Genomic DNA, 72,089 nt, shown 5'->3' with positions numbered 1-72,089 from the left:
CCCTTCTTCCCCGCTTCTTAATTCCCCCATTTGTCGCGACCCACCGTGCTTTCTATCCTTAGGAAGTGCGGTCGTGACAGAATGGTATCAAAGCAACTTTTCCTTCCGCTCTGGACCGAGAGTCTCTTATTAAATCCAGTCTAGACTCGTTTCGCTAGACTAAAAGAGTATTCATTGAAGGCTCAACATTCCGTCTCGCCGCGCTCAACAAAAGAGAAGGTAAAATGTTTTGAAATGAGAAATGTTTATGCAATTGATGTTGGATGTGATAATGAATGGAGTATGATTGATAATATTATGAGACGTAGACTTCAAAGGCCTTAGATGTAGGCTAATTGTATACGCGCGGATTATGCTTTCTTTTAAGGCAATATATTTATCGATGGAACGAATGAGGCATAGAAAGAAACAAATTCCAAGGGGTGATGATATGACGAGACAATGGTGACCCTGTGAAGCACGACTTGTTCTAGTTTGAAAGATTGACGAGATTGCAAGTTACTACGTTTCTTCATACCAGGGCAAAATGCTCGAATGATAACACACGAAAGATCTATCCTTAGATGATAACTGTAAAAGAAAGAATCATTTGGGTGAATGCAAAATTGGGACTAGTATGTGCTACAAATGTGGTGGAGTTGGACACTTTGCCAAAGAGTGCCTGAGCAACAACAATGCCAGTTATGAGGAGACTACATGAGAACTCGAGTATAAAAGGAAAGAGAAGTACCCGGATTTGTTTGTTAGAAATGAGCAAATTTCGGGACGAAATTTTTATTAAGGTGGATAGAATGTAATGCCCGTACTTTTTATGGTACTTGGAACAACACTAAAGTTACTACGAGACAAATAATAATTTGTCTAAACAAAAGGAAACGAACAAAAATAAATAAGTTGGGCTTGATTTATTTACAACAAAATAAATCATTTTGGGCCTATGAATTTTAACAAATAAATAAAGTGTGGGAGCCCAATTCTTTTCCAAAAAAGTGGGAGCAAGCCCAAAAATCTTTTCTTCTTCCTTCTCTCCCTCTTGGCCGATTCCTCCCTCCATGAGACTCCCCATCTTTCAACTTCTCCACTCTCCATCTTCCACAATAAATCCTACAAATCAAAGGTCACACATTAATCCATAAAGCTCCTTCATGTATCCCCTCCACTAACTCCTCACAATACACTTTACATCTTCAAACAAAATTGAGAGAGAGTGCCGAGAGGAGAAGAAGTGGAAGAAGTTGCTACCATTCTTTGTTTTCTCCACAACTAAGTTAAATTCATTGAGGTATAATCTCTACCCATCTCCAAAGCATGAAATTTTAGCATATATCTCATCACATATCTCATACTTTACACTCACACATAAGTCTCCCACAAGTAATTTAAACAAGTAACTCAATCATCAATCGAACACCCGTCGTGGTTAATCGAAAATACGAAAGAACAAAACTTGGTAATGAGAACTTATCTTGCGGGACGTTTCGGGGTGGTTTGGGTTAAGTTCGGGGCTGCCGGAATGCGATTCGGGGGGGGAGAGGCAGCCGGCAGTGGCGGCTGATTACTCTCAGCGGCTGGACCCCCACTGCGACGGCGGCGCTGGCTGGCTGGCTGGCGGAATTGGAGGAAGCCGGCGAACACAGCAGCGACGACGGAGTGCGATGGCAGCAGCAGCAGCAGCAATTTCCCCCACCGCCGAGGAGCAGCAGCAGCGACGACGCTCCTGGGCTGTCCGACCACCGACGGCTCGCTGCTGACGGCGACGGTGGCTGGCGGAGCCGGAACAAGTGAGAAAGGCTGGAAGTTTCTGCAGTTTCCATCGATTTGAGAGAGAGAAGAATAGAGAGAGGGAGAGAGGGAGATGTGGAGAGGATAAAGTAGTAGTTGGGCCACTTTTGTTTTATTTAAGTTGGGCATTTCCTTTAATTTTTTTTGTTATGGGGCTTCTTAATTTAATTGGAAGTAAGGTGAGGAAAATAATTAAGTCTTGGGCCGATGATTTAATCGTAAAGAATGATTTAAGTTAATCGTGGGAAATTTTAATTAATTTCTGGAATAATACGAATTATGAATAATTTATCCCAATTCCGAAATTATATAATTTCGAAGAGAAATAGTTGCATTCTCGACGTCGTGGAAAAAATACGAGGAGCCAACAGAGGAAAGAAGGAGCGTAAGCGGCCGACCGGCGACGCACGCGACGCCTTGGGCGGCCGCCGAATAATCGAAAATGCACGAAAATCAAGAAACGAGATAAAAGACGTTAATTAGAGTGCATGCATTCTAAATGTTTTCTTTCTTGAGATTGATGTGCACTTTAATTTTCTCAAAAATGTTGTTCGCACACTCGTTAAAGTTGGATCGAGAAGTTGTTAAGGAAACTACGAAGCTTTTGAGGTGGGCTTTATTACTTAAACTCTTTTATTTGCAATGATATGTATATGGTGAGATAATGGTGGTTTGAATGTTATGTCATGCCGTATTTTATGTTTTGAATTGCCTATCTGATTGTCTATTAGGATAATGTCCTACTAAACTTTGATGGTTAACGAATTCGGGTCTGACTAGGGAGTGAGTCCCTACTCAGACTAGTGCACTGATGGGGATCGTGAGCCGTCCTTTGGGTCAGCCGGTCCAGTGATTGAGTTTGTGGCCACATTCTCGTTTCACATGATGGTTCAGATATGGTACATGATGGGGGATGATGATGATGATGGGCTGCGCAGTCATGTTTTACGATGGAAATGATTTAGTGTTTCTCGGTTTTGTTTTTAAAGTAAAACCCGAGTTTCACTCAATGATGGCTTGACATAACTTTATTGATGAAATGTATTTTGGGCATGAGTTCACTGAGTGTATCAAGTACTCAGCCCCTGCATATGTTTTCCTATGTGCAGGTTGAGCGTGGACGGGAGGCGGAGGATGTTGAGCATTGGGTCGAGACCATATTCAATAAATGTTCCGGTTGCTATTGTGTCTTCATACATAGTAGTAGCTAACTCTCAATTGCTTCCGCTACTCTAAGTTTTACGAACTCCTATGTTTATCTTAAATCCGTTGGACTATTTTTCATTCGAACCATGTTGCTTTGTGATCTAAAACTATGATGTGATAATGAAGTTTCGACTGTTGATCTACATGTTCTACTCCTTTGATTGTTTTCCCCCTCCTTCCCCGCTTCTTAATTCCCCCATTTGTCGCGACCCACCGTGCTTTCTATCCTTAGGAAGTGCGGTCGTGACATTCAAGAACTTGTACAGCCAGACAGATCACAAAACAGTCAAACCACGATTGCCGAAACAGGAAGAACTACTCTTCCAACACCAACACCAACCCCAGCTGATGCCCAAGAAGTGAAGTTCAAACTGGTCGGAACCTCGAACCGTCATGGCAAGGCACACTCATGTGGCAAAATTTTCGTACCCTATTAACCAGGAGGAGATCAGAGCCTTGTTAAAGTACGCTGGGGCCAGTGGAGGACTCATCAAGGATTTCGCCGGAAGAGCCCAGATCCTGACGAAGCTTCCCCAGGATGACGTAAAGTTTAAATTTTCTGATGTCTACGAGGCCGCGTTCCCATTTCCGAAAGATCGATTGATGAGTTATTCTATAATACGCGGCCATGACTGGAATCACTCCTTTGAGGTGATATGTGAGACTAGTAACTGTGATTTGGGAGCAATATTAAGTCAGAATATCCAGGGGAAAAGTTATGTTGTCCTCTATGCATAAAAAACCTTGGGTCAGGCGCAAAGTGATAAGGCTAATTTCATGCATCGGTCTAGGGGTTTTATTTCGTGAAATTACTGGGTCTAAAGCACGATTTAAGCCAGGTGTGTGAAGGTTTTCGCTAGATCCAGGAAAAGAAAAGGACGCTTGCATAGTCCTAGGAAACTGTCGAAAAAGTGGACATTATGAAGGAAATTGCTTGACGGAGGAAGCCTCGGAGTTGAAGGGTAGAATAGGGATTTCTACGAAGACTCTAGAAGGCTATGTCTGCATCTATAAAAGGAAGAAGCATGCAAGCTGGAGGGATCTTCTCGGTGGAGACCTTGCTAACAGCCTGTAGCTTAGTCCTTTCTCTTCACACTCTTGGGTTCTTTCGGTGGGAAATTCATGGCACACTAGGGGGTTAACCTCTAGCTTTCATACATTTTCGATTTGGTTGTAACACCGTCCTTCTTAGGGCGAAGAAACAATTTATTTTCCGCTTTCGTTTCTGCTGAATTCACCGAGCTTCGCTGTTCGAAGCTCGGACCTCTTTGTTTCTGGATATTTCTTACTTTTATGCAAGTTCCGTTTCCGTTTACGTCGATCGTGATGGTTACTGTTGTTTGATTGTGTTTACTTAAATTCTGGAGTTGGATTGTTGGAGTTGGTTGATTTCTGGATTATTGCAGGTTAATGGTTGAATCTGGGAGAATGGAGCTGGTTTGTGAATGAATCGGGGTTTTGTCTGGTTATTGTTGTGGAATTGTTCGTGATTCTTTGAATTTGGCGGTGATCGGAGCAGATCTGTTAGAATCGGAGTTATGGAGTTGATTTTGTTGATTGTTGAGTTTGGATTGCTTGGATCCGGAGTAGATTAAGCGTCCGACGTGATTCTGAGCAGGAGTGTTTAATTTTATGCCGAGCTTACGTGTTTTCATTTCATTTCGCCTAGTTTACGTAGACCTGGTGTATTTCCGATTCGTAGCAAGTTTCCGGCGTCCAAATTTCTATATTCTGTTCGAATCCAGGAGTATGCTCTGTTTTCTACATTTACGCGTCTGAGTTGGTTAGGAAATTGTATGGGGTGGTTGTCTGCAGCTTTTACCGTACTTGCTATTTCTGGAAACATGGTCCCCGCTGTTAGCTGTTTTCTGTTTAGCTAGATTAGGCAATTGTTTACTTAGTCTAGGGAGTAATTGTGTCTTTCGGATTTGATGTCTGATTCCAGTAAGTTTTCTGTGTCCTAGGTCTAGCGTTTACATTTCTTGCCTAGATCTAGTGATAGTTAAAATCTCAACCCCTTTGCGTGGCAGCAGCCGTTTGTTTCCATAGTCTTTTAGCACTACTTTACGAATCCATCTCTGTGGGATCGACCCCACTTCCCTATACTAATTCATAGTATTCGGGTTGAGGGATTTATTTTTGAAGGGGAGTCGAGTGTGTCCAACGACAAAAACACTGTAGTTCTCTTGAGTTCCTGGACCCAGTGATCCAGTGGATTTAAGGAGCGTTGTGTCTGGACCGAGCTTTGCATTAATTCTCATATGTGCACACTTGCTTACTCCTGAGTCTAGTCATTCGACATTAGAGTTCGAGCAAAAGACTAGACCACTTCAAATGGCGCCGTTGCCGGGGATGGATGGCGTGCTTAGTGTTAGTGTTCAGAGTCTGTGGTGTAAATAGTTTTGATTTGTTTTCCTTCTCTTTTGTTTACAGTTTATGAGCAGAGGCTCAAGATCTACCTACTGGAGAAACTCATCTGGGTGGAAACACGGCCAGTTTGATTGGCGGGTTAAGGATACAGTCTCTACTGTGACCACCAGATCAGGGTTCACCACGGAAGATCCGTTTCCGAGTGAATTTACTAGCGACGAATCTTGGACGTCATCAGGACGCGAAGATCCAGAATCACCACCTGAATCAGAAATAGAGTCAGAGACGGGGGAAGTAGAGGAAGTAGTCATGGCGCAGGTGGTAGATCCAGATCCAGAAATCGGCTCTCTCACTGCCCATTTAGATGGAGAACCAGCTCAAGCTATAGTGATGAATCCACGCCAGAGAACTATCGAGATCAAGACAAACGTACTCGGCATCTTGCCGACGTTCTCTGGGCGTAGAAATGAGTGTCCGTATGAGTTCTTAAATGAATTCAGTAAGTTATGTGGAATTCAGAAGAGGCCGAATGATGCAACAGAGGAGGATTATCGCCTACGAACGATTCCGTTTACCTTGAAGGGGGAAGCTAATACGTGGCTATTGAGGTTGCCTCCGGATTCTATCCGCACGTGGAGGGACTTCAAGTTAGAATTCTTAGATTATTTCTTCCCATTGAGGATTCTATCCGGATTCTATCCGCACGTGGAGGTTGCCTCCGGATTCTATTGAGGCACTTAAGAAAGAAATACTAAAGTGTAAGCAAGATTACGATGAATCGTTGAGTCAGTATTGGTCGAGATTTAAGGGGTTGTTGGATGCATGCCCGAATCACCGAATGATAGAGGCAGAGACCTACTCTCTGTTTTACGAAGGAGCAACTCCCGAGTCAAAGAACTTAATGAACTCCTCGAGTGGGGGAAATTTCACAAGAAAAAGGGGAAGTGAAGCAAGAGAGATCCTAGGGAAGTTGATTGACGCTAAGAAGGCGTACGATAACCCTAGGAATGCAGTGAAAAGAGGATCGGTGCATGCTGTGAGAGAACAAGAAGATGACAAAGTCGAAGCCAGGATTGATAGGCTCGAGAAGTCTCTTTTGAACGCGATTGAAAAGACGATTCCACTGGCTTCACAAGGGAAGGAAAAATCTCCTAGTCCAGGAGATAATCAAATGCAACAATATTACGGGACCCAGGAAGGAGATTATCAGGCCCAGGTCAATGCAATGGGAAGTTGGAATCCCGATGGGAGCTGGAATCCAGGGATACAGAGAGATGCGCCTTGGAGAAATCATCCAAATTTCAGATGGACTGACAATGAACAGAATCAGCCGGCACCACAACAAAGTCAGCAGTTTGCACCTCAGCCCGAAAGACAAGGTAACTGGTCAGGAAGGAATCAAGAGGGGTAGAGAAACTGGATTAATCGGAACCAAGGAGACCACCCGAGCTGGGGAAACAGGAATCAGAGCAATCAGGGGAACTCTTATGTACCCCCACACCACAGGAATTTTCAGAACAATTACCAGGGCCAAGGAAATCAATACAATAACTCTTCAGGCGGTCAAGGAAACGCTCGTCAGAATCAAGCAAGTGGACCAACTCTGAGTATAGGGCCAGGGCCAAGTCAACCCCCGAAACCACCAAAGAGTATCGATGATATGGTGCACGACCTCGTCAGTTCTCAGCAACATATGCAAAACAATCTGCAATTGAACAATGACGTAGTACACAAGCTTCAAGATGCTCAACAGGAACAGAAGGCAGCGATGGATATGCTGGCAAAGCAACTGTCACAAATAGCTACTTCCTTGAGTGATATGCGGGGAAATGAGGGCAAAATTCCTGCCTCGGTAAGGCCACCTGATAGAGCTAATATAAGTCAGATTACCTTGAGATCCGGGAAAGGGTATGATGGGCCAGTGGTAAGAACAAAGGAGGTGACAGATCCCAAAGAAGACAGGGAAGAAGAGGATACAATTCCTAGGCCAAGACACTTGGGGGGAGTATTCCCTTGGTCAAGGATGACCTTAAGACAGGAGATTTAGAGAAACCTTTGCCTAGATCAACTGAATCATTCTTCCTCGATCCAGAGCCGGAGTTGGAAGATGAGGCAGTGGGAAAAGAAACCGGAGAGTTATCAGCTGAAAGTTCTACCGGAGCAGGAAAGCGACCGAAACCCTTTCCAAGCCGAGGGGAAGCCAAGAAGCAAAAGGAAGAGCCGGTGGACTTCATGGACATTTTTGGGAAGTTGGAGATCAATCTGCCATTCTTACAGGCCCTGAAGATGCCAGTCTTTAGCAAGTTCATCAAGGAATTTATAGCTGGGAAGGCTAGACCCAGTGGGAAAATTCTGATAGGCGAGAACGTCTCCGCAGTCATTCAGAAGAGGAAGTTGCCTTCAAAATGCAATGACCCAGGTATGTTCACCTTACCCATCTCTATTGGTGATGTGAAAATCGAGCATGCTATGTGTGATTTGGGTGCGTCGATAAATGTGTTACCACTTTCCATATACAAGAAATTAGTGGGGGTGGGCATGGTAGACACGAAGGTAGTGATTCAACTGGCGGACAGGTCATGCATCTGTCCTGAAGGGATGTTTGAGAATGTGATAGTCAAGGTACATGACTTCTTGTACCCTGCTGATTTCCATGTGATTAAGATGAGTGATAATGAGTCTGCAGAGTCGGGCGGAGTACTTTTAGGGAGACCCTTCCTACGTACCGCTAAGACTATCATTGATGTTTTTGATGGAACAATTTGCCTTGATTATAATGGGGAGAAATACACATTCAGCATTGATGAGGCAATGAAGAAGCCTCTTGACGTTGAAAATTTGCATGCTATAGATGTTATTAACCCTTTGGTCCAAGAATACCTTGAGACGGAATTAATGCAGGAACAGATTGAGAACTCCGAGATGAGTCATGCCATTGATAGAGAAGTGGCCAGTTGGTGTCAAGCAATGAACACAAGTGAGTTATCTGATGAGGAGTTAGCTGAAGCAATTCTGGAATTCTGTACAAATCCGGAGCTAGCTAGGTCAAGGAATACACCTTATGTGGCGAGTGTGGAAGGTTCTGCTGGGTCGAGGAAGGGAATGACAACCGAAACAACAGAGAAAAATCCCTTGCCCCAGGAAAAAGACGTTCCCAAGAAAGAGTTGAAAACACTTCCACCAGGCCTAAAGTATGCTTATTTAGAGGAAAATGAAACTTTCCCTGTGATTATCAACAGCAGCTTGACCGAGGGACATGAAGAGGAACTGCTGAAGGTAATCCGAAGAAACAAGAAGGCTATTGGGTGGACACTCTCTGACCTGGTAGGAATTAGTCCAGATTTGTGCATGCATCACATCCGCTTGGAGGAAGGAGCAAAAGCCTGCAGAGATCCTCAACGCAAATTGAATCCTAACATGAGGGAGGAAGTGTCGAAGGAAGTATTGAAACTACTCTCCCTAGGAATCATTTATTCCATACCAGACAGTGAATGGGTGAGTCCAGTCCATATGGTACCCAAGAAGTCAGGAATACAGGTGGTCAAGAACGACAAGAATGAATTGGTGCCCACCAGACTAGTCACTGGGTGGAGGATGTGCATCGATTATAGGAAGTTAAATGAAGCGAACAAGAAAGACCATTTCCCTCTACCTTTCATTGACCAGATGCTGGAGAGGCTAGCGGGCAAGCAATACTTCTGTTTCCTAGACGGGTATAGTGAGTATTTTCAAATCTATGTGGATCCCGAGGACCAGGAGAAGACAACTTTCACGTGTCCTTTCGGCACGTATGCTTACAGGAGATGCCGTTTGGCCTGTGCAATACGCCAGGCACTTTTCAGCGGTGTACGATGAGTATCTTCTCGGATCTCTTGGAGGACTGCATCGAGATTTTTATGGACGACTTCACTGTGTACGGGAATTCATTTGACTCATGTTTGGCTAGTTTGGATATAGTATTGAGAAGGTGCCAGGAAAAACATTTGGTTTTAAACTTCGAGAAATGCCACTTTATGGTCCCTGAGGGAATTGTCCTAGGGCACGTAGTCTCGGAAAGAGGTATACAGGTAGACCAGGCAAAGATTGAGGTGATCTCAAAACTGCCTTACCCGACGAATCAGAAGGAGGTGAGAGGATTCCTAGGGCATGCCGGATTCTATAGGAGGTTCATAAAAGATTTCGCAAAAATTGCTCAGCCACTCACCCACTTGTTGCATAACGATGTTGATGTCTTTGATGAAGAATGCAAAAAGGCTTTTCAGTTGTTAAAAGACAGGCTAATATCTGCGCCTATTATTAGAGCGCCCGACTGGAATCTACCCTTTGAGATTATGTGTGACGCAAGCGATTATGCGGTGGGAGCAGTGCTAGGTCAAAGAGTTGATGGGAAAAGCTATGTGATCTTTTATGCTTCAAAAACGCTGAATCAAGCTCAGAGAAATTATGACACTACTGAAACAGAAATGCTGGCGGTAGTATACTCATTTGAGAAATTTCGCCCGTACTTGCTTGGGTCGATGGTGATAGTCTTCACCGACCACGCGGCTATAAAGTACCTGTTGGCAAAGAAAGAATCCAAGCCGAGATTAATCCGATGGGTGTTGCTTTTGCAGGAATTCGATTGGGAAGTCAGAGACAAAAAGGGAACAGAAAATAAAGTAACCGATCATCTGAGCAGGATATTTCAAGGGGAGACCGAGGAAGCAATACCGGATGCATTCCCAGAGGAACATTTGTACTACGTGAAAAAATTTCCTCGACCTATCAGCTGGGAAGAGATTATGGTGTTAACAGGTCCAGGGGATGCCGAAAAAGGGAAATGTCATCAAAATGCTGAGCCATGGTTCGCTGACCTGGCAAATTACTTAGTCACTGGAGAGGTGCCCAGTTCGCAAGTAATTTCCCGGGCACAGAAGATGAAATTGAAGAGCGAGGCCAAGTACTATTTCTGGGATGACCCGTATTTGTGGCGAATGGGAGCCGACCAAGTAATCCGGAGGTGTATTCCGGAGTGGGAACAGAGGGATGTGCTGAATCATTGTCATGCTCTAGCATGTTGAGGTCACTTTGGACCTAGGAAGACCGCAAGGAAGGTGTTAGATAGTGGTTTTTACTGGCCTACATTGCATAAGGATGCGTTCGAGTTTTGTCAGAATTGTGAGAGGTGTCAACAGACTGGGGGAATCTCCAGAAGAGATGAAATGCCGCAAGTCCCGGTGATCGTTTGTGAAATTTTCGATGTTTGGGGAATGGACTTCATGGGTCCATTTCCATCTTCATACGGGAATACATACATACTAGTGGCAGTGGATTATGTTTCGAAATGGATAGAAGCCAAGGCGACCACATCTTGCGAAGCTAAGGAGGTATCGAAGTTTCTTAGAGCTAATATCTTCAATCGGTACGGAGTGCCCAGAGCTATAATATCTGACAATGGGACGCATTTCCGCAACCGGACTATTGAAGCTTTGATGAGAAAGTATGGCGTCCACCACAGATTGTCTACACCTTATCATCCTCAATCTAACGGCCAGGCAGAAATATCAAACAGAGAAATCAAAGCGATCCTGGAAAAAACGGTGAATCCGTCGAGGAAAGACTGGAGCAAGAGAATTGATGATGCATTATGGGCATACAGAACAGCGTATAAAACGCCCATTGGAATGTCTCCTTACAGGTTAGTATTCGGTAAGATGTGTCACTTGCCGGTGGGAATTGAGCACAAGGCGTACTGGGCGGTCAAGGAGATTAATATGAATCCTCAAGCTTGTGAGGAAGAGAGGAAACTGCAACTTCAGGAGTTGGAAGAATTGCGACTTGAATCCTATGAGTCAGCAATGTGGTACAAGGAAAAGACCAAGTTGTGGCATGATAAGAATCTCCGGACCAAGGAACTGCAAGTGGGGCAGAAGGTTCTCCTGTTCCAGTCCTGACTTAAGTTAATGCCCGGAAAGCTGAAGTCCAAATGGACTGGACCATACACTGTTGTGAGTCTGCGTGCGAACGGAGCGGTAGAAATCCAGGGAAGTTTTTCAAACTCTACTCCATTTCTTGTCAATGGCCATAGGGTAAAGGTATTTAGGGATAACTCCGAGATGTGTGTAGTGGACGAAGTTCCACTACGCGTACTCCCTAATATCGCCTGATCATTCTGGGAAGTGAGTGTTCTTGGAGATTTCCTAGGTCCAGTATCAAAGAAATTTTGTCATGGCCTGGTCTAGGCAATCTTGAGAACACTGGAACATAAGTTGTAAATATTTAGTCGCTTTTAGTAAATCAAGAAAACCCAAACAAATCAAAAAACAAACAATCTTCCAAAAATATTTTTTTTGAAATACCAGGCTCCTTAAGGAATGTTTTTGATACTGTCATACCCTAGACCCGGGGAGTCTGGCATTTCAATTTTTAGTTTAATATTTTTCTCTAAGTGTGATTTTGCAGAAGGAAGTTACTTGGGCAAGGAATTGAGGAGTAAAATTTTGGAGGGAGTAGGCACCGGCTCGGATTTCAAAAGACGCCTTTATGGGGAGGCGTACGGTCGCTAGCGTCATGCCTGCAACTACCTGCAACAAAAACCGTCCTCGCCCATACTTATCGGATAATAACCGAGTTCTCCTTTTATTTTACTTATTCTCTCTCTCTCTCTACATCCGAAATTCCCCAAATTCTCTCTAGGCTTTCTCTTTTCTAACCCTAATCAAAGTAATTTCCGTCCAAGTCTGTGTAAAATTTTTTACAGAATTCTCCATGGATAACAAGCAAAGTGCCGGGAACACCTCAGGATCCGCCGATTCAAGTGCGGCAACGTTTATGGCCGAGCTATTCCAGAAATTCGGGGGTGCGGAGAAGGCGATGGAGGCATTCGCCATGTTTGCAACCGCAATGGGTAAATCCGTACAGACTGCTCCGACTTCTAGTGTACCATAACCGGAGGCCGTTTCCGAACCCGTCGCCGAACCTGAAATCGTTCAAGAAGTCATCGCCGCTCTAGAACCCACTCCCGTACTAGAGGAGACAGCTGTTCCAGAGACCACCACACAACTGGAGGACGTTCGAGAATCCACGACCACCAGTCCGGAACCACCCACAACAGGGGTTCGCGAAGACGACTCAGATCTGGTCACAGGGTTGGAATTGTTGGCTGTGAACGAACCAAGGTTAGACTCTGCAACTGAGGGGGAAGCCCTTATTTCGATTAGTGTTTCCGAGGGGGTGAATCCCGTACTCGCCAGTGAGGAATGTGTTGAGAGAGATGTTCTGAAACCGTCTGGGGAAGTCAAAGATTTTGTTGTTGATGTTAGTATTTATGAGGGGGAAACCCCTGTGTTGAAAGAATCTGTGGGGGGGGAGGCCCCTATAGTTGGTAAAGATGAGGGCGACGAGGCCCTAAATTCTGAACAAAATGTGGAGGGGGATACCCCCGAGAAACCGGTGGGTACTGAGGCCCACGTCGGAGAAGGATTTGAGGGGGTAGAGACCCCTGTTTATATTTCGGGGGCAACCCCATTGTTGTCCACGGAGGGAGAAGCCCTTGATTCTGAAGTTGGCCAGGAACCCGCAGACGCTGGGGTGGATTTGATTGTGGATCTGACCGAGATCCCAGAGGAGACCGACTCACCGGTAAATCCCAGAGATGCTAGGAGGCGGGCTCGCCGGAGCCTCCTTGATGAGATTGATGAAACAGTGGAGCCGACGGAGGAAGAATTGCTTGGTCTAGAGACTGCAGCATCTGAACAAGAGAACTCTCCCAGACCTGGCAGGAGGGAGAGTGATGAGGAGAAACGCCGCCGAGCGGCTGAGAAGAAACAGAAGGGGAAACAAATTGCTCCTTCCTCGACCAAGAAGGCAAGAGGGAAGTCTACTGAATCCACACTTCCGCCGGCAGCTAAGGTGCCATATGCCGCAGAAACCGAGAGCCCCTCTGAGTCCAGCGACTCGGAAGAAGAACAAGAAGAGGAACTCAACTTTGAGCCAGACGAAGTGTGGATAACAAACAGCTTGCTAGATGAAATAAGGAAGTTTGACGACCCAAAACGCAAGGCCATTTATAGCTCATCGGAGCTCAAGAAGATTGCTTGCAACGGTGAATTCAGGACTTATATCGACGCCATAGGCTTCGATTGGTTGCTCAAGCACAGTACTGTCGAGGTTCCGATTGACCTGGCCCGAGAATTCTTTTCCACCTTCCGATTTAAGTCCACTACCGATTTGGATGCTGACTCAATTAATTTCAGACTTCTCAATGAGGAACATACGATGAGCATCCGGGAATGGACCTTGCGGATGGGTTTGCTGACACGAAGGAGGACGATGAGGGCCTGTGGAATGCAAGAATGGTGGGTCCACCGAAAATGACGCCCGGATTCAAAGCGCAAAGTGCATGGGAGTTTTTGACTCACCCGAGGGTGGGTCAGTTTAAAACAAGCTTTTCGAAGGCACACCATATTGAGGACAGGATCCTGCGATTTGCCCAGACTTTTATTAGTTACAATTTAATGGGCACAGCCAACAACGCTCTAACTACCACCGATCTGTACTTCACATGGTGCATGGCTACGGGGGTAAGAGTTCACTTGGGCTACTGGTTAGCCCAAGCCTGCCATCAAGTAACTGCAAATCCTTCTCGGCACCTATACACATGCCACCTACTCGGGGCTTATCTGCAGAGGAATGTGATCATGAAGTTCCATACGGCATGCCGAGAGGTAAAGACATGCTCGCCCCCTGAGGTTTTTAACATGGATTATTTTTTCAATAAAGGGTTGCTGATCGCACGCGGAAGGGAAGTATGCTTTTACGAGGTTTGGCAGTCAGAGACTCAGGTGAAACAGGAACCCGATGTGGTGGAAGTAAAAGATACTGCTGACATAGAAGCAGGAGCCAGGATAGAAGTAGAGGAAGTGCGAAAGGAGGTTGGTTGGATGAGGTCAGAAATGAAGATGGTTTTGGAGAGGATTGTGGCCCTGCGGGGAGAAAGGAAGAAAAGTGCTGAGGCTGAGAGTGTCAGGAAAGAAGTCGCTGGAGTACGAACGGAACTGGAAGAAATAAGGACGGAGGTTAGGAAGGTTCGGGAGGAAATAGTGGCCCTCAAGGGGCGCACTTCTGATCTAGTGGTATCATCGTCCAGATGTATTGAGCGGATGACGGAGGGCGTCACACTGATGATAAAGATGACGAAGTGTCTTCAAGCGAAGTTCCCCGAGACACCGACGGGACTTCCTGAACCTAGCGGCGGTTCCAAGACGCCGGGTTAAGGGAGTCTAGCTGTGCAGAAGCCGCCACAAGCCCAAAGGCCTCAGACCACCTCGTCTTCCTCTAGGCCCGGGATTTTGAAGAAAACCGTACCCCGACCCACAGAAGATCAGAAGGAGACGCTGGAGTCACCGGCACGAAAGAAAGCTAAGGTGACCCAGCAGACAGTGCCACCAAAGTCTGGCCCTCGCGGGGGCCAGACCCCGAATTAAAATCCCCCAAAACCAAGTAATTCTTTTTTTTCTGTCTTTTACTTTTCGTTTTTCTTTCTTTCGTTTGTTTTTTTTTTTTTATGTGCCAGCATGCTTCGTTTGTATATATGTGTTATACCTTCCCACACTTAGCCCGTTTTTTGGTCTAAGTGTGAGAAGGGGCTTTTGTTTTGCATGTCTTGGTTTGGTATGTTGCGCCTTCTCCCACTTAGCCCGATGTTCAGTCTAAGTGTGAGAAGTTTGTTTTGTTCATATGTTTTGTTTGTTGTCTGCTGTTCTTACTTCCTTTTCCCCCCTTCACTAGGATAGCTTGGGGACAAGCTTGAGTGAAGTGGGAGGGGGGGAGTAAGTATGTGTCTGTTTTTTTTGTTGTTTTTCTCTTTTCTGTTTTAGAGTCTTTAAGATGTGTGTTTCGCATGAGCTAGTGAGATAATAAGGCAGGTTTCCCTTAGTAAGAGTGATTGAAGAAAGAAAGCAGATCAACTTTGACACCTTCTTCCTTAATAAGCCGAATGCGATCTGAATGAAGTTAGGACGATGGAAAATGCCTTATATAACCTAGCTGTGCAGCCCTACTATAAAAGTGAGTTATAAGCCTAAACACCTTTTGTGCTAACATAAAAATTGGGCTGCCACTCGATGCTTAGGGAGTAGAGTATGAAGGAGAAAATAAATGGGTTAAGAAGGTATAAGCTGGAAAAAGTCCAGGAAATGGAGGTATAAGCTGGACGAAGTCCAGGAAATGGAGGTATAAGCTGGACGAAGTCCAGGAAATGGAGGTATAAGCTGGACGAAGTCCAGGGGAAAAGGGGTCATAATACAGAAAGAAATTTTTTTTTATAATCCTTAAGGGCAGAAAAATCGTAGCCTAACCCAGGGAAATTCACAGGAAAGGAGAAGTAAGAAGGGAAAAACTCTCATAACCCGACGCATCAGTGGTATAACCTTAACTGTGGAGCGTTTTGATCCTAGCATCCCTGGTGAGGAATGAGTGATCGAGCGAACCTAACAGATGGGAAATCGATAGGCTATCTTGACAAACTGACGGACCGTTTAGACAGACGAAGGAAGGGGGAAGATTTGAAGACTGTAATCGATCAGATTGAACTTAAACTTGTGGGGATAGTAGCTTAAAATTCAAAACTAGTTCATGCTTGTTTGTTTTGTTGTGTTTCTGTTCTCTGTGTTGTTTTCTTTTCCAATTCCGTAGTTGTTTAGGTCTAGGAGTTTGTTTTCTTTTTTTTTAGGATTTTATTTGGTAACCATGCATTGAAATTCGCCTTATTCCTATTTTCTTGTCTTTCATACTTGAGGACAAGCATGGTTTAAGTGTGAGCAGTTTGATAAGGCTAATTTCATGCATCGGTCTAGGGGTTTTATTTCGTGAAATTACTGGGTCTAACGCACGATTTAAGCCAGGTGTGTGAAGGTTTTCGCTAGATCCAGGAAAAGAAAAGGACGCTTGCATAGTCCTAGGAAACTGTCGAAAAAGTGGACATTATGAAGGAAATTGCTTGACGGAGGAAGCCTCGGAGTTGAAGGGTAGAATAGGGATTTCTACGAAGACTCTAGAAGGCTATGTCCGCATCTATAAATGGAAGAAGCATGCAAGCTGGAGGGATCTTCTCGGTGGAGACCTTGCTAACAGCCTGTAGCTTAGTCCTTTCTCTTCACACTCTTGGGTTCTTTCGGTGGGAAATTCAGGGCACACTAGGGGGTTAACCTCTAGCTTTCATACATTTTCGATTTGGTTGTAACACCGTCCTTCTTAGGGCGAAGAAACAATTTATTTTCCACTTTCGTTTCTGCTGAATTCACCGAGCTTCGCTGTTCGAAGCTCGGACCTCTTTGTTTCTGGATATTTCTTACTTTTATGCAAGTTCCGTTTCCGTTTACGTCGATCGTGATGGTTACTGTTGTTTGATTGTGTTTACTTAAATTCTGGAGTTGGATTGTTGGAGTTGGTTGATTTCTGGATTATTGCAGGTTAATGGTTGAATCTGGGAGAATGGAGCTGGTTTGTGAATGAATCGGGGTTTTGTCTGGTTATTGTTGTGGAATTGTTCGTGATTGTTTGAATTTGGCGGTGATCGGAGCAGATCTGTTAGAATCGGAGTTGTGGAGTTGATTTTGTTGATTGTTGAGTTTGGATTGCTTGGATCCGGAGTGGATTAAGCGTCCGACGTGATTCTGAGCAGGAGTGTTTAATTTTATGCCAAGCTTACGTGTTTTCATTTCATTTCGCCTAGTTTACGTAGATCTGGTGTATTTCCGATTCGTAGCAAGTTTTCGGCGTCCAAATTTCTATATTCTGTTCGAATCCAGGAGTATGCTCTGTTTTCTGCATTTACGCGTCTGAGTTGGTTAGGAAATTGTATGGGGTGGTTGTCTGCAGCTTTTACCGTACTTGCTATTTCTGGAAACATGGTCCCCGCTGTTAGCTGTTTTCTGTTTAGCTAGATTAGGCAATTGTTTACTTAGTCTAGGGAGTAATTGTGTCTTTCGGATTTGATGTCTGATTCCAGTAAGTTTTCTGTGTCCTAGGTCTAGCGTTTACATTTCTTGCCTAGATCTAGTGATAGTTAAAATCTCAACCCCTTTGCGTGGCAGCGGCCGTTTGTTTCCATAGTCTTTTAGCACTACTTTACGAATCCATCTCTGTGGGATCGACCCCACTTCCCTATACTAATTCATAGTATTCGGGTTGAGGGATTTATTTTTTAAGGGGAGTCGAGTGTGTCCAACGACAAAAACACTGTAGTTCTCTTGAGTTCCTGGACCCAGTGATCCAGTGGATTTAAGGAGCGTTGTGTCTGGACCGAGCTTTGCATTAATTCTCATATGTGCACACTTGCTTACTCCTGAGTCTAGTCATTCGACATTAGAGTTCGAGCGAAAGACTAGACCACTTCACAAAGGAACTATGATGTGACCGAAAAAGAGATGCTATCAGTAGTCTTTGCATTTGAGAAGTTCAGACAGCACCTACGAGGTTCCAAAGTGATGGTGTATACAAACCATGCGGCCATCAAATACCTATCGTCGAAGAGGAGATCAAACCTGCATTTGATCAGATGGTTACTCCTTCTACAGGAGTTTGAGTGGGAAGCAGTTGATAAGAGAAGATGTGAAAACATAGAGGCGAGTCACCTACGCCAAATTCTGCAAAAAGAAAATACGGAAGCCATTCCAGACAAGTTCCCTGAAAGGCACATGCATCTGATCAAGTCGAAGTCTGAAGGACAGCGGATCTGCTAGGAAAGAAGGATTGATCAAAGCAAACAGAGAAGCTGGGAGCAACTTGCGCCTAAAAGGGCAATAGTTCGCAGGAAGGACCAACAGACTGGAGGAAAGCAAGTTACTCGGAAGGAACGGAATGGAGGCGTTTGTAGTGGACGACATTTCACTACCACTGCCTAGCTCGCGCCAGTAAACAGGTAGAAGGAGTGATCGGGTATTCATGGATAGTCTGCTTGATCAAGCGACAAATTCTAAATCTCTTAATCTGATCAAGTGACATTCCAAGGAGACCCGGTCAAATCCTTGTTAGTGTAAATAGTTTTTTTAAGTGTGTCAAGTTTTTCTTAGTTAATAAAAAAATTGGAAGTGGAGGAAAGGAACTGATCAAGTGGAATTATGTGAGCTGCCATCGGGATTTAATGTTCCACGTGATCAGTGCAAATTGAATTTAATCGGTGGTGCAGTAATTGAGTAGATAAGAGCAGGTGATGATAAGACGTGCGCAGTAATTAGAGAGGTGTCAGGCGGCGCCGACTGTTGAAATGAAAGGACGACCTGGAGAGAGGAAGGAAGCGTATCGGAGAAGCTTTGCCATCTGGCATTCTGAAAAGGAGCGCCAGTACGTGAAAAGTCGCAGAGATCTCAATAGGCAGGGATCTCAACAGTCGGAGTTTGAGTATAAAAGGGGGTTTTCCGAATCTCACTTTCTATCAATTGCCTTTAGAACCCTTGTGCTATCCTCATCTAATTCTCTCCAAATTCAAGTCACCAGCAAACATAATCAGAAAGAAATGCAGGACAATCAACTCGAGACCTCCAATACCTCCTCGTTTTCTTCAGGAGCCGGTCTCAACAGTAATAATTAGAGATCCTTTGCACCACCGAGTCCACCAATTACCAAAACACCATTGTCGCCTCCAAGATTCATCGGCCCACTCCAATATATGGACCCGACTGACCTAGGGCGTGTGGACTCTGTGCTTAGAAGTTTTCCCGTCGGAACTGACCCCGTGGAGATTTACACCGCCCTAAAAGCTCGCCTAAGAATTTCTCAGTCTAAAGACCCTGCTCCGCCACCACCAACAGAAGGGCTGCCTCGTCCCAGTGACCTCCTTCTACGACGAAAGGAGGCAGAATTTAACCTCTCATCGACTATAGAGGAAGACTCCATCCCGAGAAGGACGCGCCACCAGACAATGAACCAGCTACTTCTTGAAGCTGAGGGTTCAAGGCAGCAAGCAAGACTGTGGAGAGCAACCAGGTGAGAGTAGAGGAAGAGAGCAGAGGAAGGGGGAAGAAAATATCCTTCATTTTCCTAGTACGGGCCACCATACCAACCAAGGTATGAGGCTTGCTAACGCTGCCAGCATGCTTCCCCCCCCGAAGGAAAAAAAGAATAAAAAATATACCAAGGAGGAGGAGCTCCGATAAACATGAAGCCTTGGAAGCAATAAGGAAGGCCTGTGTAATGGAGGCGATAAGGAAGGCGCGCAACATTTCCCTGATTCAACAATCTAGAAGGCAATAGTATCACCCTTAACCCTATTTCTTTGTGTAAATTGTGTTTTTGACTCCGTTCTCACACTTAGTCCTGTGTCTGGACTAAGTGTGAGAAGTTTATGGAAGTTGTTCTCTACTTTGCCTATATCTGTTTTATTTTTTGTGTGGTTATTAGCATGTTTTGATTGCTGACACTGCCTCACACTTAGCCCAGTGTCTGGTCTAAGTGTGAGAAGTTCCCTTGATTGTTGTTATGCCATCGCCTGTGCCTAACCCTTCTTTCCACTGCATCCAGTCCCTCGAGGACGAGTTCATATGAAGTGGGGAGGGGGGACGGGTTAGTTACAATAAAATCATACATACTAAAAATTTTTCTCAAAAATAACAAATTCCAGGTAGTAATAAATATGCAATATGCATGAAATTGGATAAATGGAAGACTTGATTACTTTTTGGGAGAGTTAGAAAAAGGATTCAGTATGCTCACATGTAAAACTTGATTGCAAAAACTTGATCAATTTGAATGACGCAAGTATGATGAAAACGCTCAATTTCTAAACCAACTGTGAAGTCTCTCTATATGTGAGTTATAAGCCAAAAGTAGAACACTTTCTACTATTTTTACAAAAAAAAAATTACGAGAGGCTGACTTTTAATATTGAGATGAAAATTGCACAAGTAGTAATGACTAAAGGCATTAGGACTTAACCATTTGAGTTGTGTTCTTCTTTCATTCCACAAACCCGCCTCATTAGTCAAGGCACCCCCTAGTAGCCAATTCGAGCCCATACACTCTTTCCCTTTCTTTGAAGCCTTAAAACCATATTCAAAGTTTCATATCACATGAGGAAAGATGGTCAAAGAAATGAAGTTTGTCAAGGGAAACAAAAGAGAGATAGCAATAAGAATGGGAATAAAGGGTAGCCGGGTTGATCAAGTTAGACAATCAGGTTGATCATATGAAAAGAATGAAAAGGTTTGAAAAAAAAAGAGGGGCAGGAAATAGTTGTAACCTGACCCAGGAAATCAAAAGTAAAAATAATAATAAGCCGAAGGTTATAAGGCTAAAGGTCAAAATCTGACCAAGATGGAGCACCAAGAAATAAATATCCCAATTCTAATCCAGTGAGTTTAGTCAAATCTTTAGCCTTTCGACTCATGTGATTTTTCTTTAAAAATTTTATATTTAAACTTAGAACCACTAGGACCCTAACCTAACACGTTACTACCCTTGAGCCCCATTACAACCCAAAACAAAGACCTTAAGGAACTATCTTGTGTAGTCCGATTCAAAGTATTAAATTTGTGGCAACACCGAGTGAACAGTCCTAACATCTCTGGTGAGAAAGGAGTGACTGAGTGAATCCAACAGTAGTTTTTAAATTGAGCAATCTTGACAAGCTGACACCTTGATCAAGCAAAGGCGAAAGAGAAGGAACACAAGCTACTGACAAATGGATTGACCTCGACCTCGGGTATGATTGTTGGAAAATTATTCGGTCTAATGCATACATGTGAATACGTGTTTTTATCTTAAAGTCTTGTTTTTCTTTTCGTTTTCCTTTACTAGTGAAATAAGTAAACCATGCCTGAAATCTGCCTTATCTTTTTCTTTTATTTTTCTTTATACTTGAGGACAAGTATGTTTTAAGTGTGAGCAGTTTGATAAGGCTCATTTCATGCATCGGTTTAAGGGTGAAATACATGCTACTTGATCGGTTTATCGCGCAAAACAAGTGTTAAATGTGCAGAAATACCACTTAACCAAGGCAGCAAGGCCGAACTGATCAAGTAAGTACAAAAGGCGATAAAAGGCCAAGAATCGGGGGAGTTGATCAAGGGGGAGCGATCAAGCAGTTAGGTGGGGACCGCTGGCTTCTAGAAGAAGAACACGTGAGGAAATGAGTTGGATATAGCGCACCATTTTGTTATCAAGGACGACGTTCTAGAAGGGGACATGTGCTGGAATATGAGACACAAGGACGGAGCTGAGTCACGAATCTGTTACCAAAAAGCATCGTCATTCTAGAAGAACAGCATGTAGCACTCAATGAGTCGCTTACTCTCAGAATAAGCGAATATTCCCTATCAAGATCGTTATCCAGCTGGCGGCCGAATCGAGCTTATAAATAGAGGGTGTGCCACCACAAGAAGGCATCCGAGACTTTACTTTCCGTCTAGTTTAGCTTAGCTTAGTTATTTAGCGTAGTTCAGCTCTCTAGCTTAATTTAGTTCAGCTCTCTAGCTTAGTTTAGTTCAGTTCTCTAGTTTAGTTAGATAGCTTAGTTTAAAGGGTGACCGAAAGGGAGCGCTGCAGAATACTCGTTTTTGTTAGCGTTATCTTAAGTTTCCCGCTGAGATTTTTCTCAGTTTTTACCGCTTTCTTAGATTCCAAAGCGTTAGCTTAGTTTAAATTTCACGTTGTACTCAGCTTTTAGTTTAATCAAAGTTATTTTCGCTTTTAATCGGCGCATTTACCTTTCTGTTATTACCTGCAATTCACTTGATCCAATAGTTAAATTTCCATAGATCAAGCTAGCTTGTTTAATTCTGTCTAGATCAAAACCAGTAGTTAAAAACTCCCAAGTTAAAGCGTGGCAGCAGCCAACCCCCATGTTCACTACTCACACACTCGACACACCAACTTATCTGTGGGATCGACCCCGAACTTGCCGCTTTACTGTTAAAGTTGTGCAAAATTGGGAGTTATAAATTACTTTGGCAAGGCGGAAAGGGCGAGAGCTAGATTGCATTGATTAAGTGGCAACGACATTTGCTAACTGATCCAATCGGTTCGGTTATCATTCCATATAACTTGATCCGCATTCTATTCGTGTTTTCGACCTCTTTCCAAGTCCTTCCAGAAAGGCATAACCAAAAACTCATAATGGCCGTATCGAGTTCGAAAGGCTGTTTTCGGAATATCATCTTTAACAATCATCAACTGATGGTACCCTGATCAGAGATCTATTTTTGAAAACACTTGTGCACCCTGAAGCTGATCAAACAAATATTCTATTCTCGGCAATGGATATTTATTCTTCACCGTGACTTGATTCAGTTTCCGATAGTCTATACAAAGTCAAAATGTACCGTCTTTCTTTTTTACAAACAACACTGGCGCTCCCCAAGGTGAAACACTGGGCCGTATAAATCCCTTATCAAACAACTCTTGTAACTGTTTCTTCAACTCCTGTAACTCCAATGGCGATATTTGATAAGGCAGAATTGAAATAGGTGCAGTACCTGGTATAAACTCAATAGTAAACTCTGTTTCCCGATCAGGTGGTAATCCAGGCAAATCTTTAGGAAAAACGTCAGGAAATTCTTTAACAACATAAATTTCTTTAACTAGATCATTAATCGTAGCACAATCTACAACATGGGCAAGATATGCTTTACATCCACTTTGAATCAGTTGAAAAGTCGTTGTAGCAGATATAAGACAGGAGGGAACAATATGTCGACTGCCGTAAAATATCACTCGATCTCGTCCTGATGACTCTATTACCACTTCTTTAGCATAACAATCGACCTTAGCCCGATGACGTGACAACCAATCCATACCCAAGATAATATCAAACTCACGTATGAACAAGGGAATCAAATCTGCCAATAGTTCTACTGAATTGATTCTCACTGCACAATCTCGATATACTGTATATACTGAAATAACTTCACCCAAGGGTGTGTGTACACCTAGTCTGAGATCTAGAGGTTCAGGTTCTTTATGCATATGTGATGTGATGATAGGTGATATAAATGAATGAGTAGATCCTGGATCTATCAAGGTATATATCATAGCATCAACTAAATAAAGTGTACCAGTAATGACCTCTGGTGCTCTAGATGCCTCCTCCTGTGTCATAGCAAATACAAGAGCATGTCCCTGGAGTGTAGATCCACGTGCCTCTGACTGTCCTTGTCCTCTACCCATAGGAGCATTCATAGGGTGTCCTCTACCACGACCTCGACCAAAACTAGTACTCGATGCTGCAGGTTGAACATTTTGTACTGTGGGTTGCGTCATTACTCTACCACTGGACATCCTATCAAGTCGTGAGGGGTACTCCTTATAGTAATGTCCTTGTTGCCCGCAGTAAAAACAACTTCCTGCAATAGCTCGACACTCCCCCACATGTGGTCGTCCACAGTGCACGCACAAAGGTCGTGCATATGGTATCATACCAAATCCATGTGCCCGCTCAGCATTAAAAGATGGTGCACGTCCACCTCCCTGAGTAGATGGACCTCCTCTACTAAAACTAGATGTTGTAGAAAAAGGGCCTTGTCGTCTTGGAAATCTGGGGCTTGACACACTGGCATATTGTGGTGGTCCTCTCTTCTGTCTCTGGAGATAAACATGTCTTTCTTTCACCAATCTCTCCGCTCGAATAGCCGCTGCACGCAAATCACTATAATAATGAAGATATGAAGGTGTGATCTTGCTCATTATCTCATATATCAGTCCCTCTTCAAAACGTCTACATTTATCTTGTTCTGTAGGCAATAATGCAATTGCATATCGAGAAAGCTGAGTAAATTTAACTTCATAATCAGCAACAGACATAGCTCCCTGCTTAAGGGACAAAAATTCCTTCTGCTTCTCATCACGATAAACTATTGGCATATATTTGTCACTGAATTCTCTAAGAAAGTCATCCCAACTTAGTATTGGAGGTTGTATCATAGCATGTGGGACTGTCTCCCACCAATTATAAGCATCACCTTGAAGAAGAGACACTGCATAATTGAAACGTTCCTCTAGAATACAACCCATCTGATTAAACACACGCTCTGTCCTCTTCAGCCATATCTCAGCCTCAGCTAGATCAATGGTCCCATAAAATTCAACTGCTCCTATTTTCTGGAGTTTTACCTCTTTGCCTCATCACTGGCCCTTGTACTTCCTGTTCAAACAGTCTTGGTATCTGCTGGTTATCCCAAGATGATTCAACATGTATATGAGATGCTTGTGTAGTTAATGAACGATGTGAGGCGGCTAACCCTTCTCTCCTCGGTGACACATGTTCATGAATATCCATGTTCCTGATAATTCAAATGCAATGCAACTTATAACCAAAACTTATCATATGATATGCATGTACGTCATGTCCCAACAAGATTCTATCCATGCTCTGATACCACCTAAAGTGTCACACCCAACCCTTGCTGACGTAGTTACTTACAATTAATAAATTCAAAATTCAAAATAATTAATCCATCTATCAAGTAAATGAAACACAAATATCATATAACTTCAAAACAAACATTTTTCAAGTACACAATTTAAAACATTATGAACAGTAGTGGGACCCTCTCACCACTCTATATACTACACATTTATCTACATGCAAAAATGATGAGGAGGAGAAGATTGCCTAAACGCGTTAGCCGCCGACCTGATAACACGTGCAGTTCCTATGACCCACGTCAACCAAACTTCACTGATATCTTATTCCTGAAAAATATTAGTGGTTTATATGAGTCACAACTCAGTGTATATAAACCTTACCTTTAATTCCACAGTCCAATAGTCAGCCATATTCTTAAACCAAAATATATAGCAATAACCAACAAATATTCAATCCAAATTGATGTACATATGCACATGCCACTTTGTTCAGTTTATTATTCTGTGACAAATCAAGCCTAGTATCTTCCCGGGATTCCATTGTAAATGACCCGAAGGTCCATTGCCATTGTATATATGACATGTAGGTCCCATTGCCATTGTACACATATATATGACCCGAAGGTCCATTGCCATTGTATATATGACCTGTAGGTCCCATTGCCATTGTATACATATATATGACCCGTAGGTCCATTGCCATTGTGTATATGACCCGTAGGTCCATTGCCATTGCATATGACCCGCAGGTCCATTGCCATTGATATTAGACACAGGGCATGACTGTCACAGATCCTCTTTAATCCAATGATTCAAATAATTCCAAACCTTGTGCAAACTTATCAATTGCAACAATTACATATTCCTATCACATTCAACCATTAATATCAAATAACACATAATCATATCAGAGTCACATCATATAATCCAACTATTCACTTTATATAAATGCATAATAAAGAAGCACATAAAACATGTAAAATTAAAAGTGTGATTTATACACACCTGATTAAGATCGATAATCTGGTAGAGCACTTGTTCCCTTTTCTCGATCTATAGCCCTTGATCCTATATAATACATGCACATTTTAAATTATTACAACTATCTGTATGTTATCTACTTTAATTAAAATTGTAAATAGTCTCCTATATTAATGCATATAACTGTAGTTAAATATTACAGTATGATCTTAAGAGATCATTTGATTATACTATTTACATATAGATCTAATTATATAGTACATAAATCTAATTATACATATTCTATGACATACGTGTATATATGTATAGTTAGTTAACTTACTCTCTTGAATATGTGCATATATATATATATATATATATATATATATATATATATATAGGGGAGCGTTATTCTCCTATTCATCCCTTAGATCCTTTATTCTTCTTAATATGGGCTGTTAGATCTCATTCATCAACGGTCCAGATGATCTGCATTATTACACTATAATGGTGCATTAATAGTCGGTGTGCATTATTCAACTGAAATCTGCATTATTACACTATAATAGTGCATTATTAGTCGGTGTGCATTATTCAACTGAAAATCTGCATTATTAAATGACACGTGGCACCAATCTAACCGTCGGATGACAAAATCGTGGGGCTGAGATTAAAAAGAACAAAGAACAAAAGATACAAAAAGGAAATGAATACATCTCTATATATATATATATATATCTACATGTTGCAAACACCTATATTAACATATCCTATATCCATTTATGGAAAATATTTCATATCTCATGAATTTATAAAAATTATTTACATGCTACAAAATTTATAATTGCTTCTATGCATACTTGTTCTATGAACTTAGCAAATGAATACCAATACATATATTATCATCAAAAACAATTTAATAGTGTGTACATATATATATTTGGGATTCAAGTAACCTCCAAGGTACTAGTATTTTTAAATGACAAAGCATGTACATGGGCTAAATAAGAATTAGAAGAAGTATTACCTTCAACAAAAATAATATCAATACTATTTTTCTCATTAGGGAGTTCAGCCTTCGTTTTTCTTTTTTTTTCTTCTGTTCAACACTATAGCCGACTTCACGGAGGAATGATTTAATATCCAAACCTTCTTTTAAATACACTAATACATCAAATGAAGCAAATATGAGACACATTTCATCTACGTGTCATTACTAAGAATTTTCTTTATTTATTTAATATATTTCATATTCGCAAAGTATATAATTAGCTTTCTATGCTTCCATGCATTATCTCCATTTATAATAAGACACCCTCACATAACATATTTACATATATTATAAATGCATATATATATATATATATTTATAAGCTCAAACAATAGATGATTGTGTATTTATTCATAGGTTTCATTAGTCACATATATCCTATATATATTTTATAGTTACGTTGACTATTAACAACGATATAACAATTAGTCCTAAAATGAAAATAAAAATATGCAATTGTGCAAAATGATGCAGGTTTCGGGTTAGGGATATCACAAGAACACTCTCATATCTCTCGGAGATTTACAAGTAAAGAACGCTCTCAACTCGCTCGAAATCGACTTGCTTCGAGAGCACACAAATGCACAGTTGGAAACCTCTCCTCTCTACTCGACATCTCTTACTCCGTTCCCACAGATCTGGAGATGTTCTTTCTCACTGATCTCTGCGACTTGTATCAGCATTTATAGGAAGAGTAATCCGAGCTCAATGCTTCAAGATCAGTTTCAAGTAACTGCATCTTGCAACCGCTCTTTTCTAATCGTTGCAACTGACTTTTCTGTTGCAAACTTCCAACCGCCACCCTTGATCAAGTTACTTCATCACTGAATCCCCTTGATCAAGTTTCTTGAATTGTTGGAGTGTTTTATTAGCTCAAAATATCCTAACAATCCTCCACCTTTTGAGATGACTCAAACACTTTCCTTCTCTCTTCTATGACCTCTGTGTGGCCACTCCATCCTTGATCATCTTCCCTTCAAATTTACTAAGTTCATATAACCTTTGAACTTGTTGATCTCATGTCTGTAACATTATTGCTCAGCACCAATCTTGACTATTCTTGTCAGTATACAATTATTCTGACTCCGAGAATCATCCCCAGATTCTCCTCCATCACTTCCTTGATCAGCTATAACGCCTCCACCGGACGATAAAACCTCCATCTCTCCTGAATCTTCTCTGTTCAGAATTGGAGTTGCTCATCCCTAGAGATATCACACATCTCTCATAAGTGATTTTTGAATTTCTGTCAAGATTTATGTCACCTTCATCGCTTATTGCCTTACAAGAATCAGGCTTCAAAACTTCTCCAGGGTGTGACTTGATAAGAAGCTGCCCTTCCTCCGAAATTTAGGATATTCCTTCTGCTGAAGCACAAAAAACTATGTCTCCAGTGACCATATCAGGCCCCTCATCGGCCTCCCCAGGGAATGTAACTTTTTACCCATTCTGCATGCCCTTCTCAGACTTTCTTTTCCCGAACCACCTTCTCACCTTTGCATTGATTGCAAGGATGCTGCATCTTGGGGATCCTCCTCGAATCGCTAACGAGCACGACGTCATCGGCGCTGCTCTTATGCTTCTTCGCATCCCTCAAACACTTCTCCATTGGCTTTCTCGAGATTAGCGTTGTCATCCCGTTAAAAAGATACTTTCTTGATCATCAAATGATATACCTCTTGTCAATTGATCAATTCATGCACCTCATAGTCATCTACAGCCTCACCAATCACTTGAAGCTCTCTGGGATTCGACGAAATAATTCGTAAGCCTACTCCATATCCTTACCCCTCGCGTACCCTGAGACCATTGAAGTCCATGAAACGACATCTTTCTCAGGCATTTCATCGAACACGCTCAGCGCCATGGCCAAATCGCCACACTTGACGTATCCCCACAACAAGAAGTTCCAAGAAACCACATTTCTCTCCCGAATTTCATCACCAGGGCCCTCGTCCGGGCCCACCTCCCAGAACTCCTCTAGAGAGCATCACCACTTCCATTTCTGAAGCCAATACCATGTTCCAAGAATTCATCATCCATCGGTGCTTTCACGACGTCCGTAACCACCGCCCCCATCACGGCGAGGTCCACGAAATCCTCCGCTCCACCTCCACCGCGAGACTGTGCCTCGTTGACGGTAATACTACGGCCGTCCAGATCCTGACCGTTCATCGCTTCGATCACATCCCTCATCGACTGCTCCTCGTTGAACGTCACGAATCCGAATCCCCTGGACCTTCCAGTCTCACGATCATTGATGATCTTCGAATCGACGACTTGGGGTCGAACTCATCAGCCTCAGCCAGCTGGTTACCGTCGAGCCACTGGATGCAAGACTCAATGGCTCCTCGATCTTCTTTCTTGTAGTAGCCATCCATGATCCTGCGCCTTTCTTTCCTTCGAAACTCTTCTTTCCCACAGACGGTGCCGTTTGTTAGAAATCAAGATCGGAGCAAGATCAAAATGATTCAAGAACACGAGGTACGTCCACGGACAAAATGAGAAGGAATTCATTGATGATCAACTATGGATACAATGAAGAAGAACACTCTCATATCTCTCGGAGATTAACAAGTAAAGAACGCTCTCAACTCGCTCGAAGTCGACTTGCTTCTAGAGCACACAAATGCATAGTTGGAAACCTCTCCTCTCTACTCGATCTCTCTTACTCCGTTCCCACAGATCTAGAGATGTTCTTTCTCACTGATCTCTGCGACTTGTATCAGCATTTATAGGAAGAGTAATCCGAGCTCAATGCTTTAAGATCAGTTTCAAGTAACTGCATCTTGCAATCGCTCTTTTCTAATCGTTGCAACTGACTTTTCTGTTGCAAACTTCCAACCGCCACCCTTGATCAAGTTACTTCATCACTGAATCCCCTTGATCAAGTTTCTTGAATTGTTGGAGTGTTTTATCAGCTCAAAATATCCTAACATTTTCTGTGGAGTATAGTCTATAAGTAATTTCTACAAGTTCAAGTTAAATATAAACCATAAATGAAAATAATTAAATTTCGGTGAAGGTTCAGATAAATAAGTATTCCATATAATTAACTGTTTTAATCTGAAGTAGGAGTGGAAATAGCACTCCATGTTATGATACGAATAAATATTTGGATATTGTTTTGGATTTGTAATTAATCTAGCAACACACTCCAACAAATATTGGAATCGGTATTTATATGATATTTTTGTATTGTATGATATTTTTAATGACTTTTAGCGAGCTAAATGACATTTATTATTAATTAAAATAATAATAAATGTGTCATGATGGATTTGGCCTTTCAAGGTGACATATTTTCCTTTTTGCGATATCTACATTTCTAGAAATGTAAGAACTAATATCTTTACTTTTTCTATTTCTTTTACTTTATTATCTCTACTTAATTCACAAACAATACTACGTAAAATCTCGTGCAGAAAAAGAAATGTTTCACTTAGAATGAGACCGAAAAAGAAATGTTTCACTTAGAATAAGACAGATGGAGTATTTCTTTTGATTCATTTAAATATTTTTTATTCCTAAAGCTTTTTGGGATGTTTCTATTTCTTCATAAACGTAATTTCAATTTTGCTAGTTATTGAGTGCCAAAAAGAACGAACTTGCTGATACTTTTTCCATCATTTAGGAATTAAGAAAAAGTGAGATCGGTTAGAATAGTTACTATAATTTTATGTTGAAATTGGAGTAGTAGAAGTGAACCTCACATATATTATTAATATTGATGTTTTATCTGAAAAAAAATTTCTCCTTGTATATCATTTGATATTTTTATGTTTAAGTAGCTTTCAACAGAGTCTTGCGATGAATGATTAAATTTCAAAGAGACTACAATGAGGCTATTCACAAATAATAATTTTTTTTGAAGTTTTGAACAATAAATTTAAAAGTATATACTCATAGTTGGCGAAAGACATCTTTAGCAATTCAAACTTAAATGTTGAATTTAACAATCAACAATCATGCATGGTAGAACTGTCAAAAGGTCTCCTGTATTTAGTCTTATAGAGAAGTCTCCTTCACCGACTAGAGTATATACAACTACAATTGTAGTTGCATATTTTCAAAGTTGAAACAAATGAAAAAATAAAGGAGAAAGGACTTCAGTTCAACTTAAATTTAAAACTTAGATTGAGGTGTCTACGTATCCTCAATGCTCAATTGCATTGGGAAATCAAAGTCCACGTAGTTCTCTTATCTGACTAACCAAGTAGTTGGCGGTAGGGGCATGCCCATGTTCGATCAGATGAATTGTCTTCATATGACGAATGACAGTATCCCCTACCATCCTTTTACAATTGTTACAACATGCATTAAACTCCAAAGTCATTTCTTGAGAGAATGGATCAGCACTACTATTGACACCTTCTTGTAATGTTTAACAAATATAGACATAGTTGATGATAGTTTAGACTTTTACTACTTTGTGGTACGGGTGGAGGGGGATGCATGTCCTCATCACAAGAAGAAGACATTGAAATTGAAGTGTGATAATGTGAGTAGAAAATTGATATTTAAAAGAGAAATCCTTGTCAATACAAGAATGAGGGGATTAGAAATTATAGGGACATGGATATTCTGACGGAAAACCATCGGTTTTTTGCAACCCTATGCCTGAAAGCCTACCCCGTAGCCTGAAACCTATTTTGATTCGAAGAACCGTGACTCCAGTTTCTGAAACCCCGTAGCCTGAAACCTATTTTGATTCGAAGAACCGTGACTCCAGTTTCTGAAAATGTTGAACTTGAACCAGCCCTTGGTAACCGCCGAACCGTCGCGCCGGTTCCGGATCCGGTTATGAAACCTGGTTAACCACCAGTTTGGTTCGGTTTGAGCATGTCATTGTCAATGCTAAAAGGCTAAAACTGCTCTAATAGAATCAACAAGAGTCGCTATTTACATTGAAAAATCGCATTTAACAAAATTGTATCACGTGTGGTCGTGCCAAATTCAGTGTCAAATTGAATTGACAAGTTTTCAAGATTTTGTTACCGCACCCTTTTCCGTTCTCTCAATTCCCCCTCTCGATCCATTTTGTGCTTCTAGGGTTTGAATATTTCTCATCAATTTCGCATTTTTCTGATTAAAATTGCTGGTTTTCGGCGATATGAAGCTCACCGTCAAAACTCTCAAAGGCAGCCACTTCCAAATTAGCGTCCCTGCCACCGATACCGTCAGTATCTTTCTTCTCTGTAACTAACGTGAAAACCAATTGCATTTAATTTTAATTTTGTACTTGCTTTTTTAGGTCTGCATCTGAAATACTAGCCCATTGTTGATTGCTCTGTTGCTAAGCTTCCTTTTTTTCCCCTTCTAATTTTTGAAATTATATTGGACAATGTGGGGTAGTTGATGACCCTTTTGTGTTAATGACTAAAGAAATTCAAGGAAAATTAATTAGGGGTCATAGATGATGTCAATTGATGTGATAACATGTCATAAAAGTTGAAATTTTGTTCAAGGAATGGGAATTTTGGGTATTTTGTAAGGGCTTTTTTGTATAGTGGGTATTTTTGGGATGTCCCTTGTCTGTAGAAAGAAAAGTTATCATCTTGATACATTTTGGGGAAGTGTGTGCAAGCCAAAATTCTGTAAAGTTTTCAACTTTTTGGGGGAATTTGTTTCCGGGATTCGAAGTAACGAGGCTGTCAGTGAGAATTGTTGGGGATGTGTAGTTTGTTTTTCACTTTGCTTTGATGGGTCTGTTATTTCTATTTGATTACTGTGTTAAGATTTGTCGAAGAATAGTTCAATGTTAGGAAGGGTGTTCTGTTAGCATCTGTGTCCTGTTATCGTCGACTGATCAAGATCTGGATACTTTTCTCGTCTAGATAATGGCTGTTAAGAAAAGCATTGAAGATGTGCAAGGCAAAGATAATTATCCATGTGGTCAGCAGTTGTTGATTTATAATGGGAAAGTGTTGAAAGATGAAAGTACCTTAGCTGATAACAATGTCTCCGAAGATGGCTTTCTTGTTGTCATGCTAAGCAAGGTAACCAATGTACTGCACTAGTGTCGTGCTGGTTGTGCAGCTGACATGTGATTCTTGAAAAATTGATGAAAGAGCCTTGTTAAACACCTCATTTCTTTTTTTTTTCCTGCCAAATACAGAGCAAAAGTTTGAGCTCAAGCGCGTCAACATCTTCTCAGGTGCGTACCTTGGAATGCATGTGTTTCTTCTCTTTATTTTCTTGTTCATTATGTTTTGAGACAATTAACGCTTAATTATTTCTGCAGCCTGCTTCTACTGCTGCACCAGCTAGTAAAATAGCTGTAGCGAGTAATCCAGCTCCACCGGCTAGTATTCCTGCTCCTGTGGCTGAAGCTCAAGCATCCGTACCGTGAGTTTTAGTATAACATCTGAATATGCTACATTTCTGATGGTTATATATGTATTCCTATTTACGATGTTACTATCGTCATGTAGGGCTCCTAAGAGCACCGGACCAGCTTCTGTTGCTCCATTAGCGAAGTATGGAACCTTTTCCTTTGTACTTGACTAATTGCACATGCTTGTGTAAGTTCTCGTGAGATCTGACAGTAATGTTTATATTATTGTTACAGTGACCAATCTGGATCATATGACGAAGCTGCTTCCAGTTTAGTTGCTCCTGATAATCTTGACCAGACTATTCAACAACTGATTGATATGGGTGGTGGTAATTGGGACAAAGAGACAGTGAGACGTGCTCTTCGAGCTGCATACAATAATGCAGAACGAGCCGTTGACTACTTGTATTCAGTATGGTTTCATTTATCTTCATGCCTTACTTTTATCTGTGGTGGTTATAATGGATGCCAAATTTTTATTTTCCTTTATCAGGGAATCCCTGAGACCGCAGAAGTGGATGTACCATTGGCCCAACCTCTTGTCGACTCCATGATTGGAACTGGTTCACCAGCTTTAGGAGGACCGAACTCATCCCCGTTGAATTTGTTTCCTCAGGTTCTTCATCATCCTGGCGTTGATTCATGTGTTTTTTTCTTGTGTTTCTCACTTTTCTTCGGAATACAGGAGACTATTTCTGGTGCTGGATCCCTCGGTTTCCTCAGGAACAACCAACAGGTTGATGAAATTTTTTCCCTCATTTTCTATTCCTTTTATACGAGCTATGTTATTAAATTTTCTCTGATTGGATCCAGTTTCAAGCCCTGCGTTCGCTGGTTCAAGCTAATCCACAGATTCTGCAGGTTGCCTTTGTGTGACTGAATATTCATCTGCGCTAATGGTTTCTTTTACCTGGAGCTAAATTTATTCCTTTTACAGCCCATGCTTCAGGAGCTTGGAAAGCAAAATCCTTCACTCCTGAGACTCATACAAGAAAACCATCAGGAGTTCCTCCAATTAATTAATGAACCTGTCGATGGTTCTGAGGGGTGAGTATTAAGATATTGCTTATATATCAGCACGTGGGAATTTGTTCATGTAAGATTCATGTATATTATCTTACTGCAAATTCTTATTACTATCACACCCCTTCTTTATTTTTATTAAAACCTATGCTTGACCTGTGAAACCTTGTATTATTGAGAGTGTGAGGAATTGCATTTAGTGCTTCTACTTTAGGTGAGTGTGTTTTCTATGTCTTAAACATTACTGTGCCTAAATCTCTCTTTTTCTCAAAAATTTTCCTTGACCTATACTTTCTGGAAAATCCGGCATTCATCAGCTTCGCTTTTTTCCTCTGGCATTGTAAAAGGAGTTTTTTAGGTGTTCCCAAACCACGCGTTGAGTTCCATTTTGTAGTAAGATTACTTTGCGTCTGAGTGGTGTTTTGAGAAGTTCCTATTTTGGCTGAGGAATTTAGGTAGTGGTGATTAGTTAATTAAATTATTAACAATGAAGTAAGAGAGAGAAAGAAAAAAAGAGAATAAAGTAAGAAAGAAAAAATAAATTATGAGAGATAAGAGGATAAAGTAGGAGAGATGAGTGAGTTAATTATTACCAAAAGAGGAAACTTACCACTTAGATTGGGACGTAGCAAAAAGGAAAACGTCCCACTTAGGTAGTGACAGAGGGAATACTTGTTTGGACAATCATCTTTATGTACACGTGTGTTTTGTCATAAACTAATTTTCCTGATATATATTCATGTAGACCTGAGTAGCTTTCGAATGTTGTAGGGATATATTTGATCAGGCTGAGCAGGACATGCCCCATGCCGTGAGTGTTACACCTGCAGAACAGGAGGCAATTGAAAGAGTACGAAACATATCAAATGGCTTGGTTCTTGCATACACTAGTATTTGCCAATCATGTCAATAAACTAACATCATTTTTTCTAGATGGAAGCAATGGGATTCGATAGAGCTCTTGTGATCGAGGCATTTTTAGCTTGTGATCGCAATGAAGAGCTAGCACTGAACTACTTGCTGGAAAACGCCGGAGATTTTGAAGATTGAAGACGCTTACAGGTTTAGATCGACCACTTTTTTTAAAGTTAAATTACAACGTTGAACGAAATTTTCCTTGCTATACCTGCAACATTTTGAAAGATGATATATATATGTATAGTATGTTTGTAGTTGTTTGAGGGTGTGTATTGATGATTTGTTAAAGCTTGATTGAGAAAGGAAAACCAAAAGAAATGACGTCGCGTGTTGTTCAAAACAGGCAGTATAAAGATCATTGGCGATGCACTCTTTTATTGTGATTAACAAATTCTACACAAATTTTATTGTTGTCTAATTAGTTTATGCATCAGTATGAGAGTCGAATATGTTTGTAATAATTTGGCTCTTCACAAATAAGAGAAGGGCTTAAGACATCAATGTGCAGTAAATTAGTAGTAATCAGTTTATTATGAAATTAGGATTGCTGATCATAGGGAAGCAGTTTTATTTGAATTTGGCGCAGACTTTCTAATACTACATTCATTTTGTATTTTGTTAAATACTCCTTCGGTCTCACTCAAGATGTCCACATTCTTAAGTGGCACGGAATTTTAGGAGTTGTTAGGTGGAGTAAGTAGAGAGAAAAAATTAGTTGAATATTTTAATAAAGAGAGGACTGGTGTGACGCCTGGATAACTTAGGTTCATCAGAATTCTCTATCAGGGAAGAGGACTGGTGCGACGAGGGACCATATTAACAATGCAACCAGTTACAATATGAACCTACGAACCCAGACAGATGGCCAGCCTACATCAACCAACTTCCCGCTCTCTCTAAAAGACGTTGAGCAACCTGTGAGCAGCACGACAAAGTACATGCTAGCTACGGGGAAGATCAAGTGGAACAATGAATACTGAAGATGGAAAAATGATTCCGCTTACCTATTTCATATACTCCCCCGTCCCATAATAGATGTCACACTTTCCTTTATAGTTTGTCTCATAAAAGATGTTACATTTTTTTAGAAAAAATTCACTCTCACATTAATATAAATATTATATTTTCTCTCTCCAATTAACACACAAAACAAAACCTCTTAAAATCCTTAGCCGTCTCAAAAGTGTAACATCTTTTACGGGACAGAGAGAGTATTAAGATCAGAAATCATAGCTTCGTTGCAATACTAAAAGCAATAAATATTTAAACTAAAGAAGCCGATGACTAAAGATGATGAATGTTATAACATTTCAGCTTATAGTTTAAATATTTAAGCAAGCTCAGAGACTATGATTATCAGCTCAAATAAGTTTTTTGCAATAGGACTCCAAATAACAATATGAATGAAAATTCTAATTTGACCACATTGCCATCCCTGACATGTAAAGATGTCAAAGGACAGCGTAATAAGGGGGAAAATGAGACATACATAAAACCTACTACTTCGCAAGAACATTTGCAATGGTGGCCAATTACAAGGGTCTTGCGATCCCTTGCGATCGGCCACCCAATAGGCTCTCAAAGGCCACTCACCAAGGGCTTCGCCCCAAGGCCGAGCAATCGCCTCACTCGCAATACTGCATGTCTCAAAAACCACTCTCTATCATCTGGTGTTTGTTGGAAATGACTAATCCCAAAATGAAAGTGACCAAACAATCATTCAAAGGTTGATCACCTATACTATTTCGCAACTTGTGATGGGGTTGGCAGCGGAAGCACAAATAAATCAGAGAATACGATCTATTAAGCAGATTATTCAAACAAATTCTATTCGCGTAATTATCACATGTAACATGCACATATCTTGAATAAACATGCTTTTGATTAATTGAAACCTAAAACATGCTTTTCTATGGAGCGGATTAATACCTTCTTGATTCTCCAAAGAATCACAGATTGCTCGCTACTTCTCCACATGAAGATCTTCAATACTAGACCACGGATCTTCTAACTGGTTCCCGAACTGTATTTCGAAATCAGTGTGGGCTGATCTTATCAGAACACTATGACTTAACTAAAGAAGACAAAAATTCCTCATTGAGTAGGAAAATGACAAAAATTTCGTCCACTGCATAGTAGAGGCAGGGAACGAAAATTTAGTCACAAAATTAAGGGTATTTTATGTCTCATTTATTCTCCTATTTATAATAGTTATATATTGGATCCAGCCAGGGATCTATGGAGGTTTGGATGTGGACTCCCTCAATTAGCTTTACTAATTAAATTGAACTTACAATTTAATACAAGTTTATATTGGAATATCATTATCAGCCACTGCAGTAATAATATTGCACTGCACATCCAAATCTGAAATTATAAGTAATCCGAGTTTCCATTTTTATTTAAATGTTTATTTTCCGCGCTTAAGATATAAATGTCCATTAATTAATTAGTGTCTGCTATGGACTTAATTAATTAACATCTTATTAATTCCAAAAGTGGACTCAACACGAAACACTTGATTATTATTCATGGAATAATTAAAATCCAACTAGCTAGGTTCCGAATAATAAAACTTTGTTTCGAGCTTCTCTTGAGGACAATATCAAACGAGACTCATCCCGCGCACGATTCAACATAATAGTGTTAGAGTTTGTATACTAGAAATCACCTTTCGAGTGATTGAATACTGTAAAAACTCTTATTTTATTTTCCAAGGAATAAAACAGATTATTTTTGTCGTAATGTTGTTATGTTTTATATTTCATGGTTGTTTTATTAAATATTTAAGTGTATAAGAAACTTAAATAAGTTTAAGTCTTTGTTTTAGTAGACCGGTTGTGGGCGTCGTCCACTTTAAGGTAACACGGTCTGTTCTGAACAAAGTAAAAGAAGAATTTCACAACCCAGATAGGTTTAGACTACCTATTGCGAAAGGTTGCAATGTCAGTTCGATTATTTCTAGGTCTTACTGAAATAAGATGACATTGGTGTGGTATAGCACTGAACGGATCTAGCAGCAAGACATGTCTTTATGCTATCTACTGAAAGACGAGGTCTTGATAAATACCTATTTCTTAATCTATATACGTTAACATTGAGCATACAGTATTGATTATGCATTACTTTGACTTATCAAATGGTGCGGTTTTTCACAAACCAATAATCCTGATATCTTGGGTAGTGATGATTAATATCTAGCGGTGCTAGGATTGCTATTATGTTGAATCGTGCGCGAGGAGAGTCTGTTTGATAATGTTCTCAAGAGAAGCTCGAAACAAGGTTTTATTATTCGGAACCTAGTGATGCACATTTTATTAAGCACTATAAATACCTGCAAGTATACAGAGTAGGAATAGTATAGCTAACGGTTAGTACCAGATATCTTCTACTAAAACTAAATTACTATTTGGAAAACTGAAAAATTGGAAGATTTTTTTGAAAACAATTAACAAAGAAACAACTAATCGCAAATAAATCACAGAGATAAAAGTATAGAGATAAGGGGAATTCCAGGGATGTGCTTTCACAATTATGGTTATACAAATTCCAACTACAACACCCTAACACAGTTCTTACTTTGATAGAACAAGTCACTTAGCTTATGCTCATGCGATGCAAACGTTGATTACGAACATTAGGGTTGTCAATCCTAAATATGTAACTCCTAGAAGCTCCTAAGACCCTTACAAAGTCCTCACTCTCAATTAACAGTGTCGTTTTAAAGGAAGCTAATTGTAGTGTCTATTAAGTGGATCTAACTCGCCAACCTCCTCTCACGATTATGTAGCAAGTTATATTAAATCATCACCGAATGTGTCACTCAAACGTGAAGTATTACGGAATAACTTAAGGAAGAAACAAAGTAAGAACAAACGGATATTAAATAGAAATAGAAATTGTATAAACTAATAAAAGTTACTAACACATCCCTAGAATCCTATGAGTTTAGTTACACATGATTGAATAAGCTAAAAACATAGATTGAAGGGAAGACAATGAAAACATAAGAACTAAAGCAATAAAACCCAAAAGTTGAATCCTTGTAGCCTTGATGATCTTGAATTCTTCTTCAACTCCTTGCACAATGAAGTACTCTAACTTATGAACTCTGGAAGTATTTTATAAAGAGAGAAACTTATTTTTGATGAAGCTTTGAGGGCTATTTATAGGGGAGAAATCGCCCCTTTTCAAATAAGGAAAAGGGTTGCAAATATGGTAAATCTTGGGGAGAAAGTAGGGCAAATTCGCTCGCCGTTTTTTCCTGGCGGGGGGCTGCACATTGGCCAGCGATCGCCATGAGGTTATCCGAGGCTTCTGGCCTTTGGCTGGCGGTCGCTGCACTTGTTTCAGCGGTCGCCATCCATCATCCCGTAACTCTCTGGACTCCCGGTAGCAGTCGCCACGCATCTCCAGTGGTCGCTGGGCGTGTCTTGACTTCATGCACAACTTTCCCGGAGCGGGCCGCTACTGGCTTAGTGGCCGTTGGGCGCCAGCGGTCGCCGACAATGTTGCAGCGGACCGCTGGACATGCAGAACAGCTCCAGATTTCCAACTTCGCATTTTAACTCTGTTTTAGGCTCAAATATGCACATTTCTCATAAAACATGTCAAAATACCAAAATATACAAAATATGCAAATAATGGACATGTAATGCAACTTTGACATTAAAAATAGACCTTAAAATCGTACAAAATCCGAGCGTATCAACTCCCCCAAACTTATAGTTTTGTTTGTCCTCGAACAAAACATAGAAGACACAAGAATAGACGCACGGAATTCACAAAGACTAGACGTCATAATTGACTCAAAGTATGGAATAGATAGATCAAGCATGTATTAACGCAATCAAATCAAGCAAGGTTTATTAGTGCACTTTCATTACTAACTCGTGGAACACCTTGAATTCATGCACTCACATGTGGCAAACTTCCAAAGATGGGAAGTGTTCTCTCACTCTCAAAATGTATATGGCAATGTGTATATAAACACTCAAATCATGCATCATGCAAAGTTTACCATAGGCTTGCTCAAAGTCTAATCCCTCCTCTACTAAATGTGATTAAGCATCAAAAGACCGAAAGGTCTTTATTTTTCGGTTGTAATGTAGGCTCTTTGGTAGGTGAAGCTGGGCGGATGTGGTGTGTGTTTTTTTGATAGCTCTTCTTTAAATGCAAATTCTTAGGTCCAGAGGATTCGCAAGAGCACAGGGTCTAGGAAATCGTGAACTTTCAGAATGCAGTAGATGTCACGGCAAATCTCGCTTCAAAACCTCAACCCTCTACACTATTGGCTAGTATAGGGAAGTCGGGATCGAATCCACGAGGATGGAAGCGTTAGAATGCATTGAGAGAACTTTTGGAGGGTTGGCTGCTGCCACGCAACATGAGGATTGAGTTTTAACTAATAGGCCTGGGAATTGAAATCTAGTCTATTCTAACTACCAGATCTGGAGAATTGAAAGTACGTAAAACGTAAATGCATGCATGTTTCGTATCCAAATGCAACTTGAGAGTACTCACTAAATTCCTGGGTCAAGTAAAAGAGTTTCCTAAAATAACCAAACACAAGGCATGCAAAAGTAAACGGAAAAACAGATTTCCCTAATTGGCCACTGATAGAAAGCTGCAATTAACAAACTAAAGCAAACTCGACTACAACTACTGATCGACTTCATCTTCTTCAACAATCAAATACGAAACAAACAGAACAGAACATGAAAACAGAGCATGTTTCAAATCAAACAACGAACGCTAAGATTAAACTAAGAACTATCAGATCTAATCTACTGAACCAAGTAATCAGCAATAACAATGGTTCCGATGCAGATCTAAACTTACGTACTCATATTCGAACAATTAAAAGAAATCTAAACTAGATCTATCAGATTCATCACCAACTAGGCCAGATCCACAACTTTCAACATCTTTCCAACTCCGATTCAATCTCAATTCAGTAGATCAACTCCGATCTCAACTCCGATCAACAAATCAATTGCGAAAAGCATCCAACACAGTAATTCAGAGCAGTAAGCATCAGAATCAAACGAAAACAGAATCGAAACTAGATTAACCATAAATAGTAAACGAGTCACAAAGCAGTCGCCGGATTCCCGGCAAGGAAATCGGAGAGATAAAAAGTACGTGCGAAAAGTAAATTGTTTCTTCACTCCTTCTCGGAGTGGTGTACCCTTCCAACTAAACAAAACACCACACTATCTACCCCAGATCTCCCATTAAACCAAGTGCGTGAGCTAAGTGAGTTTTTAGAAAGCGAGCCAGAAATGCCAAGGAAATTTTCTAACTCCGTTTTTTTCTCTTATCGCAGGCTTCCTGTTCTTTATAGGCGTGGCTCAAATCCCTAGGGCAACGGTCTTCTTGATTTGACGATTGTGCCGTCGAGGATTTCGCTCTTTTTCTTCACTTTTTTTCTCTTCTAATTCCCTACCCTGGTAATTGTTCTTCGTTCTTGTGCTTGGTAGATAATTCACGCACCTGGACTTATAAATGCATGTTAGCACCGTAGAAAACACATAATTTATATATAAAATAGATGCATGAAACGAGCCTTATCAAACTGCTCACACTTAAACCATACTTGTCGTCAAGTATGAAAGACAAGAAAAAAGAAATAAGGCAAGTTTCAATGCATCCTCCTCTTTTAACCATCCTAAAAAAACAAAAAATTCCTAGACCTAGAAACAGAAAAAGAAAAAAAAACACACACAAATAACAGGACAAAGAAAAGGAAACACATAAGCGCATAAGCTGGTATTTTTCTAGCAGCCATCCCCTCAAGTTTAAGGTCAATCCAAGCATTTACAGCCTCAGATTCTTCCCCCTCCCTTCTTCTATCTAGTCAAGTTGTCAGTTCGTCAAGATAGCCTAAAATTTTACCTTCTGTTAGATTCACACGATCACTCGTTCCTCACCAGGGACGTAAGGATCATTCGCTCTTCATTTTGCCATACCATTGATGCCTTAAGATTGATGCCACATAATAGTTCTTTAAGAGCATCCACAACAGTGGTGGGAGTGAAGGTCGCCGTCCGTGCCAGCGGCGACCGCCTCCGCTGCGCTCGCGCCACTGGCACGGCGCTGCTCGATGCAACGGTGGTGGGAGTGAAGGCCGTCGTCCGTGCCAGCGGCGAGGACGAGGACCGCCGCCGCTGCGCTCGCGCCGCTGGCACGGCGCTGCTCGATGCATCGAGCAGCACCGTGCCAGCGAGCAGGCGACGTGGCGGCTTATGATTGGGCAACGACATAGCCGTTGCCTTTGAATTATTTTTTTATTTTAAAAATCATTTTTAAATTATATAAAATGATTATAAATTTTTTTTTTCCAAATCCCAAAAATATTGTCATTTTTTCCCGTTTTTCTGAATTTTTTTGATTTTTTTTTATTTTTTTCCCCCAAAATAATCTATAAATACACACATTCATCATCCATTTATCGCATCAATTCATCTCCCATTCATCTTTCATTCTTAATTCTCATACAAACTATCAACACATTCATCCCTCATTCAAAGCCCGATTCAACATTGTGAAGTCCCTGGCTCGGCTATGGTACGTGAATAATATCGCTGACATCATGTTCACGTGTATTATCTTACACAACATGATTATAGCCGACGAAGGGCCGAGGGCGGCTAGCTTCTATGACGAGGACGAAGCCGGAAGCTCAACAGCGAGGTCTCCCCCACGCCGAGGCGAGCATACGACGGTCGACCAAAGAATCGAGACAAGGCACACAATGCGCGATACCCGAATCCACAATCAACTACAAGAAGACCTAATCAAACACATGTGGGCGAAATTCGGCAACGCGTAGTGGTTTTTAAATTTTTAGTATTTTAATTATGTAATTTTTAATTTTTTAGGATTTTAATTATGTCGTTTTTATTTTATTTGTCATTTGTAATATTATTTAGGTTTTTTAATGAATTTTAGTATTATTGAAATGTTATTGTCTAATTGAATTTTAAATTAATTATGCTCGTCCTTGCGGAAGAGCACAGCTGTGGGTGTTGTGCTCTTGCCAGAGAGCATGCAGAAAAAGTGGGGCCGGGCACACAACCGTGCTGCTGGCAAGAGCACGGTTGTGGCAACGGTCTTCTTGATTTGACGATTGTGCCGTCGAGGATTTCACTCTTTTTCTTCACTTTTTTTCTCTTCTAATTCCCTACCCTGGTAATTGTTCTTCGTTCTTGGGCTTGGTAGATAATTCACGCACCTGGACTTATAAATGCATGTTAGCACCGTAGAAAACACATAATTTATATATAAAATAGATGCATGAAACGAGCCTTATCAAACTGTTCACACTTAAACCATACTTGTCGTCAAGTATGAAAGACAAGAAAAAAGAAATAAGGCAAGTTTCAATGCATCCTCCTCTTTTAACCATCCTAAAAAAACAAAAAATTCCTAGACCTAGAAACAGAAAAAGAAAAAAAAACACACACAAATAACAGGACAAAGAAAAGGAAACACATAAGCGCATAAGCTGGTATATTTCTAGCAGCCATCCCCACAAGTTTAAGGTCAATCCAAGCATTTACAGCCTCAGATTTTTCCCCCTCCCTTCTTCTATCTAGTCAAGTTGTCAGTTCGTCAAGATAGCCTAAAATTTTACCTTCTGTTAGATTCACACGATCACTCGTTCCTCACCAGAGACGTAAGGATCATTCGCTCTTAATTTTGCCATACCATTGATGCCTTAAGATTGATGCCACATAATAGTTCCTTAAGGTCTTTCACTGGGTTGTAACGGGGCTAGGGGATTACAGTGTTTATCGGTGAGAATCCTAAAGGATCTAAGTTCAACAGTATAGGTGAAACATGACTCGAACATGTGAACTAGGGACAACTTGGTAACAACCTCCCCGTGTATGATTTCATATTCCCCAACATTTTGGAGATGTTCCTTGGCTAATTGGCCTTATTTTCCCTACTTTATTTTCTCTGGGTCATATAATTTTTTTCTTCTCTTCTCTCTTTTATTTTATATCTGTATTTGTTCTTGGGTCAGGTTACAACTGTTCCTGCCCATTTTCTTTTCTAACTTCTTTTCTTTTTCCTGGGCCTGATGACATGTATATCTATTTTTCTGCCCATATTCTAACCACTTTTTCCCGGGTCAAGTTACAACTTTCCTTGCCCGTTTATTATTTCTAACTTTTTCTCATTTTTCCCTTGTTTCTCAATCTATCTTCTACCCCTACCATCGAGCTACTCCATCCCTACCCCCTTGTTCACATGACATAAAGGCTAAAGGTTCCAATAAATGGATTCAGTTTAGTATAGGCCAAAAGAGTTCACTAAGGGGTGCATTTCCAATGAGGCAGGTTCAGCAAGTTCGAAAGAATTAAGCTCAAAATGGTTATCCCTATTGCCTTTAGTCCTTACTATCTGTGTCACCTTTCCCTTAGCATCAATGGCAGCCACTCTATTATTTTCAATGTGTTTAGTAGAAAGTGTTCTACTCTAGGCTTATAACTCACCTTTAAGAGGGCTTCACAGTAAGCTTAAATTCAGGCATTTTCTATCGTTCTTACTTCTTCCAACTGACTTAGATTTATTAAGGAAAAGGGATTTACAAATTAGCATGCATTCTCTCCTCAATTACTCTCCCTAAGTGGCTTTTGCTATTTATTAAACCAGTTATGCAAACACAGATCCTAAAAAAAAACTTTCTACTGGCTCTTAGACTTAACAGAATATGTACAAGACACTAACTGCACTAACTGTTTCCCATTCCCACTTCATTTATGCTTGTCCCCAAGCAATCCTCATGAAGTGGAAAGCAGGGTTGTTAGTGGCGACAAAAACAAGAAAATAGGAAAACGACAAAGCACAAACTTCTCACACTTAGACCAAGCATTGAGACAAGTGTAAGAATGGAAAAAAACACTACAAAACATGTACAAAACAATCTTCTCACACTTAGGCCAAGCCATGGACTAAGTGTGAGCAGATACACAAGAATACAAGAAAATAACACATACTAGGTACTTAAACTTCTCACACTTAGGCCAAGCCATGGCCTAAGTGGAAGAAAGCATAAAACAACTTCCTAGCATGCATACTACAAAGAAAACTAGACGAAAACTAAAAAAAACAGAAATTTAAAATTACTTGGTTACTCGGGGGTGTCGGATCAATTCTGTCCCTGGCCCCTGCGGGGACCAGGCTTCTGGGCTACTCCTCTGGGTGGTGGTGGTGGTGTTGGTGCATCTTTCCTAGCCTTGGGCTGGCTTGGTCTCGGGATCTCCTTCCTTAATCTGGTGGGCTGACTAGCGGAATCGGTATTTACTGAGCAGAGGTAGTGGGTGGCTGTGCTAAGAGGATTCTCCGTTCAACCACATCAATAATTCGTAGCATGACATCAATTGCTTGAGTCATTTTCTTCATTTGAGCTTCACTAATTCTCCTATGTGACTTCGCAGCCTCATTTAGCTTAAACAACATTGCTTCCACTCGTTTCCTCCAGTCATCCTCTGTCTCAGTCGCTGGCGATGCCTCTTCTGTCTGAATCGGTTGTGTAGCTACCAATTTCTGCATTCCCCCTTCGTAAAATTTAACCTCACCATCGTTAAGCATAGTGAGTCACTTGTTAAAAAGGAAGGGGAGATCAAAGCTCCCTGCGGTGTCACACATAGGCAGCTCGTTAATTGATTCAGAGATCTTCATAACTATATTTCGCATCAGGTGGCGATCAGGGCGAGTACGAACCATATGGCATGCATGGGCTATCCAATAGCCTAAATGTACCTAGATTCCATTGACCATACACCACATAAGGTATAGCTCCGGTGTGGTGAGAGTGGTCCCGATTTGCCCCAAAAGGTTATATCCCATGTAGACCTGGGCTAATCTGAGGGCGGGGTCAGCGATGTATGCACCCTTCGAATGGCTTGTCTTGAATTTCCCCCCTCTGTTGTGGGCCACCACCTTCCAAGCTTCATCCACATTAAACCCTTTTGTCGTCTTAGGTGGGCGAATGGCTCTTTCATTCCATGCACCATGTTCGTCCTCCTCCACTGTAAATAGGCCCAACCGCAAGGACAGCTCCCGGATACCGAACATAAAGTCCTGCTTGAATAGCCGGAAAGAAATTGAATCTGCGTCTGGGTCTGTGGTGGGTTTGAAGACGAAAGTTGTAAAGAATTCTCTGGCTAATGTCACCAGAACCTCCTCAGTAAAGTCGCTCAAGAGCCATTGAAATCCTATTTCCTCGAAATATTTGACAAACCTCTTATCCACACCCAAATCCCTTAGGTCTTCAAGACACAACTTTCTTCCTGACTTGGCCATCTTGCCGCTAGACTCTCGCTCCGCATACGCCGCCCTCTGCTTGGGATCCTCAAACTTCGTCATCTCATTCAACAATCTTTTAGTCACCAAAATTTCTATTCTCTCAACTGCCCCCTCCTCTTCCTTGGGGTTATCCATCTCCGCTTCATTCTCATCATCAGTCCATGACACTTCTGGTTCAGGTAACTGGTCGAAAGGCACGATGTCTGTTTCTGGATCAGCAGCTTGGACTCCTAAACTAATAGGTGTTTGGCGGGGTGTCTTGGGAGTGGGTTCAACCACCTGCTTCCCTTTCCATTTTCTTTTCTAAGCGTAGTGTTCATCCAAGTCCTTCTCTGTGGGAGCCTCCCTGTTTTCGGGACAATCTTCTTTTACGGCACTAGGCTCCACCCCTGCCTCTACAGCTGTCTCTTCCACACGCTTGAGATATCACAGCTGCCTTCTGACCAGTCTCTCATCCGTTAAGATTTTCTCTTCATCTGAAGTCGCATCATCAATAACAATGATCTCGACTTTGATCATCGTCTCTGCTTTCTCTTTCTCACAAGGTTCAACCCCACCTGGACCAGTTAATGACTCTGCGTCCTTGGGGTTTCCCAACATCCTTTCTAGCAGAACTTGTAGTTCATCGATTTGCACCTCCTCTTCTTCCTCCAAACTCTCCGACACACCTACCTTCGCTGGCTCTTTATCGCCTCTATCTCTTACCCCCGCACCAGATGTACCCTCTACATTGACTCCCACACTTACTACTCCCAACACATTAGGATTATTTTGAAGCGAATTCAGTGCTCGGGCTGTGGAAGTCTCAACGAAAGATTGGGGTATTTGGGGAATTGCTAGGGGGGCTAGAGTTTCGGTTTCCTCATCTTCCTGACAAGCCGCAACCATACGAGCAAAGAGTTCGCTTGCATTTATGCCATGGCCGAATCTGTCAAGAAATTCCCTCATAATCTCCTCCGACCTGAGTTTATCGGCTGTCGCAGCCGCAATAGGGGTGGTTGGAGAAGTGGGTCCGCCTGAATTTTGAGTTGTTGCGGCTTCCGATTCATCTTGAATCCTTCTGACAGTCGTTCCTGACGGTTCCCCTGCCGTCTTCTTCTGCGATTTGTCACACTTCTGGCGAGATTGGGTAGGAATATTTTGATTCTTCATCGCAATTGTATGTATCTACGGCGAGGGTTTCCTTCGTTCCTGCAAAGAAGATTCGTAGCTTATGAGAGAGATTATGGAGTTACGGTAGAGGGTTAACAATTAGAAGGGAGTTTATTTTGGGTAAAGAAAGATTATGGAAATATTGAGGGAAAACGGAAGGTTGTGCGATGACATCAGCGACCGTTCGTTTCCTTTTCTCTTTCGAATTTTAAATTTCAAAAATCCAAACTCCCGCCCTTTTTCCTTAGCTCTCTTCTAACTCCAACTGCAGCGTTCCTGCACATCCTCTCATCCACACAACTTAAAAAAAACACATTAAACAAAAGAATGAAACACCGAACTCTCAGGTCAAAGGAAATAGATAGGAAAACATTTCAAAGTTCAACTGACCTTTCAAGGGTTGTTCGATATTTCAAAAATATTTTTGGGGTAAAAGATTTTTTCTTTGTTGGGGTTTTCTTGAGAGAACATAAAAAGGAATATTCACAATATTTACAAAACTGTTTAAGTATTCTTGGGAATATGGTTTTGCCTTAAAAAATTTCAAACTTCCTGTCATTTCTTTGACCCAAGAATTCCCGAAGAATACTTAAACCCTTCAACAAACTAGGCGATAGTGGGAAGCATGTGCAGTGGAACTTCTTCCACCACACACAGCTCCGAACTATCCCTAAACCTCTCGACTCTATGACCATTAACTAGAAAAGTGATAGAGTTAGGAGTACATCTCTGAATTTTCACGGCTCCATTAGCTCTGATGCTCACAATGGTGTATGGTCCGGTCCACTTAGACTTCAGTTTCCCAGGCATCAGCTTCAGCCTTGACTGGAAAAGGAGTACTTTCTTGTAGCATCCCAAAAATTTATGCGACTATTGTTTTAATATGGATGTCGAGTGGATTTTTTTTTTCTTTTATGGAATTTATTTGTTCCTATGTGATTGAGTTGATTATGTGAAATAAATTGTCGTGAGTGATGTGGAATGAAGTGTCATACATTTTTTCCAAGGTGGGGAAATAATTAAATGAGATCATGCATATTGTTCTAGCTATTTTAGTAGTAATTTTCGGCCTCTTCAATTATTGGAAATTATGTTCTCTTTCTTGGATTTAATTAATTGTTTTGGGATATTTATCCAAATTAAATCCAAATCAAATTATCCCTAATTTGTGCTACATGGAATTCGAACCCTAAGCCTATTCTTGAGAGATTTCGAAAAATCCCTTATTTAATTAGGAGGATGAATTATTTTTTATTTAATTGGTGCCTTGCTGATTCCTTTCATTTAATTTAAATCCAATTAAATCTTGCCACATTTTGTTTCCTCACCCTAATTAAATTACGATTTGAATTATTTCCTTGTGGGAATATAACCCAAATTTTCGGCCCTCCCTTGTTGTAGAGGAATTTATATTTGTTTCCTATTTTGTGGAATCCCTTCTATTCAAATAAATACCAAATTAATTCATATGCCAAATTCATTGGGGATGTGAATATTTTCCTTTTAATTCTCTCCCTATCACACGCCCCATATTCTTTTTTTTCCTTGTGGAATAAATTTATTTGTTACCTATTTTGTGGGAGTCGTTTCCTACAAAAAAAATTAATTACCAAATTTAAATCCTATTCTTATTTTAGTGGGGGATTAAAATATTTCCTTGCTACTCCCTCAAAATACACGTCCCTTCTTATTCCTTCTTGGAGAGTTATTTTAATTATCTTGTTGCCATATTTATGAAATACCCAATATCTTTTTACCAAAATTTGTGAAGATATTTCTCTCCAAGAATTGCCTAATTTTCAAAAACCCTCCTTCCCACATACACGCCTATTTTCATTTTAAATGTGGGATTTATTTATTGACCTCTATTTTATTCTTCCACGATTTTAATTGCTTTATTTAATTGTGGGATCTATTCTAGACTATAAATAAGCAAAATCCTAACCCTAGCCCCATTATCACGCCACTCTCTCCCTCTCCTCTCTCCCACACGATTTCTTCTCCCCCCTCTCCTTCTCCACCAATTCTCCACCAATCCTTTGTTCTTGCATCAATTTGGAGTTGGAAATTCAAGATTCATCGAAGAATCGCATCAATTATCATTCCTACCGATTGTTTTTGAACAAGAAAGGTATATTTGAATTCTCTTTCTCATCCTTTCCATTGAATCCATGTTTCTTGATTCCCTCATGAACATAGTGAGTGTAGAAATCATAGATCTAAAAATTAATCGGTTGGGATTGATGTTTTGCATGAGAAAGTATGTGGATATGCATTTATGTATGTGTATGTGTGAGGTTGTGGATGATTTGTTGGTGAATGATATGTGAATATATGAGAACATGGTTGTGAGATCTTTTTGAAGCATGATTATGTGTTGGAAGCATGAATATATGTGTTTGGATGAATGAATAGATAAACCCTAATTCGAATTTGTGAAGCATGAAAATTTTGGTGTTCGGACAGTAGATTCCGACGTGTGTTTGACCGACCAAACGATCTTATTTTGGCATGAATTTTTAACTGAGTACAATTTGAGATGTCTTCTGTGTTGTGTATAAATTTCAGCCTCTTTTGACGAAAGATGAAGTCTTAATGAATTTTTAAAGTTAACTGCGCAGTTCTGTCAGAAATTGTATTCTCGTCCAATGAGTTTCGTTTTTTATTTGACCGACCTAAAGATGTGATTTTGGATGTGAAATTTTAACTGGATGATCTTTGATGTGTCTACTGTGTTTTGGTAAAATTTCATCCCTAACGGAGGTCGGATGGATTTTTAATGAGTTTTACAAAAACGACTGCGCAGTTCTGCCATATTTATGTCATGTTAAAATAATACTTGTTGTCAAGTTTGAATGAATTACATGATGCATGTGTGATTAAAGAATGTATCTTATGGCGTGGTTATGTGTTATACGTTGAGGTATACTATGGTGTGTTTCCTTATGTTGGTGAACGTTTGGGATGTGTAATTTAAAAAAACGATGAAAGGAACAATAGGACATGCATGATAAATTGTATTGATGGAAGGCTGATTGTGTTGTAGTGTTGAAAAGGGTTGTTGTGCGTACATGAGCACAAGGAATGAGGGTTGCTTTTGAGTTGTGTATTGTGTTGTCTAAGCAAACGGGGTGGGCTTTCTTTAACTAAACTCTTTTATTTTTCCAAAGTATGATTGTGGAGCTATAAGGGTGGTTTAAAGTGTTATGTCCTGCCATGGATTGTTTTGATTGAGATTGTGTGCCTGATGCCTAGTTCGTCTGGGTTTACTCCGTTAGGCTGTATGGCTATGTGTGAAACAAATTCGGGTCTGAGTAGGGCCGCAAACCCTATCAGGTTGTGTACACTGGTGGGATCGGGAGCCGTCCTTGCTAGTCGGCCGGTCTCGTGGGCGAATAGTGTGGCCACACTTTCGTCGCACTCTGGAATGATGATGTGACTGTTGGATTGTTGAGAAAGTGGGGAGATTGTTTGCCTGGCCGGACTATGAAATGTTTTTGTGTTCTCGATGATATTTCTTAACTACATGTAAAACTCGAGTTCACTGGTATGGATGACATAACTGTTATAAAATATTTTCGGCATGAGCCCATTGAGTACAACAAGTACTCAGCCCTGCATATGTTTTCCCTATGTGCAGGTTGAGCGGGATGTTGCAGCGGATGTTGAGTGAGCTTTAGGGATTTCCCGGATGCGTCGCGTCTTCATACATGGGCGTCATCCCATGACTCTCTTTGATACTTGTTTTTCCGCTGCCATGTTTGAATAAATTTCTAGAAGTCTTCCGCACTATTTAATACTATTTTATGACATTAAGTATCTTGAGACTAAAATCCGTTGCTTAACTTTTCAATAAACTAAAATATTTCTTTTTTGAAGTTAATTGGGTTTTTCATATTAAATGTTGTCCTTTATTATGTCAAATACTTTGAGACTTTAATCCGCTGCTTATTTCGTTAAACTAAAATGTTTTTGTAGACTAAAACAAATGTTCTTTTGGGAGTTAATTAGATTTTTGCATTAAATGTCAACTTTTATTGTGTCCCCCATTTCTTCCCTGCTTCTTAGTCCCTCTCCTTGGTCGCGATTTCCCCGTCCTTGCTATCCTTAGTAAAGGCGGTCGTGACATTTCTGTCTAACTTGCAGTTCCTTCACTCGGAGGTTTTTATCGTGCCACAACTTGGTTTTTTCCTTGTACCACATTGCCGCATTGTATGATTCAAGTCTCAGCTCCTCCAATTATTGCAGTTGCAGCTTCCTTTCCTCTTCACAGGCCCGAGGCTTCATATTCATCTCTCTGACTGCCCAAAAAGCCTTGTGCTCTATCCCAACCGGAAGATGGCACATCTTACCAAACACAAGTCTATAAGGCGACATACCAATGGGGGTCTTGAACGCAGTTCGATATGCCCAGAGCGCATCATCTAGCCTTTTGCTCCAATCCTTCCGGGACGGGTTAACGGTCTTTTCTAAAATCCCTCTAATCTCTCTGTTGGAAATTTCTGCTTGACCGTTGCTCGGCGGATGATAGGGAGTGCAGAGTCTGTGATGTACCCCGTATTTCTTCATAAGCGCTTCCATCGTCTGATTACAGAAATGCGTTCTTTGGTCAGAAATGACCGCCCTTGGTATCCCATATCTACTGAAAATATTTGCCTTGAGGAACCTCGTAACCTCCTTCGCCTCACATGTGGCAGTTTCCTTGGCTTCTATCCATTTTGATACGTAATACTGCCACCAATATGTAAGAGTTACCATAGGAAGATGGGAATGGACCTATGAAGTCCATCCCCCAAACATCGAACACCTCGCAGACGATCACTGGAATCTGGGGCATCTCGTCTTTAGTGGAAATTCCCCCGGTCTGCTGGCATCGGTTACAACTCTAGCAGTACTCATAGGCATCCTTGTTCAATGTCGGCCAATAGAATCCACTATCTATAACCTTCCGAGCAGTCTTCCTTGGACAAAAATGCCCATCGCATGCCAATGCATGACAGTGGTCCAGTACATCTCTTTGCTCCCATTCTGGAATGCATCTTCTGATTACTTGGTCGGATCCCATTCTCCATAGATACGGATCATCCCAGAAATAGTACTTGGCCTCACTTCTGATTTTCATCCTTTGGGCCCGGGAAATCTCTGGAGCACTGGGCAGTTCCCCCGTGACTAAATAGTTTGCTAGGTCAGCGAACCATGGTTCTGCATTCAGCGGGTACTTCCCTTTGTCAGAAACTCCTGCTCCAGTTGCGGCCATCACCTTATCCCAACGAATAAGGCTTGAAGGCTCCTCTGTAAAGTATAGATGTTCCTCCGGGAACGCATCTGATATAGCTTCTTCAGTATCCCTTTGGAAAATTCTACTAAGATGATCAGTTACCTTGTTCTCAGTACCCTTCTTGTCCTTAACTTTCCAGTCGAACTCTTGAAGTAACAACACCCATCGGATCAGTCGTGGCTTGGACTCCTTCTTTGCCAGTAGATACTTGATTGCTGCGTGATCAATGAAGACTATTACCTTCGATCCCAACAAGTATGGTCGGAACTTCTCAAAAGAATACACGACAGCTAGCATCTCTTTTTTCGTTGTGTCATAATTTTTCTAGGCTTGGTTCAGGGTTTTCGATGCGTAGAAAATCACGTAGTTCCTCCCTTCAATTCTTTGACCTAGGACTGCTCCGACTGCAAAGTCACTGGCGTCACACATTACCTCGAATGGGTAATTCCAATCTGGAGCTCTGATGATAGGAGCTGATACAAGCCTCTCTTTCAGAAGTTGGAAGGCCCCTTGACATGCCTCGTCAAAGTTGAAGTCTACGTCGTTCTGCAGGAGGCGGGTAAGTGGTTGTGGGATTTTTGCGAAGTCTTTAATGAACCTCCGGTAGAATCCAGCATGGCCCAAAAATCCCCTTATTTCCTTCTAATTCGTAGGTTATGGAAGCCTAGAGATTACGTCTACCTTCGCCTTATCCACCTGAATACCCTTTTCCGAGACAACGTGTCCCAGAAAAATTCCCTCCTGCACCATAAAGTGGCACTTTTCAAAATTTAGAACCAGATTTTTTTCTCTGCATCTTTGTAATACCAGATCCAAATTGGCAAGGCAGACTTCGAAAGAATTCCCGTAGACCGTGAAGTCACCCATAAAGATTTTGATACATTCCTCCAACAGGTCTGAGAAAATACTCATCATTCAACTCTGAAAAGTGTCTGGCACATTACACAATCCAAAGGGCATCCTTCTATATGCGTATGTCCCGAACGGGCACGTGAAGGTCGTCTTTTCCTGATATTCCGGATCAACGTAAATTTGAAAATATCCACTATATCCGTCCAGAAAACAGAAAAACTTCTTGCCTGCCAATCTTTCCAACATTTGATCTATGAATGATAACGGAAAATGGTCTTTCCGCGTGGCCTCATTCAATTTCCGGTAATTTATGCACATCCGCCAACCGGTTACTAATCTTGTAGGTACCAACTCATTTTTCTCATTCGTAACCACTTGGATTCCTGAATTGTTTGGTACCATATGGACTGGGCGTACCCATTTACTGTCGGGAATGGAGTATATGATCCCCAATGACAGCAGCTTGAGCACTTCCTTAAGGACTTCTTCTCTCATATTCGGGTTCAACTTCCTCTGTGAGTCTCGGTGGGGTTTCGCTCCTTCCTCCAAGCGAATATGATGCATGCAGAGGTCAGGATTGATTCCCACTAAGTCTGACAGAGTACATCCTATGGCTGTCTTATTCTTTCTGAGCACTTCTAGTAGTTCCTCTTCCTGCTCCCTGGTCAGATTGTTGTTGATGATCACCGGGAACGCTGCATTCTCTTCCAAATAAGCATATCTGAGGCCTGGGGGCAGTGTCTTCAATTCCTTCTTCACCGAGCTTGTCTCCTAAGGCAATGGATCCTTCTTTACCTCCTTGGTGATTAATCCTTCAGGTTCAGGAAAATTATCCACCTTAGCTACACAAGCTGATCCCTTAGACTTGGCAGATTTAGGATCTTTACAGAATTTCAGAATTGCTTCGACTAACTCTTCATCTGTCATTCCCAGTGTGTTAACTGCCTCGCACCAATTGGCCACTTCCTTGTCAGTGTAGTGACTTAATTCTGAATTTTCCACCTGTTCCTGCATCAACTTTGTCTCAAGAAACTCTTGGACCAGGGGGTTAATCACATCTATAGCATGCATATTTTCTATGTCCAGTGGCTTCTTCATAGCCTCATCAATGGTAAAAGTAAACTTCTCTCCATGATAATCTAAACAAATGGTTCCATCAAACACATCAATGATTGTCTTAGCAGTGCGTAAAATGGTCTTCCTAAAAGCACTCCGCTAGATTAAGCAGACTGGTACTCACTCATCTTGATAACATGGAAATCAGCAGGGTATAGAAAATCATGCACCTTAACTTTTACATTTTCTAACACGCCCTCAGGACTGATGCATGACCTATCAGCTAATTGAATTACCACCTTCGTATCAACCATTCTTACTCCTTCCAGTTTCTTATAAAGCGAAAGCGGCAAAACATTTATTGACGCACCTAGATCACACATAGCATGCTCGACCTTAATGTTCCCAATTGAAATGGGGAGAGTGAACATACATGGATCAGTACGCTTGGAGGGCATTCTTCTCTTCTGAATCACTGCCGACACGGTTTCTCTAATCACTATTTTGCCGCTGGGTTTGGTCTTCCCAGCGATAAACTCCTTGATAAACTTACTGAAGATGGGCAGCTTTAAAGCTTGGAGAAACGGTAGATTAACTTCCAGCTTCCCAAAAATTTCCATGAAGTCCGCTGGATCCTCCTTTTTCTTCCTAAGTTCCCCTCTGTGGGGAAAGGGTTTCACTTGCCTTTCATTGTGTCTGACATTTCCCTTGGAAGATTCTCTGTTTTCTCTCCTGATTTCTTCCACCTCCGCCTCAACTCCTGGACCTGGGAAATTTTGGTCAGCTGCTTGGGGTACTGGTTTATCAACTTTTCTGCTCTGGTCATCGTCCTCTGTTCTGACATCCCCTGTTTCAGCTTCCCCTGTTCTGGTTCCCTCTGTTTCGGTTCCTTCTGCAATGGAGTTGGAATGGGCTCTACTCCTTTCTTCACACTTGGACCGTCATATTCTCACCCCGATCTCAGGGTTATCTGGCTGATGTTAGCCCTATCTGGTGGTTTAACTGAGGCAGGAATCCTTCCTTCGTTCCCTCGCATCTCACTCAAAGAAGTCGCGATCTGAGAGAGCTGTTTTGCTAACATGTCCATGGCTCCATTCTATTCAGTTTGCGCATCTTGAAGCTTATGCACCACGTCATTGTTGGACTGCATATTGTTCTAAATGTGTTGTTGCGAGTTCACCAGATCACTCACCAATTCGTCAATGTTTTTCGGCTGTGTGGCACTCTACTGGCTGGTGTTTGGTCCTTGAGGGTGGTTTGAGCCATGCCCTTGATTCGGCCGGAAGTTCCCTGGACCTCCTATGTTGTGATATTGTTGATTCTGCCCTTGTTGACTTTGATGGTTGGGCTGAGAGTTCTGAGTGTTGCCTTGGTAATTCCTCTGGTGTGGCGGTACATATGAACTTGCTGGGTTGTTCTGATTCATGTTTGCCCAGTTGGGATGGTCATTTTGCTGCCGGTTGCCCCAATTATTCCCCTCTTGATTTCTGTTCACCCAATTCGGTTGTCGCTCCTGAGGGTTTGGATAGTTGTTGCTCTATTGTTGGGTGGCAGATTCGGATCATTGTCAGACCATCTGAAATTTGGGTGATCCCTCCAGGGAGAATCCCTTTGCCTGCCTGGGTTCCAACTGCCGTTAGGATTCTAGCTCCCCATGGCATTCACCTGAGCTTGGATATCTCTCTCACCTTGCTGACCATAGCACTGGTACACTTCCTCCGGACCCGGCGTTTGCTTGTTCTTCTCTCCTGGGTCTGGGGAATTGTTCTTCCCCAAGGCAATCAGAATTGCTTTCTCCAGCTTATCTATCCTCGCATTTGTCCAGTGTTCACTTTTCACGTTTACTGCTTCTACACTCCCCCTCTTAAGGATGGTGCGAGGAGAATCGTACGTCTTCTTAGCATCGATTAGCCTACCCAAAATCTCTCGGGCCTCACTTACTCGTTTCTGGGTAAAATTTCCCCCGCTCGAGGAGTTTAATAAATCCTTAGATTCCGGATTCGCCCCTTCATAAAAGATGTAGTAAACCTCAGCTTCGCACATTCAGTTGGTAGGGCATGAATCGAGCAATCCCTTGAAACTCGACCAATACTGACTCAACGCCTCATCATAATCTTGTCGGCACGCCAGAATCTCCTTCTTGATTGCATTCATCTTATTCGACGGAAAAAAGTAGTCCAGGAATAGTAGCCTGAAATCCTCCCATGAGCTTATAGAGTTTGCTGGCAGCCTCAGTAGCCAGGTGTTCGCCTCTCCCTTTAGTGCGAAAGGTAGAGCACGTAGCCTATAATCTTCCTCGGTCGAGTTAGGTGGCCTCTTCTGAATGCTGCAGAGTTTGCAAAACTCATGTAAGAACTCGTAGGGACATTCCATCTTGCGGCCATAGAAGTGTGGCATGACCGCCAGTACATTAGTCTTGATTTCTATCAACCTCTGAGCTAGGGTGATCACTATTGCTTGTGCCGGCTCGCCGTTCAAATGAGCATTGAGCGAGCCGATCTCTAGATCGTTGTCTGGTTCAGCTGCCATTCTAACTGCTTCTTCTTTTTCCGAGTGTGCAGTCGACTCAATTTCCTCCTTGATGGGTGGGATTAGGTCTTTGTCACTTTCCGAACTCAGCTGGACCGGATCTCCTGTTGTCAACCCCGATCGGGTGGTAACATGGGAGGCTGTTTTCTTTATCTGCCAACTAGTCTGAGTGTGTCTCCAACCAAATGAGTTATTCCAGTGTCCAGACCTTGAGCCTCTGCTCATAAACTAAAAAGAAAACGAAAAACAACAATTTAAAACTATTTACGCCAAAAATCTCTTGATGCAAACATAAACAACGCGATTCATCCCCGGTAACGGCGCCATTTGAAGCTGGGCGGATGTGGTGTGTGTTTTTTTTTTAGCTCTTCTTTAAATGCAAATTCTTAGGACCAGAGGATTCACTAGAGCACAGGGTCAAGGAGATCGTGAACTTTCAGAATGCAATCGTTGTCATAGCAAATCCCGCTTCAAAACCTGAACCCTGTACACTATTGACTAGTATAGGGAAGTCGGGATCGAATCCACGAGGATGGAAGCGTTAGAATACATTGAGAGAACTTTTGGAGGGTTGGCTGCTGCCACGCAACATGAGGATTGAGTTTTAACTACTAGGCCTGGGAATTGAAATCTAGTCTATTCTAACTACCAGATCTAGAGAATTGAAATTACGTAAAACGTAAATGTATGCATGTTTCATATCCAAATGCAACTTGAGAGTACTCACTAAATTCCTGGGTCAAGTAAAAGAGTTTCCTAAAATAACCAAACACAAGGCATGTAAAAGTAAACGATAAAACAAATTTCCCTAATTGGCCACTAACAAAAATCTGCAATTAACAAACTAAAGCAAACTCGACTATAATTATTGATCGACTTCATCTTCTTCAACAATCAAATACGAAACAAACAAAACAGAACATGAAAACAGAGCATGCTTCAAATCAAACAACGAACGCTAAGATTAAACTAAGAACTATCAGATCTAATCTACTAAACCAAGTAATCAGCAATAACAAAGGTTCCCATGCAGATCCAAACTTACGTACTCAGATTCGAACAATTAAAAGAAATCTAAACTAGATCTATCAGATTCATCACCAACTAGGCCAGATCCACAACTTTCAACATCTTTCCAACTCCTATTCAATCTCAATTCAGTAGATCAACTCTAATCAACACCGATCTCAACTCCGATCAACAAATCAATTGCGAAAAACATCCAACACAGTAATTCAGAGCAGTAAGCATCAGAATCAAACGAAAACTGAATCGAAACTAGATTAACCATAAACTGTAAACGAGTCATAAAGCAATCGTCGGATTCCCGACAAGGAAATAGGCGAGATAAAAAAGTACGTACCAAAAGTAAATTGTTTCTTCACTCATTCTCGGAGTGGTGTACCCTTCCAACTAAACAAAACACCACACTATCTACCCCAAATCTCCCATTGAACCAAGTGCGTGAGCAAAGTGAGTTTTTAGAGAGCGAGCCAGAAATGCCAAGGAAATTTTCTAACTCCGTCTTTTTTTCTCTTATCCCAAGCTTCCTGGTATTTATAGGCGTGGCTCAAATCCCTAGGGCAACGGTCTTCTTGATTTGACGATTGTGCCCTCGAGGATTTCACTCTTTTTCTTCACTTTTTTCTCTCTTAATTCCCTGCCCTGGTAATTGTTCTTCGTTCTTGGGCTTGGCAGATAGTTCACGCACATGGACTTATAAATGCATGTTAGCACCGTAGAAAACACAGAATTTATATATAAAATAGATGCATGAAACGAGCCTTATCAGTAGGTGAGGAATATTTGGCTAAAAAGTGGCTAGAAAAAATAAAAATCCAAAGTAGACTAAAATAAACTCCACTTTTCATATAAACCTAAGACACTTTTTACAATTATTGTCTTTCAACTCACATTCCCAAATCTTTGATATTTCTTTTCTTTGTTTTACAACCTTCTTTCTTTTTCTTTAACATATGCATCATTTCTAGATCAAGCACACTTTTGAATTTTTCTATTTTACAACTTGCACTTTTATAACTTTAAGCACACTACTTTTCACAATTTCCCCTTATTTCTCCAATTCCTTTACAAAAGATCAAATAAAAATAATTATACTAACCCAAGGAATTGTCCGCATTGATTTGGCTTTCAAAGAATAGGCTTAAAGGCTCAAAATTGGCTCCAAAGGGATAAACGAATTTTTATTCAAGGGTCAATAATTTTGGATAAAAAGTAGTTATGAAAAGATGGTCTAACATCCTCCTAAATCAACTTAAACACTATGTAAACTTAGGCAGGCTAGGAGCAAGTTCTAGAAACATACATGCATACAGATAAATCACACATGAACAAAAATAAGGCTAAAATCTCACAAGGGTATACGCATGATTCAAGGCGAACAAGCAATTCATTAATTATGCACATTTTAACCTAACCATCAAATCAAAACATCAAGTCATACTTAATAAAAGATGAAAGAACTTTATATCATAGGTAACTCGGTCTAATGTGTCCCTAAGCATGCGTGTTTTTAAGTTCTTCATGCTAAGTTCATGACAAGGATTCAACTTTGGGAATTTTCAAAAACAAAAACCTAAGCTCATGGTCTACCACTTCATCCCCCCAAACTTATTTACAACAAAGTGTAAAATAATTTTGTAGAGTCGGTAGGGACGTGAGTAAACTAAGAAAGCGATAAAGATACCTTGAAATTTTTCACGTAGAGGTTGGACGGGTTCAAAGAATTCGCGGCTAGGCACTGTGAATGGCCGGTGGGCTGCTGCGAAATCACCAACGGTCGCTGGGCAGAGTCCAGAGACTCTCTGTGCGTTCCTAGTGGGCCTCTACGCAAGCGCTAGCGGTCGCTGGGAATGGTCCAGAACCTGTGAAAAAAAATTCCAATTCCAAAAAACAAACTAAAAACTAATTCAAAGAGATGTTCAAACATAAAAAAAATTGTCTCAAAACATAAAAAAAAATAATGATACAAATGCTCATTTAAAGTCATGAGTTTGACTTCTTCAATCTTGAGGAGGAGCAAAGCCAGCATTGAGATCGTCGAAGGTGCCAATGTGATAACATATTTTGTTGCTCCGCCCATCAATTATTCCAAGTTTAGACATATTTTGTATGTAGGATAACATATCTCCTAATTGGGCGGAGGTGTTGGCTTGGAACTCCTCATTGACATTCGGCCTTCCGCGACGGAGGTTGGCTCTAGTGCGTCGGCGGTGGGTTTCAACTTCCTCCTCTTCTTGTTGTGGCGGTGGCAGCGCCCCCACTCCCTTGAGCTTGAGAATTCTCCACCTCCTCTAGATAGTTTTCGATAGCGTCGAAGGCGGAGTCATCTTCAGGGTCGAAGGCGGGGATGCGAGAAGGAATGTTTCTCCTCCTAAACTCCTCATTGATGGGGTTGGCTTCGATGGCTCGTCGGTGAGTGGCGGTGTCGAGCATCCACATGGCTTGGATGCCCCACGTGTCGATCTTGGTCAAGTGAGGAATGGGGACGGGAAAGTGATCCTGATCCACTTGTATAAAGAACGCTTGACCGCTAGAATCGGTCTTCAATAGCCCAACCGAGAAGAGCACCTCATAAGTGATAAAACGCTCTCACATATCTTCCGCGAACCCCGCGGTCGAGATGCCGATGTGTTCGGCAGGCGCCGTGATCAATCCTCCGCAACAAATATCACTCCCGTCCTTCTTGGAAATCCAGTCAACATAGAGAGTGAAGAGGATCCCATAATTGAACCCCCTTTTGGTGAGAAGACACCACATGACATGAAGCACCATTTGGGAGACACTTCCACCATCAACTCTAGCAAACATTAATTGCGGCATGGCTCGGTAGAGGTACCTCAAGACGGGGTTGCGGATGGATGAGGACTTGGCATACCCCGGCTCATGAGCGTCACTTTTGGGCATCATCGCATCCAAAACATCGGAATATTCATACTCCACTTCTTCATCGGGGTTGAGGTCGTAGCAATGGAACACCTCGCAAAGATCCTCCATGGAGAAAGTTTGGTTGCGGTTGCCGAGGCAAAAGTCGATCCTCTCGGGGTTGCGGGTACGGTGATTCTTGTGCACCTTGAGTGTGCTAAGAAACTCGAGAGTGAGACTTCTATAGGAGGACCATCTCCCTTGGAACATGTGAATCAAGCCGTTACCCTCCCCGACATTGCATAATGCCCAAAAATCCTCCAAAATGCCAAAAGTACCGAGGGGAAGCTCGTGGGGGTATCGTGAGGGCACCGTGTCTCTTGCCGAGACTCTCTTCCACATTGCCTTGTGATCATCCGTCAGAAGGCTAACTCCATAGCTCTTCGAATTATCGGGCTTTCCTCTTGTTGTCATTGTCCTACAAAAGAAAGTTCAAACTCTAAAAGAGCACTAAATAATAGACAAGCAAATAAGGGTTCCCCCAAACTTGCACTCAACTAGGCATACATCACAAATTATCATTCATGTGCAAGTTTGTATCAAATAAGCATCCTAAATGGTAACATGTGATCATGTGAAACAAAATCAACAATTTAGAACCACTTAGATCCATCCCCAACGTAAATTCATCCCCCATGTAGAGATGTATCAACATAGTCAATACAAAACAACAATCTCTAAGACTGCACATGTATTGCAATTCATGGAAGTAATAATAGCTTCACAATGCTATGAATATGATTGCAACATATAACCAACTATGAACAAGAGGGAAACATCAAAAACAACTAACAATTCACCACCCTATGTAAAATCTAACCATTAAACACAAGTAGAAGCATCACCACCATCATCCCATATACTAAAACATGCTTTTCAATAGAACAATTCATCTAGAAATAACAAAATCCATTTAAGAATTTAACCAAAACTTAGAAATTAAAGATACAATTCATATCTTGAGTTGGAGAGAAATGGACGATGAAAGCTTGAAATTTGGAATGGAATGAGAGAATGAGAGTGTGGGTGTATGAATTTGGTGGTGTTTTTGTGGTTCGGGTCATGTGCAAGGGAGAATTGGAGAAGATGGTGGAAAAAAAGGAGAGAGAGCTCACCTTATATTGAAGTTGTCGCGTCTTTGACCTCTCCGTGGCAACTGCTACGAAGCGTGCAGCGACCGCTGCGCGTCTTCAGAAAAAGGCTCGTCTCCAACGGGCCGATGTGGCCCACACAGGGCCCGCTACAGCCCACCCTAGGCCCGAACTGCTCCTGCACACTAAAAACTTTGTTGCGACCGCTGTGGATTATGCAGCGGTCGCTACGATTAGATTTTTTTAATTTTTTTAATGTGCACAGAAAATGCACGGAAATTAAAGGGAAAACATAGAAAATGAAAAAAATAAAGAAATAAAGAAAAAAAAACCAAGTTGGGTTGCCTCCTAACAAGCGCCTCTGTTTTGAGTCGTTGGCTTGACTTGAAGTGGCCCAAATAGGTGGGCGGATCAACGACCCTTGTGATGAAGACCGCGAACTGGATCATTTTATTCCCAATTTTTCTCCACCATTTGTATTTCCCGTTCGGGGTCTTGATCACGAAAACTTTGGGGTCGACTGGAATTTGAGGCTTCTTCTTAGTCTTCTTCCTCTTTTTGGCCTTCTCCTGAGAGGGAAGGTTAGCTTGCTTAGGTGTACCCTTTTTGGGAGATTTGGGAGGAGTATGGACAATAAAGATAGAAGAGTTAGAAGAATTCTCCCCTTCACATAGCCTATAAGGCTTAGACATGTCAGTCATCATGACCGCCCTACATTCCCGCTCCTTCCTTGCTTGTTGCGTCTCTTCATACTTAAGCACCTCGCTCTCAATATTGTAGGTGGAGCGACTGTAGTTGTCACTGATTGTGATCTCGCCTCTACCTACATCAATAAGAGCTTTACATGTGGCTAGAAAATCTCTGCCTAAGAGCAGAGACACATTTTTGTCTACATTCATATCAAGGATAATGAAGTCGGGAGGGAAAATAAAATCGTCTACCTTTACCAATACATCCTCAATCATGTCCACTGTCTTGATTGCCAAATTGTCGGCCAACCTTATGATTACATCCGACGTCTTGAGAGGTCCGATGTTGAGCTTTTCATAGTATTTGAGTGGCGTGATGTTGATGCTGGCTCCCAAGTCACAAAGAGCCTTGTCCACTTTTCCTTCTCCAATAGAGCACCTTATGATGAACTGGCCGGGGTCCCTTTGCTTCACGGCCCTCTCTCGTTGAATGATCTCGCTCCAATGAAGTGGAAACTTAAGGTCAGCTTGGTGGGTTTCTTCTTTCTCATCACGGCCTCTCTTAGTAGCTTCGCGTACCTAGGTATCTCCTGCAATGATTCAACGAGAGGGATGTTAATATGGACCTTACAAAACATGTTTAGAAAATGCTTGAACTTCTTCTTCGGTTGGAAAGGGAGTACAATCCCGTTGTGCCGCATGAGCTCATTCTTGGCAGGGCCCCTGCCTCTTCTGTGGCGTGAGCGATGTGCGGCGGTCCGCTAAACGTCGGGCAGACTCCAGGCGGTACCCCAGTAGCGGCCCGCTGCAAAGTGTGCGGCGGTCCGCTGGGAGTCGGGTAGTCCCCAGATTTCATTCCGGAGGTGCTGCCTTCGTCCTTTTTCTGCTTGACGACCCACTTTTTATTTATATCTGCCACTCGTGCTGCAGCCTTTGCCTTGTCTTCCTCGAGCTTCTTGTGGACTTGGTCCATTTGAGTTTGGATGTTCAGGACGGCAGTGACAATGGTGTTTATTCCTTGCTCGAGATTGTTCAACCTTGCTTCAATAACCCCAATCTTGGTGTCATTGGTCTTTCTATCTTGCACTAGCACTTCTAAAATCTTCATGATCCTTTGGTCATACTTGTCCTCCTTTTTGATTGGTTCAACTACTCCACCTTTGCTAACATTAAACCTTGCAGGAGGTTGCAAGAAATTATTGTTAGAATAAGAAAGGTTAGGATGAGAACGGTTCCCATTATAATTATTAAAATTACCGCCCCCTAGTTAGGGCGATAATTGTTGTTGTAACCCCGATTGGGACCGCCTCCTTGCTGCACGTAATTGATGTCTTCTACGGAGCGGAAGGAGTGTCGGGTTTGGTGACCGCAATGACGAAGGTCGGTGGAGCCAGATCCTCTCTTCTAGATGTGTCCATTTGGTCAACCCAAACTCTAAGCTCGGCCAATTCCTTAGTAAAGGAACTCTCCTCGGCCTCCTCTATGGCCGCTACGATCCGCGAGTTGTGCCTCTCTTTCGACCACCCTATATTGTTGGAGGCGAACTCCTCTATCACCGCCATGGCCTCTGGTCCACTCAATGGACCAAAAGATGGCCTTAAAATCGTGCAAAATCCGAGCGTATCACCTAGCTAGTTGGAATTTAATTATTCCATGAATTATAAATAAGTGTTTCTTGTTGAGTCCACACTTGGAATTAATAAGATATTAATTAATTAAGTCCATAGCAGACACTAATTAATTAATGGACATTTATATCTTAAGTGCGGGAAATAAACATTTAAACAAAATGGAACCCTGAATACTTGTAATTTCAGATTTGGATTGGCAATGCAATATTATTACTGTAGTGGCTGATAATGATATTCAATAAAAACTTGTACTAAATTGTTGGTTCAATTTAATTAGTAAAGCTAATTAGGGGAGGGCACATCCAAACCTCCATAGATACTGACTTGACCAAATATGTAACTATTATAAATAAGAGAATAAATGAGACAGGAGATACTCTTAATTTTATCTGAAAAATTCGTCCCTCTCCCTTACACTGTAGGAGATGATTTTTTCTCCTTTTCCTACTCCGTGGAATTTCTGTTTTCTTTATTTCAGTCCTAGTGTTCTGATAAGATCAACCCACACTGATTGCAGAATAAAGTTCAGGAACCATTTAAAATATCTGTGGTCTAGTATTGAAGATCTTCACGTGGAGAAGTAGCGAGCCATCTACGATTCTTTGGAGAATCAAGAAGGTATTATTCAGCTCCGTAGAAAAACATGTTTTAGGTTTCAATTAATCAAAATCATACTTTAATTTGAGTTATGAGCATGATACATGTGATAATTACTGATACGCTCGGATTTTGCACGGTTTTAAGACCTTTATTTGGTCCGTTTTTAATGTCAAAATCACAATTCATGTCTATATTTCGTATGTTTTGTGTATTTTGGTATTTCGACGTGTTTTGTGAGAAATGTGCATATTTTAGCCTAAAAAGGGAGTCAAAACATGAAGTTAGAAATTTGGAGCTGTTCAAGATGTCCAGCGGTCCGCTGCAACACAGCCGGCGACCGTTGGCGCCCAACGACCGCTCTGGGAAAGTTGTGTATGGGAGTGCATGGCTACCACTACAAGTGATCTAGAAAGTTACAGGATGATTGCCACCGACTGCTGAAACAAGTGCGGCGACCACTGCCCAAGAGACAGAAGCTTCAGATCAACCCACAGCGATCGCTGGCTAAGGTGCAGCGGCCCGCTGGGGAATAGCGGCGAGCAGATTTTCCCTACTTTCTCTCCAAGACTTACCATACTTTGCAACCATTTTCCTTATTTGAAGAGGGGTGATTTCTCCCCTATAAATACTCCCTAAAGCTTCATCAAAAAAGATCTTCTCTTTGCCAAATAATTCCAGAGTTTAAAAGTTAGAGTACTTCATTGTGCCAGGGGTCGAAAAAGGATTTAAGAAGATCATCAAGGCTACAAGGATTCAACTTTTGGATTTTATTTGCTTTAGTTTTTATGTTTTCATTGTCTTCCCTACAATCTATGTTTTTAGTTTATTCTATCACGTGTAACTAAACTCATAGGATTCTAGAGATGTGTTAGTAACGACTTTGGTTATACAATTCTGTTTTCTATTTAATATCCGTTTGTTCTTACTTTATTTCTTCCCTAAGTAATTGGATAATGCTTCACGTTTGAGTGACATATTCTGTGATGAATTTATATAACTTGCTACATAATCGTGAGAAGAGGTTGGCAAGTTAGATCCACTTAGTAGACACTACAATTAGCTTCCTTTATAACAGCACTGTTAATTGAGAGTGATGACTTTTCAAGGGTCTTAGGAGCTTTTAGGAGTTATGTATCTAGGATTTACAACTTTAGTGTTTGTAATCAATGTTTGCATCGCATGAGCATAAGCTAGATAACTCGTTCTATCAAAGTAAGAACTGTGCTAGGGTGTTGTAGTTAGAATTTGTATAACCATAACTGTGAACGCACATCACTGGAATTCCCTTATCTCTTATCTTTTATCTCCGTGATATATATTTGCAATTAGTTGTTTATTGCTTTCAAATTGTTTCAGTCTTTCCAAATAGTAATTGAGTTTTAGTAGAGGGTAGTCAGTCTGTGATTGTTTTCCCTATGATCGATATCCGGTACTGACCTTTAGCTATACTAGATCTACTCTGTATACTTGCAGGCATTTATAATGCTAATAAAAAGTGCATCAATTACGCGAATAGAATTTGTCTAAATAATCTGCTAAATAGATCTATTTCTCTGATTTATTTGTGATTCTGCTGCCAACCCCATCAAATAGCAATCCTAGCACCGCTAAATATTAATCACCACTATCCAAGATATCAGGATTATTGGGTTGCGAAAAACCGCACCATTTGATACGTCAAAGTAATGCATAATCAATGTCGTATGCTCAATGTTAACGTATGTAGATTAAGAAATAGTTATTTATCAAGACCTCGTCTTTCAGTAGATAGCATAAAGACATGTCTTGCTGTTAGATCCGTTCAGTGCTATACCACACCAATGTCATCTTATTTCAGTAAGACTTAGAAATAATCGGACTGACATTTCAACCTTTCACGATAGGTAGTATAATCCTATATGGGTTGTGAAATTCTTCTTTTTCTTTGTTCAGAACTGACCGTGTTACCTTAAAGTGGACGACGCCCACAACCGGTCTATTAAAACAAAGACTTAGACTTTGTTATGTTTCTTATACATTTAAATATGTAATAAAACAACCATTAAATGTAAAACATAACAATATTATGACAAAAATGATCTGTTTTATTCCTTAGAAAATAATATAAGAGTTTTTGCAGTATTCAATCTCTCAAAAGGTGATTTCTAGTCTACAAACTCTAACAACTTGTTCTTTCACAAACGTTATTCCAGAAAACACTCTCTACCCTTGCGGTAGCAACCAGAAGAATTAAAATCAACTTGATAAGGAAAACTACACGCAGATAAACCATATCTCTTTTTGTTTCAACAAGCTTCACTACAAGAGAACTAATATCTCGGAAATTTTGAAAGTCTTCATCTCTTTTCATATCTCACATGAATATAGCAAGTTGGCACTCAAGGGCCTTTTGAAAAATCGAAAGGATAAAAAGAGGCAACTTTTAGTACATTTTCCTTGTCAAAAGAAGAGAAGTCATCTTTAGGATTGAAGCAAGCCATACATCTTAACAACTCCATACTAGCTTCATCGAATCAGTTATCAAGTTCTTGAAGTAATAAATCAATCACTTTTATAAACACGTCATTGAAAATGATGAAGTTATGAAATTAGTTGAATAAAACGTTTTGATATTTCATGAAGGTACATTATTAATATAAAATTATACTTTTATATATAAACACATAATACTACTATATTTTTTCGGTACACTCGTACCCTTGCTCCTTATACCCCATCCACCACTGCTGTGGTGTATGTGTGTTTTGGGAGCATGGCCAAGTTGAGTACGACTCGGTTTAAGGAGATTGCAATCAGCCTTGATGCTGCCGGCCATGATTTCGTTTGGGTTGGGTTGGAATGTTCATAAATTGAGGAGTTCAGCTTGAATGGATTCTAGTTGCTCATATTGCTTTGGTTACATATACGCTATTGAACAACATGATTGATCACGGTTACCTGATGTTGAAAGAAAGTGTTTAAAAAAACTAACGTGTTAAAGAGAAGACTGGAGGTTTTAAAGAGAATGAAGCAAAATATATTAATTTGAAATCCTAAATTCCTAATGAAACATTTTGTTGATTTATACTTCCATAATAGATGTTACACTTTGCATTTTAGTTTGCCTCACAAAAAATGTCACATTTCCTTTTTTGAAAAAGTTCTCTCTCACATTAATGTAAATATACTCCCTCCGTCCCGGCTAAGATGACACACACGGGATTTTAGGAGTTATTGGTTAAAGTGTTTAATTGGAGAGAGAAAATGTGAGTGTAAGTATTTAAATAAAGAGAGAAAGAAAGATGAATATTTTAATAGGAGTGAGAAAAAGTACTTGAGTGTATTAATTGAAGAGAGAAAGTTTCCTAAAAAAGAAATGTGTCATCTTAAACGGGACGGGAAGAGTATTATTTTTCTCACTACCTAGCACACAAAATGTCTACTAAACTCAGAGTTATTCTCGAACTAAATTGTCTACTAAATTTAGAGTTATTCTCAAACTAAATTGAAATATAATTGAAATTTTTTGTATATGTGGCATAATTTTCCTAGCAAGTTATGGATGACGACGTATTCCCTATCAATCCATGGATCAGATTAGTACCCACGGATTCGGAACCGCCGGTTTCGGTTTTAGAAATTGCCGAACCGAAACTGTATCGAGAGGGTGTTTCGCGGTTATAGCTCCGGTTCCAAAACTGCTGGTTTCGGTTTCGAACCGGAAGTTTTCCGGAGGTTTTTTACGGTTCCTAACCGCCAGTTTTTTTCGGTTTTTTGTGGTTCCGGTTGGAAAATTTTTGAACCTGAACCGAACTACGGTTCAAAAATCGACGGTTTTAGTTGTGGTAAATTCTCACGGTTTCGGTTCGGAACGGTAACTGGCAGTTACGATTACGGTTTCGATTTTAACCGCCGGTTTTAGTTTTAATATATATATTTTTCTTTTTTTGGTAAAAAAAGTGGGCAAAGCCTGAATACAAAAAAAATTAGCGAATATAAGCAACACCTAGTCTATCATGCACCAACACCTAGTCTGTCATGCACCATCCAGCTATAGAGGCTCGATGGAGGGACCTCGAGCTCGTGAACACCTAATAGAATTCCAGAAGAGATCAGGGACCAAGTTGCAAAATGCACAAGTTTCGGTTCGGAACGGTAACTGGCAGTTACGATTACGATTTCGATTTTAACCGCCGGTTTTAGTTTTAATATATATATTTTTCTTTTTTTGGTAAAAAAAGTGGGCAAAGCCTGATTACAAAAAAAATTAGCGAATATAAGCAACACCTAGTCTATCATGCACCAACACCTAGTCTGTCATGCACCATCCAGCTATAGAGGCTCGATGGAGGGACCTCGAGCTCGTGAACACCTAATAGAATTCCAGAAGAGATCAGGGACCAAGTTGCAAAATGCACAAGTTCAAATTCTAAGCTCCAACAACTAATTCTGTTAGGAGCGATTGAGCTATGGTTGAGAAGAGTTGAGCTACCGGTTGAGAGCTCACAAGCGAATCAGTTCATTGAGAGTGAAATACACTATCTGAGTGAGGAATTGAGAGATTATCATCTCTGTTTTGTGCTAAGTTCACGAGATGGTGAGCTAAGTGAATTCTTGAGTGTATTTTCTCTTTGAGTGTTGAGATTGTTGTGCAATTGTAATCTTGATTCATTGGAATAAATTCATCGTGATTCTCCCGTGGACGTAGGTTCATTGAAACCGAACCACGTAATTGTTGTGTTCTTTTGATTCTCATAGCTGCATCCATATTGTTCGACGAATTGTTCAAGAGGGTGCGTTCTTCATAGTTGATCGATCGCGGTGTTTCTAACAGAATAAGCGTAATGCGATAAAGACTTAGGCTTTGTAAGTGTCATTAACATCACCATCAGTTTTTAGAGCTAATGTGAAGATGATTAACTATAGCAAACCAGAAAATAATAAATAGTACATAGAAAATCCAATATTATGGTACATACTGTCTGTTTACCTAGAAATTCAACTATACTATTGCCAATTTTTCTTGATTTATTTGCTCTTTCCGCTTTTTTACTTTCGTCTACAGTGGTTGGACTACCACTCATCTCTTTCAATTTACCATGGATATAATCAAGTTGTTCACCCAAAAACTTTATCCCCTCAACAGTCAAAGATGCATCATCAATTAATATTGAAGCCTTGTACGATAACTTGGAGCGCCGTGATACTAAAAAATTTGTTGGATCATCATTAAAGCTTTCATCATCCATTGTATATACAACACCAACCTTTGCTTCTTGCGTCCATCACTTAAGAATATATTTGTCCGGTAGTTCAAATATTTGGCTAATGTGGAAAAAAGCTAGCATGTGTCTACAGGGAATACCATCAAACACAGTTGCATGATATATGATCTCTCTGTATATCATACACAAGTAGCCTCGGATTCGAGGAAGAATAGCTTTGAAAACTCATCACATTGTAAATCACAATATCATCTGATTCCTCGCTTGTAGAGGCAGGTTGCACAAAATAACCATGACTTCGACTCATTTCATCTTGGAACTCCATCCATTTCTTTTTCGTGTACACTTTAACCATTTGAGCTTCCATCAGCCACTTTGTTTTGATTTTGGGATACTCATTCATGTCAATATAGTCTGCAACTAACTTATTGTGTCTTTGGCGTCTTAATGAGATCTTGTTAGAGATATACTTTTTGAAAAATGAATGTGAACTCTAAACTCTCATATCTCTGACTACTTGACATCCTAGCAAAAAAACATGACTAAAATATGCAGGAATCCACTTATGTAGTAATTCATACATCAATTGTATCCAAGTATTTTGCTCTAAATTAGCATATTTAATAACCTCAGCCCAACTTTGTCCAAATTCCTCAGGAGATGTAGAATTTTTTATAACATTCTTGATACTCAGTTAATGATCTCAGAAAGTCACTGGAGAAATCTTGTCCGGAAATTTGTTCAACAATATGTGCCGCAAGCAAATAGCGATGCACTGCTTTTGGAAAAACTTGTGCAATTGCTTTCGTCATAGCCAAATATATGATTCGGTCTTCTCATCACTTAAGAATTAACTATTGTTTGATGATGATGATTAACCCCTACGAAAGGTCTAAAAATCATTCCATACTTATCGGTGTTATAAGTGGAATCAAACACAACAACATCACCAAACACACTATAGCCCATCCTTGATTTAGTACCTGCCCAAAAACATCATTTGAATCTATTACCTGAATCAGCCTCGTAGCTAAAGAAAAATGTTGAATCCTTCTCTTTCTCGGATGTAGAGAATTCTATCACAGTTTCTGCATCAATACTCTTTTGTTCATCCCTTAGGTCTCTCTCAAAATTTCTAATATCTCTTTCTGTGCAACCTACATTTTCTAGCACACGACACTCGATCTCTAATAGTTGCATTTGGTGACACAAAGGTATATTAGCTTCATAAAATTGTTGAGTCAATACTCTCTTCACAGTTGAAAAACTACGATGTGATCGAAGCAAATGCACCTTTGAAGGTGTAGAAAGTCCATGATTATGACCTTCTGTAAACACTAATACTCCAATCAGATCCAATTTGTTGCTTGACAATAGTCAATAGAAATCTTTGCCTGACAACCAGTTCTAACTTTACCACGAGCTCTTGTCTTAATCGGACCACCACTCAGTGCTCTTTTAGTCGAACGAGTTTCATCAGCTTGTCTTGCTTTAAAGCAAACAAATTGTTCCCAGACAACCTCATTTGTCATCATATTCTTTTTGCTATTGCTAAATCTTGCGCTAAAACCTACTTCACGTGCATACTGATTGTAGAATGCAAATGCACCATCTACTGATGCAAATTTCATTCCAATATCTGGCTTACGGTCATTTGCAACTTGAGGAATATACAATTGGTAAGTAATGGTGGCTGAAAGCTACAAACTTTCATGTGAAGAAAGTGATAACCAAACAAAATCAGCTGCAAATCTT

The 72,089-nt window shown here is 40.9% G+C and overlaps 2 protein-coding genes and 1 pseudogene across 3 annotated transcripts; 1 reads left to right on the top strand and 2 right to left on the bottom strand.

The window, feature by feature from the left end:
- Positions 1-31,667: 31,667 nt before the first annotated feature.
- On the top strand, positions 31,668-35,387 carry LOC121808645 (ubiquitin receptor RAD23b-like). 2 transcript variants are annotated; one of them, XM_042209232.1, is made up of 12 exons: positions 31,668-31,886; positions 32,545-32,706; positions 32,826-32,864; positions 32,952-33,055; positions 33,142-33,186; positions 33,279-33,456; positions 33,538-33,660; positions 33,730-33,780; positions 33,858-33,905; positions 33,982-34,091; positions 34,839-34,917; positions 35,008-35,387. In XM_042209232.1, exons 1-12 carry the CDS (start codon positions 31,821-31,823, stop codon positions 35,032-35,034), a joined length of 1,032 nt encoding a protein of 343 aa, XP_042065166.1. In that variant the 5' UTR covers positions 31,668-31,820; the 3' UTR covers positions 35,035-35,387. The 2 variants fall into 2 exon arrangements, with proteins under 2 accessions (XP_042065166.1, XP_042065165.1); XM_042209231.1 differs by having other exon boundaries at positions 35,001-35,387.
- Positions 35,388-53,061: 17,674 nt separating this feature from the next.
- On the bottom strand, positions 53,062-56,688 carry LOC121808932. The gene is made up of 6 exons (XM_042209488.1): positions 56,334-56,688; positions 54,876-55,537; positions 54,385-54,804; positions 54,007-54,339; positions 53,419-53,478; positions 53,062-53,376 (listed from the first exon to the last, which is right to left on the bottom strand). Exons 1-6 carry the CDS (start codon positions 56,686-56,688, stop codon positions 53,062-53,064), a joined length of 2,145 nt encoding a protein of 714 aa, XP_042065422.1.
- A 15,170-nt stretch (positions 56,689-71,858) lies between these two features.
- LOC121806632 overlaps positions 71,859-72,089 on the bottom strand; it is a 2,288-nt pseudogene continuing 2,057 nt past the window's right edge.

The sequence above is a fragment of the Salvia splendens genome, chromosome 6 (genome assembly GCF_004379255.2).
Source record: "Salvia splendens isolate huo1 chromosome 6, SspV2, whole genome shotgun sequence".
NCBI lineage: Eukaryota > Viridiplantae > Streptophyta > Magnoliopsida > Lamiales > Lamiaceae > Salvia > Salvia splendens.
Note: the sequence above shows the minus strand (reverse complement) of the source record. Positions and strands in the feature narration are given on the sequence as shown.

Excerpts from the sequence above, each read along its gene's own strand:
- LOC121808645 (XM_042209231.1), top strand. The coding sequence starts at position 31,821 with ATGAAGCTCACCGTCAAAACTCTCAAAGGCAGCCACTTCCAAATTAGC. Across the intron at positions 31,887-32,544 it reads GCGTCCCTGCCACCGATACC|ATAATGGCTGTTAAGAAAAG; the intron begins GTCAGTATCTTT and ends TTTCTCGTCTAG. Across the intron at positions 32,865-32,951 it reads GCGCGTCAACATCTTCTCAG|CCTGCTTCTACTGCTGCACC; the intron begins GTGCGTACCTTG and ends TTATTTCTGCAG.
- LOC121808932 (XM_042209488.1), bottom strand. The coding sequence starts at position 56,688 with ATGTGCGAAGCTGAGGTTTACTACATCTTTTATGAAGGGGCGAATCCG. Across the intron at positions 55,538-56,333 it reads CCAGTGCTATGGTCAGCAAG|AAGGAACCGAAACAGAGGGA; the intron begins GTGAGAGAGATA and ends ACTCCATTGCAG. Across the intron at positions 54,805-54,875 it reads TAGAAAATGTAAAAGTTAAG|CGGAGTGCTTTTAGGAAGAC; the intron begins GTGCATGATTTT and ends TGCTTAATCTAG.